The sequence below is a fragment of the Alosa sapidissima genome, chromosome 19, assembly GCF_018492685.1.
Source record: "Alosa sapidissima isolate fAloSap1 chromosome 19, fAloSap1.pri, whole genome shotgun sequence".
In the NCBI taxonomy this organism is placed as follows: Eukaryota; Metazoa; Chordata; class Actinopteri; order Clupeiformes; family Clupeidae; genus Alosa; species Alosa sapidissima.
The window spans coordinates 8,498,431-8,570,519 of record NC_055975.1 but is presented as its reverse complement, the minus strand read 5'-3'; the positions used below and the strand labels follow the sequence as shown (position 1 = coordinate 8,570,519).

Genomic DNA, 72,089 nt, shown 5'->3' with positions numbered 1-72,089 from the left:
TCATGTGACGTATTCTAGGTTCTATAGCTTTGTTTACATCCACCTGGTTGGCAAGGGACAAGTTGAACCCATTGAACATCGTTGTCTGCAGCTGCCTCTCAGTAGGCTACATCTCTGTATTTCAGCAATAAAGGAATTAACTAGCATAGCAGTGTATTCTTTCCCCCTCATTCTCCACCTCTCTTAGTACAAATGACCCTGTTTTGCCAAGCTTGTAGGCCTATTCATAATAGTGGATAAGTGTTACGTCTGCATGTGTTTTGGGTTTCTGTCAGCTTGTTCTCTTTGTGTCTTGTGCTCTGTTAATTTCAGACGGTCCGGTGGGCAAACTACTCCTAATTGTCATGCACTGTGATTGGGTTTCTGCCCTTTAAAAGGGGGCCTCCAACGTAACAGGAAGGGCGTTCTTGGATTTTGGGTTGGCCGCTACTACGCCACGCTACACCGCTCCGCTGCGCAAGCCACGCGCTCTGGTTCCCCGAGTGAGAGTCGAGGAAAAGGCTGGGGATTACCTGGGCCTACTTTTGAGGCCTTTCGCTTGGGCAGCCTTATTTTTCGTTTGTCCATTTTTCTTAGTGTTATTTTTGTAAATAAATATTTTTGAATTATACTTCCATTTTTGGCTGTCTCCTATCATTTGCTCATGTCCCATAGAACCCCTAGACTGGGACGTGACATAAGGAACAGGCCACTGAAATACTGTAAGTATGCCAATGTCCATTCCACTTACTATAGCTGGCCAAGCATATAGTGCCACCAGATTACATGTTGTTTTGTCTATTCAACAAGGTTGTATGATCATTGAATATTAAGGAATACGGTATTATAGGCCTACTGTTTCCTCACCACAATTCATCTTCACCAGTGGTCTAATTTTTGTGAAATTGTCTGGCGGTTTCCTGTTGTGACAATGTTCTCTCAAAGTTATTGCTTCAATCGTGGTGTCTGTCTTCTTTAACTACCATTGCAAACTGTGGTTTATATGCATTGTGATGGACCAAGTTGCTGTCCTTTTTTGGAAATGTATGAATAGTTGACATATGAGAAAGAATAACTTCACACCTTCTCAGCTAAGTCGCTATGTAGGCTAAGTGGTGGATCAATGTGTGCAAGTTTTTGAATGAGTGAGAATGAAACTATTTGTGGTAACCAGTTCTGAATGACACATTAATAAGTCGGCAGAGGTGCAACTTAGTATTTGTTATTTGTTTAAAATGTATCTTACCCTTTTTTAATTTTCACTAAATTAAAAAAATATACAAAAAACAAAAACAAATTTCAGCCTGAAACTTTATGGCCTTGGTTCATTTTAAGTGAAAAACATGTTACAGTTTTTGCCCATTGCTTGAACACTATAGACACATGCTTAGACCAAAGTAATAAAACCTGAAGCTTCTGTTACTATACCTATACACAGTGTAACCATAACTTAAACAAAAGTGCTGCTTTGCACTTTAGTTGCAATTCTGCAACACATTTGCTCCTGCACACTAGACACTATTTCATACATAAGACGCTTCATTCATAAATTAAACTAAATTATGGGTATCATTGGGACAACACATCTATTCAAAATACAAAACACATTGGGTGATTGAAAATATTTAGACACACACTTGAAAATACTTACTTACAACACTAAACACCAATCAGCCAGCCACAAATAGGCCTCAGTTGAGCCATTTTGAGAACTTTGCAAGCATGAGGCAGGGAGAGCAAGAGGTAGAGGAAAAGGAAGACAAAGAGAGAGGAGTAGGAGGTGGTTGAAGAGAGGCTTTGCACCAAACAATATTTCAGATGACATTAGAGAAACTTCGGTGGATCATGTGATAAATCATGACCTGACAATGAGGGAAACGGGGCAGAGTCCACCACATCTAAGCCTAAAAAAACAAAACAAAAAACAGGTGTTTCAAGTGTTTATCAAAAAAAGCTAGATGTACCGCAGAGCGGTACAAAATATGACCGCCGCCCAGTCCTGCACATTCTCTCCGCAAAAAATAAATCACGTTTGTCAATTTGTCTCCATCTCCTACTCCATCCCCTACTCTTGCAACTTTTGTGTATGTAAATGAGTATGTGCATGTGTGTTTTTACTTTTGTGTATATGTGTGCTTCTGTGTGTGTGTGTGTGTGTTCGCTTGTGAGTGTGTGTGGGGTGTGTGTGTGTGTGTGTGTATGTGTGTGTCCATGCTTATATGGGTGTGCATGCCTGTGTGTGTGTGTGTGTGTGTGTTTATGTGTGTGTGTACGTGTGCCTGCGTGCATGCATGTGTGTGTGTCTTTATGTGTGTGTGTGGGTGTGGGTGTGTGCATGGGTGTGTCTATGTGTGTGTGTTTGTGCGTGTGGATGTGTTTATGTTTGTGTGCGTGCATGCGCATGCGTGTATATGTTTGTGTGTTTGTGCGTGCCTGTATGTGTACATGTGTGTGCATGTGAATGTGTGGGAGTGCCTGTGTGTGTACATGTGTGTGTGTGTGTGTGCGTGTGTCTTTATGTGTGTGTCTGCATGCATGTGTGTGCGTGTGTCTTTATGTGTGTGTGTTTATGTGTGTATGTGCATGCCTGTGTGTGTATGCATACTTGTGTTTGTATGTGTGTGTGTATGCATGCTTGCGTGTGTGCATTTCTGTGTGTGTTTCTGTGCTTGTGTGTGTTTATGTGTGTTATGATGTCAGTTAGCTGCCTTAATTATGCGAGCGCATTAAGAAAGAAATCAAGCGCAGATTCAGGAATTGAGAGCGTAAATTCAGAAACTGAGTTCATAACCTTATTTTTCACCCCTCAGTTTCTGTATTTAATCAATTCCCGAATCTGCGCTCGTTTTCATTTTTGATGCGCTCGCATAATTAAGGCAGCTAACTGACGCTGTGTGTGTGTGTGTGTGTGTTACTGTGTGCGTGTGTGTGTGCATGGGTGTGTGTGTTCACGTGTGTCTTTATGTGTGTGTATGCGTGCATGTGAGTGTGTGCGTGCTTGTGTGTGTGTGTGTGTGTGTGCGTGCTTGTGTGTGTGTGTGTGTGTGCATGCTTGTGTGTGTGTGTATGGATGCGTGTATGTGTGTGCGTGTCTTTATGTGTGTGTGTGTTCGTGTTTATGTGAATCTGTGCACGTGCATGTGTGTGCATGCATGCGTGCGTGCGTGTGTGTGTGTGTGTGTTTTGTTAAAATGTACGCACAATTTACAGGGTATATACACCAAAAAATATCTTGCAATGACCCTTCCAGGGTTCTGTTACAATGCAACCAAAGTAGGAACCACACTGATGCCATGCAATTCAACATGGAATTGTCATCATGATACCATGACATGTTTCATCATCTGTAGACAGCAGATCAAAATATTGACCTTGTTTGGGTGTAGGTCTGACTCCACTGTCTTCCCTCAATTGAGGAACAGAAAGAGGGTGTTAACCTGATGTGTAAAAGGCTGAGGATGTGCTATGGTGGGGCTGTATGTCGTCAATACAATACTTTACTATACATTACAGTTATACATTTAGCTTGTTTTTTTGTCATGAGCATTTCATATACAGAGGTCATTCAATGTGCTTTACATAAAAAGCACACATAATATGAAATAAAAGCATTAAAGGGCAATAGTCAAAGAATAGTTTAAAAAGTAAATAACATAATAAAAAGAAAACATAAAAGACACAATGTAAAATAATTAAAAGACAGATTCAGAATTTGAATCTCAGTGGTAACAGGAAGTAGCACAAGGCATCTGAGAACATATTGGTCTTAAAGGTGCTATAAGCGATGTAACACAGTTTTTAAGCTAAAACATTTTTTGTCACATACAACTAACATCACCTCACCATCCGCTAGCTGCCTATGCCCCAAATACACTGTAAAAAAACACGGTCCTCGTGGACAGCCTAGGCTCCAAAAACGGCCACATACTGTAAACATCTTAGGCAACCTTGCCCAAAAAAACATAACAAACTGTTCCAGCAAATCACTGACGAGATGCGCGTTTGGGAGAGTTTTAATTGCACTGGACCAGTAGGCACGGCTGAAGTGCCCTTGAGCAAGGAACCTAACCCCTCACTGCTCCCCGAGCGCCGCTGTTGTTGCAGGCAGCTCACTGCGCCGGGATTAGTGTGTGCTTCACCTCACTGTGTGTTCACTGTGTGCTGAGTGTGTTTCACTAATTCACGGATTGGGATAAATGCAGAGACCAAATTTTTGTAATTATGCATGATTTACTTTTTATTACATTTGTAGGCTGGAATGCCTCGCGGCAACAATTGTGTTTAAATGTAGGCTAGGACTGCTTCAGCCTCTGGCAAGCTCAGAAGGGGGTGGCAAGCGACTGGTAGCTTGAGAGCGACGTGTTGGACACCCATGGTGTAGGACAACGACTTTTCATTGGCAATATAAAATATTAAGAAGAGCTCTTTTATTTCATTGCGTTAAATCAAAACAATGTCTTCTAGTGCTTGTAGACTGATAGCCCTACTGGTATGCAATTATTACCCCGGCTTGTATTTGGGGGCCGGCCTTTATTTGTCCGAATCGACCCGCACCCAGCCTTTTATCCAAGGCCCGACTATAAATAGAATCCCGGACATAATTTGAGTATTTACAGTATGTGTATAATGATGTTGTGACCGCATCTGCTATCATTTCCTGCATTAGTGTCTTTCAAAAACCAGACCCTCGTCACCATTTCGTGAAAACTAAGCTTTAGAACCCAACTATGTTTATTTTCCAGTTTACAAATACTTCTCATAGCTATTACACTGGTCATAACATTGTCATTCTTCATATACCAGTTGTATTATTATGTAAGAGAAACAAAAACAATCTAGGAACATAAAATGTGAGCCATCAGATGGAAGCAAAACAAGTGTATGTCACATAACGCCCTACTCTACCCAGTTCTCATTTTTTATAAGTTCCCTCTAACCACAGACCCATGTGATTTCACACATTTATTTGAATCCAAAACAGTATAAATTGATGGTATCCAGAGTAAAACATAGGCACTGTTCAAAAATGGGGAAACTCTTTCTGACTGTCTGCCTCCTTGCCTGTTTTGGTGAGTCAACGATCATATAACTACTTTTATGCACAAACTCACTCTAATTAGATTGAACTGAATATGATGTCCCTTTCTTTATATTAGTGTACAGCATCCAGGCCAAAGGATTTGATCGTGGACAACATACCCTGAAACAGCCCAATGGTAAGGATATTTTTTCCATCCATATGTATTATGTACTCTCTCATACAGGCTAATTACAGTTAGACTTAGACACTTTGGTCCAAAATAATTTACAAGTAGAACATGCATATGCATTTAAATATTGATTACACAAACTTCCCTCATACAACATGTGACTATACATGAGGAAGGGTTGTTTCGTCGTATCTCTGTTATAAAGCACATTCCCTGTCAGGGATAAATAAATGACACCCCTGCCCGCTCACTGAGATCCTCCTCAGCAGGCCCTAGTGTGAACCTCAGTACCCTGGGAGAGAGGGCTTTCAGCTTCTTTTTTTCGCCCCAAAGCTGTGGAATTCACTGCCAGACTACATCAGACACTGTGACTCAATTACTGACTTTAAAAACAGACTTAAAACATATCTCTTCAAGATGGCTTATGGACTGACTGACTTTTACTTTTACTATCTTTTTTGAGATGACTATAATTTTAACAACCTTTTTGTTTTTGTTTCTTTGTGAAGTGACCTTGGGTGACATGAAAGGCGCTCTTCTTCTTCTTCTTCTTCTTCTTCTTCTTCTTCTTATTATTATTATTATTATTATTATTATTATTATTATTATATCACATCCTATCCCATCTTATCCTAGGTGAAAACGAAATAGAACTTCTTTTGGAAAATGAACTGAAGGATGTCCGTATGGAGTTACAGGTACATATCTGTGTTCCCCACTATGAGAGCTGGAGAAAATGACACTGTGCAGTGATGTCACCCTTGTGCTCTTTGTCCTCTCCATGAATCATATGAATCATGTCTGTATTGTATTGCAGAGACTCAACATCACTCATAAAATACCTGGTGTCTGCAGCGTCTGCAAATGGGTGTTGGGCAAGATCATCCCTGAAGTGCCAGCCCATGAGACAAAGGTATGGGACGTTCTGTAATCTTATGCCACACAGACAGGGATGGATTACTGAACAGGCCTACCGGGCCCAGGCCCAAGGGCCCAAGGGCTCAGGGGGCCCAAGGGCTCAAGCCTCTGTGTGAAGTCACTATGTTCTCCACCCCTGATATCTGAATAGGCCCCCACAGGTCACACTATGTGTGATAATCATGCTTTGTAATAGGCATCTTTTTTTCACAGCAAGATGCCTTAAATCTGTTGATCAGTCCCTCCAGAATTCCGCTGGCATTTTTTGAGATTATTTCAGCCTAAAATGCCTGATTTTGCGGCAACATTTCTAAAAAATTGTGATTGAAGTCGCATCGTTTTTAAGCGTTTCTGGTAAATAATTTACAAGAGGAAGTGAAAATTGCAAAAAAAGTTTTTTTCAAAAAAAGTATTTATTTATTTTTAAATTGAGGGCAACTAAGGGTAATAAGACCAATCTTTATTCTAATTAAAAATAATACGAAAAGTAAAGGATTACAAAAATCTTTTTTCTGTTTGTTCTCAAACAGGGGCACCTAAAGAACCTGATGAATCAAGCCTGTGGGAGTTATATTTTATTCTCATGGATCTGCAGGAAGTTTGTGAATAGCTACTTGGATATCATTTATGGTGATGTTGTGACTAACCATATGAACGTCCCAGGGAAAATATGCAAAGCCATGCACCTCTGCTGGTGGCCTGCACACAAGAAAAAGCACAAACAAATAGAGTAATGCTGAATGCCATTCATCTGCTTTAACCCTCAATACTGAGTTAGTACGTAACCAAAGTTAATAGACCTTTTGTTAATACGTAATAGATCACTGTTTGCCTATAGTGATTTGACATATGAGAGGCTGCATTCATTAAGTAAATTATAACTGAATGCAATAGGCCTATTATGAATGTAACTGAATGTAATATTAATTTACATATGCTGCTTTGCTTTAGTTTCATGCAATTCAAAAATGCATCTTGCATGTATTATTATGTTGTACTGACATTGTAGCCTAAATGCGACTGCATTTGTTTGGAATACCTTGCCGTCCATTGGTTTGAATAAATATTGCTTGTGAGATGCAACCATGCATGTATGTCTTTTTTTCCATTATTCAGCATGGTGCTCTATGTTCGTCTCACTGTAAAAAATAGAACTTGCCGTTTGTTCTGCCAAATACGGTGTGTAAGTAAATATAACTGAAATAATAGGAAAGGTGATGTTCTTTTTTTTTCCTGCTGACAGCACAGTGATCATCTCAACCTAAACCAACAAATTTTCTTTGGGAAACACTGTAACCGATACAATCTCAGGTAAATTGTGTCAAATATTGTCATTCTTTCTTTAGCCTATATTCGATTAGTGTATAGCTCATTTGCATATTCAAATTAATTTTCAAAGAAACTTGTAATACAAACATTTTTACTTTTCATGGGTACTTTCATTGTGTAAAGTTTCGTTTTTGATAGGAGTAAAGGAAAGAAATAGCCCCATTGGGGTGTATTGTTGCCTGGCTTTATTGGCGCACATCTCGGATTGATGAGAATTTAACATATTTCCTCAACTAGGATTTCTTAGGACTTTTAGTTTTAGTAGTTATTCTGGGCACCTCATAGAAATGATCTTATCTATTACAATTAGGCTATCGTAAATGTTTGTGTTTTTGTTTTTGTTTTTTAAATGGACTGTTTACTTATATTGTATTGACCTTAAAGGAGCACTTAAAGGAGTAGTATCTATAAAATTAGACAATAATTTTTTACAGTGTGGATTCTGCATGCGACTTACTTCCATCAATTTTGCACTTAGAATAGGGACACTGCAGAGTGGTTTTATTATTGACATGTTCTATCAGTCCTAGAAAACCATCCCATGTGAACAAATGTTTGTCTGGATTCTGGGTTTTATTATTATCACAAGCCAAGTCAAGTCAACTTTATTTATATGGCGCATTTTTAAGCACAGAGGTCATTCAATGTGCTTTAGCCTACAAAAACACTAATAAAAGCATAGAAGGCCAATAGTCAAATAATAGTTTAAAAAGTAAAGAATAAAACAAGAAAACATTTGGGGCAGCCTACTGGTTAGCGCTTCGGACTTGTAACTGTAGGGTTGCCGGTTCGAACCCCAACCAGTAGGTACGGCTGAAGTGCCCTTGAGCAAGGCACTTAACCCCTCACTGCTCCCCGAGCGCCGTTGTTGTTGCAGGCAGCTCACTGCGCCGGGATTAGTGTGTGCTTCACCTCACTGTGTGTTCACTGTGTGCTGAGTGTGTTTCACTAATTCACGGATTGGGATAAATGCAGACACCAAATTTCCCTCACGGGATCAAAAGAGTATATATACTTATACTCTACATACTATAAAAAACACAAGGTAATAGTACATAAAAGCATAAAAGGTTTATACTAATCAAGCACCCATTGAACAGCAGCACTCTGGAGATTCTTGAAGTTGTCCCAAACTGTGCGTGCACACAAATATTTCCTTTCAGGACCAAAATGCCCGACCACAGGGCTCAATAGTCCCCCTCGTGGAGTGTTAAAGAAGCACTATGCAGGTCTGGTTATTCCTTCGCTGTTTCTGGGTTTTCACCAGATTTGGGCTCGCATTTTCACTATTCAGCTCCCCCTGCAGCTTCGGTAGCAAGTGACTGCAACGCTAAACCCCCACTAGCTAGCGAGCTAGCCATCAAGAAACCAAGCTAAACACATACAGGGCTCACAATAAAACGGTCACGCCAACACATTGTTCAAGAGACTATCAAACCACAATACAAAAGACAAAGTTCACCCAAGGGTAGGCTACTTACAATTTCAACAGCAACAAAGCCAAGTCGGCGTCCGTTTTGCAGTCTTTTTCGAAACTACAATCTGACTACATTTTCGAGGCGCGATTGGATACTTCCGCTGAGTCACATCCGGATTTACCCGGACCGAGTCCAGAAAGTTGCATATTTGTTTTTTCCGCGGAGAAGCGATAGGGGGAGACGAAGCACCCACCAAACAACCCAGAAAGTGTTGTAGAACCATCTGAACGACTCTCAACCTGCATAATTAAGGTAATTTTTGCTAAAATTGTTGCATAGTGCTTCTTTAACACCCAAATAGTTAACACTCAGAGTTTCAGAGAAACCCGGTAGAGCTGTAATTGTTGAGCCGTAAAGAACGAGCCGTGTAACTCTCGAGCCTTAAAGAATGAGCTGTGACACTCTGACGATGGCAAACAAACAAACTCCTTTCTTGTAGATATGATTTGACCTGAATTGATGACTATACCTGAAAGTCCAACCCAGTGCTCTAGTCTGTGTAGGAATAGGTTGTGATCAAGCACCCATTGAACAGCAGCGCTCTATGGAGATTCTTGAAGTAGTCCCAAGAAGTCCCAAGTATATCCTTTCAGGACCAAAATGCCCGACCACAGGGCTCGATAGTCCCCCTCGTGTCAAACTGTCTCCAACTGAATGTTAGCAAAACTAAGGAGCTAATTGTAGACTTCAGAAGGAGGCAGCAGCAGACTTACACCATCTCTTGATTGATGGAACACAGGTAGAGAGAGTTAGTAGTTTTAAATATCTGGGAGTACACATATCTGAGGACCTGACCTGGGATACTCACATCCAAGCTCAGGTTAAAAAGGCCAGACAACGAATGTACCATCTAAGACAACTCTGGAAATTCAGGTTCTCTCCAGTGATTTTAAAAACATTACACTGGGGTCTTAGAGAGTATACTGACGCAGTGTATCACTGTGTGGTATGCCAACAGCACTGAGAAAGACCTTGCAGAGAGTGGTGCGCTCAGCCGAGCGCATCTCTAGGACTTCTCTACCCTCCCTGCATGATATATACATCAGCCGTTGCAAGAACAGAGCAACTAAAATCGTAAAGGACTCCACCCATCCCAGTAACTGTCTGTTCAGTTTGTTGAAGTCAGGCAAGCGCTTCTGCAGTTTGAAGGCCAAAACTGAGAGACTAAGGAAAAACTATTTTCCTCAGGCCATTAGACTCCTCAACATGGACATGCCAACTCTTATGAACACCATGGACTCCATCCCATTTTAATAACATTATTATTATTATTATTATTATTATTATTATTATGACCGCCGCGCAGCGAGGTTTAGTCAGATTTTTGAATCTGAGGTTTAGTCAGATTTTTTTTTTTTTCTTTTTCGCATGCCCAAATTTCCGTCAATGATTCCCGGGACACTGAAAGACCGGGGTACACGAAACTTGGTGGGCATGTAACCCCACATGGATAGCATGGAACCATCGTTTTTCGTTTTGATCTGTAGCCCCCCCGCTGGACTGGACCCCCCGAAAGGAGGGTGGGGTAGACACAGTTTTCTGTGAATATCTCGAAAACCGTGGGGTTTAGGAGGACCATTTTTTTTTTGTATGTTGATCTCAAGGGGCCATGTCAACCCATTCCATAACCACTCATTTCATGTATAGCGCCACCTAGTTAAACACAAAAAAGTAAAAATGAGGTGTTGTAATTGAAGGTATCTGTGACCTAACATAGTCAAAACTGCACGAAATTGAAAGTGTAGGATCATTATGACACCCTCTGTATGCACGCCAAGTTTTGTGGAATTCCGTTCATGGGGGGCCACACAATAAATTAATTTACACCAACTGGCCTGTAGGTGGCTGGAGACAGTTTTCTGTGAATATCTCGAGAACCGTAGGGCCTAGGAGGTCCACCTTTTTTATGTATGTTGGTCTTAAGGGGGCATGTCAACCCATCCCATTACTACTTATTTCATGTATAGCGCCACCTAGTTAAAAATTAAAAAGCAAAAAATTAGGTGTTTTCATCACAATATCTCTGGCTGACAAGGTCAAAACTGCACGAAATTAAAAGTGTAGGATCATTATGACACCCTCCGAATGCATGCCAAGTTTTGTGTACTTTCGTTCATGGGGGGCCTTACAATAAAATAATTTATGTGTACATTTAGTGACGTACACCAACAAGGATTCCCGGGACACTGAAAGACCGGGGTACACGAAACTTGGTGGGCATGTACCCCCACATGGATAGCATGGAACCGTCATTTTTCGTTTTGATCTGTAGCCCCCCCACTGGACTGGACCCCCCGAAAGGAGGGTAGGGCAGACACAGTTCTCTGTGAATATCTTGAGAACTGTAGGGCCTAGGATGACCATTTTTTTTCCGTATGTTTGCCTCCAGGGGTCATGTTAACCCATTTCATGTGCACACATGTGCATAAACAGATACACACGCACACACACACATATATTCACAGTAATCATACGTATGACACATACTCACACAGTAGACATATGTACGCTTGCATGCACAGGCACATACGCAGGCACACACACAAGCACGCACACACACACACACACACACAAACACACACTCACACACACACACACACACACACATAACATAAACATAACACAAACAATCAAGAATTTCTCAGAATTATGAACAGGCAAGATGGAGGTGGGGTTGTATAAAATGAATTTTACATGTGAAATCTATGAACTAATCATGTTTTGGTACTTGTTGTCTAGCAGATACCAGTGAGAATTGAGTGTGGATAATGCAATTTAGTGAGACAGTTAGAATCATATAGGCCTTTCAGCGTGATTTCTTTTTGTGGAAAAAATGTGCTGGACTGGGCGGCGGTCATATTTTGTACCGCTCTGCGGTACATCTAGTTTCTACTTTACACAATCATGAAGCTAACCAGACTTACATTTCACTGCTTGTTATATACTAATATTCGAGATCGAGATAATTATTTGTAGAGCCACGAGACAGGATTGTGTGAAGATACAGATCTGAGGGAAGGATACAAGAACATTTCTGCAGTATTGAAAGTGCCCAAGAGCATGGTAGCCTTGATCATTCTCAAATCTAAAAGTTCAGAACAACTAACTGTCTTCCTAGATCTGGCTGCTCAGCCAAACTGAGTAATGCGGGATGAAGGGTCTAAGACAGGTCACTAGAGATCCCTTGTGGAGATGGGAGAACCCTTACAGAATGACAACCAGCAGGGGGGATCAGACTTTTTTTGATGGGGGCCAGGTTAATCTTGGATCAAATATGCAGATGACACCACACCATCATTGACCTCATAAGTGATAATGATGAGTCTTAATACCGCAAAGAGGTCAACTGGTCTGTAGACTGTGGTGCGGCAACAACAAGCTCCATCTCAACGCCTTAAAGACAAATGAAATAGTTGTGGATTTGAGGAGGAAGCCTAACATCATTGCCCCAGTTATTATATGTGACCAGCCAAAAACCTTGACTCATACATCAGCAAGAACTTGAAGTGGGAAATTAACACCACTCATATTATAAAGAAGGCTCAACAAAGATTATACTTCCTTAGGCAACTTAAGAAGTTTCATGAGAGCAAACATCTGTATACATTTCTGCCATGCATGTCTGTGCAACACATTTTTATCTCTCAGATCTAATCTTTCCAACAATTCAAGTGTGATATCACTTTTTTTCATAGGGGCCAGGTTGAATCTCATGAAAATATTATAATTGAGCTGACCGTCCCACTGTCCATGTGTGGTTTCACACTCTGGGGTGTGAACTGAATCTAGTAGGCTACAGTATTTATACACCACATCAGAGGCAACAATTGGCACAAATACAATCTGAAAATGGGGAAACTGTTTATGATAGGAGGCCTTCTTCTCTGTGTCAGTGAGTAAAATATCATGCTTGCTAACCATTTACCTAATTTAATTTACCAAGCAATTTAATGAAGGTGAATTTTTTTCCTGTTTGCGTAGTGTATGGCAGCCATGCTGAGGGGTATGGACGTGCACAGCACCTTCTGAAACAGCCCAACGGTAAGCAGATCCACATTTTTCCCATCCACATGGACATAATGCTAGAGTAATGTTTTGCTCTTCTTGTTATTTGTATGTAGACGCAAAAGAAATAGAAGATCGGTTGGAAGATGAACTTAAGGACCTTCGTATGGAACTGGAGGTAGGCCTACAGTGCTGTGTGTGCCAGTGAGAGTGCTGGCTGAAATGAAACAGCACAATGATGAATGAATAGGCTATAGCCTACTGCTGTGTCACTTGCATCTCTTTGAATCTTGAATTCTATTGAACTGATTTTTATCTTTTGAAATTTTATTGCAGAGACTTAATGTTACCCACCAGATACCTGGTGTCTGCAGTGTGTGTAAATGGGTGCTTGGCAAGGTCATTTCCTCAATACCTGAAAACGATTCGAAGGTAGTCCTCACACCATTTAGCCCCATTGGCTAATTTAGCTCAGGTGTTTTAATAGCATGGCTATGTTGCAATTGATGATGATTTTAATTGATTCCTTACTTTTCACTTTTTTATTTCTCCCTTTTGCTTTTCATTGTCTTTTTTCTCTCTCTCTCTCACTCTTTTGCCCTCTCTCTGTCCTACCCTCAGGAGCATGTCAAAACTGCTTTGTTAGCATCCTGCAATGCTTACCGTCTGTTCGCATGGATCTGCAAGAAATTTGTGAACGGCTATGTGGGTAAAATCTTCATAGAGGTTATCCATGATCATGTTAGAGACCCCCGCACAGTCTGCAAAGCTCTGCGTCTCTGTTGGTGGCCAGCAACTGAAAATGATTTCTACATAGAGTAATGCAGATTAGTTTTCATCAGATGTTTCAGCATAGAGTAATGCTGATTAGCTTTCATCAGATGTTTCAACAGATGCTTTTGGAATAAATTGAGATACTGCTTGAATGTGCAACGTAATGATAGCTGAAATTGTGAACCTTTTCGTCAATAATTCTAGTCATTTACTTGCTTTCCTTTAATTGTAAATGCATCTTAGTTGATCTTACTTGTAAGTGATCTTATTTGTAGAGTAGGCTGAAAACCTAATTATTATAACTTCCAAGTCGTCCTGTACCTGACTCCACTTGTCTAAAACCAATGCAGAAATGCAGTAGGCCTTATAGTCTTTTTAACATGTTATGGAATTTACGCCATTTCAGCTTTCAATATACTTCATAATAGAAAGTGAAATACAATCTTATTTTCATACAAATGATTTTGACTGTATATTACATGACAATAAAGATGCTTGAATGATTTCTATTGTTTGGGTGAGTTAGGACATGTTCCATTAGACCTGCATTTTCCATAGCAAAAGAATGGGAAACTTGGTACAAATATGGAAACATTGACAACAGATTCTTGTTGGGTTTTTCCCTTCAATTATGATGCCAGACAAAAAAGACCACCAAGAGTACCACCATTTGTATTTCACATTTTAGCATATTGTTCACTCAGTTAAACATCAAGAAAAGATTCTTCTGGAATGTTGAGTTTGACATTTTACTTGTATGCATGTAGGCCCCTCATCTCAGTCTTGAGATGCATTATCCACTGTGTTTGAACAGGGTAACTCTGGATGACAGTCTTGCAATACTGCAGTGCTTGTTTATTTTTAGCAGTGCAAGAACTCCCTGACCACAGCTATGATGTGGGGCTGAGAGGTTTCAGCTCTTGGTCCCTCCCTCTGGCCATGGAGCTTAGCTGCAAATTTGACATCCAGATGTGTTCAGTTTCGCTAAGGAGCACAGAAACAGTAGAAACAGTAGATCTTAATCTCCAGACACCCACTGTTGTCTGTGTGGTCAATTTCTAGCAAACTTTAGATCGTGCACATGCATTATGTCCTGATCCTTATGATTGTGCACTTTACACAGGATATCTCAATTAACTGGTCAAACACCAACTTTTAAAGATGTTTGTGAGGAAGTCTGGAACAGATGTAATTTTCTGGGGGTCAATCTCCAGGTGTTGTGTTGGTACATTCCAATATAGAGGAGGGTGTGTTTGTGTAAACAACACAAGCTTTAGCCTACTGCAGAGGTCCAAGACAGGAGAGAAATGTGAGAAAATGGAATGAGTCTTTTATAGAAAGGATAATCTAGCAAAGAACACAGGGCTTCTTCTCTGTGCCATAAACAACACAGTGGCCAAACTGGCCAAATATAATAGTCATTGGGCTTTTTATAATTACACTATAAAACATTATGTCTGTTCAGCAGGGTGTAACATAATCCCTTTGAATGGACTAGACAAGAAGTACAACGTCAGTTTTCCCAGACTGATGGAGAGGGAGGAGTTTTCACAATGAGAAACAGAGAAGGTCATTGTGTAACTGTTGCGCTGGGAATGTTCGCTCATCTGTTCAAGCACGGGGTTATGGACCCCTCTGGAACAGTTCTCACAGGAATTTTACAGTGACCAGATTCAATACAGAATCTTTCGTTGTAGATCTCGCCTTTATACTCAGGATTGTGGACTGATGACAACTTAAAAACACAAACATTTGGATTGTTTTTAATATTGTTTATTGTAGGCCTATTGTCTACTGTTTCGAGAGGACGAACATCAAGATAAAATTGGAGTAAACAACGTATGCCACAGACGGTTACCATCCAGACTGACTGACCAGCGTGATTCCTCTCCTCTTTTCATCGTGATGGAGGGGAAACTATTCAACCTTTCATAGGAATATCAAAGACGCCATTCAACTTGGGAATGTAGTAAACATGGGAAGCGGGAAAAGCAGAGGGAAAAGGGTTGCACCTGCGTCTGAAACCGACGCTGACGAGGTTAATAATGATTCTGAACAAGCCGAGGGGAACATCAAAAGTTCGTTAGAACCCATTAGAGTTCAGGCATACACTAACTTAAGTTTGGCTAATAAAAAGCATCCCGACTGTCAGAGCGAAGGGCAAAATTCCGAATGGTCCACAGAAGGTGAGCTGGAGGAAATCCTTGCAGAATCAAACGAACAGAAATGTGATCTACACAAAGACAGTTCTGTTAAGAAACAGTTCTTCAGCGCAAAAACATTTGGCTTGTGTAATTACATACGGGTGCGAAATGATAAACATGTGGCCTCAACTCACCAATTGCCAAAAGCCGGACTCCGCAGTGGGTCGTGCCGTCACGCACTATCTGATATGAGCGTAAAAGAGCAACAAGTCTCCAACAAGCCTGTGGGGAAAACCTCATGGGCCAGCACGAGTCAACAGCAAGTAGGCAATAGTTGTGTTAAAAGTTGCACGATCTACCTTTCAGAGGCACACCATACGATCAGTGCATGGTTAAGTTTCACAAACGTGTTCATTACAACTGTGTAAGAAATGCATTGAGCGTGAACCTGTCAATACTCTCTGCAGGATTGGTCGGACAGCGTGACTCCAGGAACTCAATCCAAAGATGCTGTCTTGTGAGTCATACCTTTTGCGTGATCTATTATTCAGTTAACGCTGATAGGTTGCGGTAGAGGGTTTCAGTTAAGTGCGCAGGCAGTTAACTGTAGTTCACATAACCATCATAAAGGAACATATCGAAGGGTTGCTTGGGTTCATTTTAGTATACTGTATACTCTTTTTTGTTTTTCAGAGATGCAGAGACATGTGATGGTCCATCACTCGACAAGTCTGTCATTTTATATGACGCCACAGAAGAGGACCTCATGAAAAACATTGAAAGGGAATTTAGTTAAATTGATGCAGTTGCATTGAACAGAACATTTAGGTTTACAGTAAAATTCCCTAGCCTAAGATTAACATTTAACGCTAACCTAACGTAGGCTACTGTTTAATGTTACGGAATGAAGAACATATTACATCAGTTGTTATCAGACGATCTGTAATTGTTTTGTTTTTGCATATGCAAAATATTGGCAATTGCTTCTCCAGTGGGAACTTTACGCGTGCTCTTTCCATGTTGGAATGCTTACATTTAAGTTTCATTTCCTGTACTGTTAGAAGACCCTCCACCCTTCCCCTGGAATTCGCATAAACTCAGGCGGATAAACTCAACGGCTGCCTGCCGTTGATTCGCTCACTGTGATTTATTTGGAATCATTCTAAAACATTTTTACCATCTTTTCCCAGTCATGACAGGGAATATTCCAAAGTAGACATTTTCAATTAAAATATGATCTTATTTAATAAAAGTTTCAGTTAGACCTAGGCTACACAAAAAACGTAGACGTAGATTAGGTCATGGGAGTAGCGCATGGTCTCATTACGAACTACCTAGGCTACCACACATGCAGGCTACCTGTTAGACCTGCTGATTATAGACCGATTGATTAAATATGTCTTATAGCCTAGCCAAAATTCTTTCTAGGCCTATCTCCAATTATCTTTTTCAACGCTCAAGACACAACACTGTAAGATACCACGGTGTGTCGCTGTTGGATCAAAAGTGAAAATACACAACTTTATGGTGGCAATTTATGACGTGTGCTGGGAAGTCGGTCAGTGTGGCAAGGGGCCGGGCATCAGTTGATATTTTTATTGGTTGCATCTCCCGTAGGCGTACGCCTGACGTTTTTAAAATAAAGTTCGGATGATGTTACAGGACGTATGTGAAATGAAACTTATTGTATGTCAACAAGTTTTTATTTAGTGGTACTTATTGTAACCTACTCAGAGGTGATTTTTTCACCCATTCTCCATACTCTCATCATCAGAGACAAATATTGGCTTATTAGACGTTGGTATATTTGCATTAGAGGACAAGTTATGAAAAAAGCTTTTGTGCAGCATTCGCATAGGGTCAGCCCCCATTTGACTGGTTGTCTATATTCCACATAAGTACTTTATGTTGCTGCTCCTAACGAGTGAGGCTAATGTAGCCTATAGGTTACACGCCTTTCTCACATAATCGGTGTTGCCTAGTCTATATTTGTCTTCGTCCATATTTCTTCAGTATTAATGTCACCACACTGCAGCTGACTGGACAGATCTTGTCCTCGCTCTAAACTGTCTTGAGTAAAGTATGTCATATGCCATAGGTTCTACAATAAATGTTACATCACCAGACGAAAGTCGCATCTATCATGTGACAACAATGTGATAATAAGGATGGAAAAGCCATTTGTTCAGTTTCATTTCCCTCTTGAGGGGGGTCACTGCTTGAATCCAGTTGTCCAGTTCATGACTAAGCGTTTGAATAAAACCAGTGAGGCACACAAACACAGAGTTTCAGCTCAGTCATTACAAGACACAAATGACTCTTAGAATTATATGATCCAAGCAGTTCAATGCTCTGCCTGTGTGTAGGCTACATGTCTACCAAATATGGTTTTACAAACTGTGTATGTTTGTTTGGAAGTGTTGTTGATGTGAATTACCTTCCTTTGACCTTGATTCCTTTTTTTCATCATAACCTGTTTGACAAAGCCTAGCAGGCCTGTTATCAGCAAAAACAGCACTTACCCAACGTCCAAAAGAAGTGATGCATAGCCCCACGGGAACTATTGACTGGCAGTTCTGTGTATCTATTTTCATGAACCTCACTTTAGCATTCAGAAATGTATCAATCTATCCAGAGACACAAAGAAACAAACTAAAGACAAGTAGTTGATATACAACATATTTTTTTACTAAAAAAATGAGTATTTAAATAACACAGTAAAGAATCACAGTGTTGATTACTGTCCACCCAAGGATTCTCCTTGACGTAACAAAGACTAATTCCTGTATTTCGTGAATTAATGCATTACTGGATATCCATACATTCAAATGGATACAAACATGTAAGTATGTACAAAAGGCAAACATAGTGTAAAACACATAGACATCAAACAAAGACTTTGGCAAAATAGTGAATACACTGTACACAGTGTATGCAAGTAAACAAAAATATCACTCCTCTTAAAAAGAGTTACATGTGAGCAAGAGAAAATGACAGCGCAGGCCACAGAAACAAACAGGAGAGAGTCCAGTGCATGTTCTGTTTGTTTGGGTGTGTCCATAGCAGGCTTGCGAGCCTTGTGCTTCTATATGCAGCTCCCAGATATGTTTTGTTTTGTTAGTGAGAGGTCAACATCTCTATCATTTATGTTTTTGTTGTCACATCACCGAGTTCAGTTCGAGGCAGAAATGAGCATGCTAATAGGGAGGGAGGGGCCTGGAGGGGAGGTGGACTTGGCGGCGGCAATCTTGTTCAGGTTGCGCACCTCGGCCTGCCAGGAGGGTATCTTCTTGGTGGTCATGTGACGGCGTGCATGTTTGGTCAGGTGATCACTGCGCATGAAGCGCCGGTCGCACACAGGACAGACAAACTTCTTCTCGCCTGTGTGCGTGCGGCGGTGGCGCGAGAGCTCATCGGAGCGGGCAAACTTCTTGTCGCAGCCGTCCCAGCTACAGCTGAAAGGTTTCTCCCCTGTGAAGAACCAAGAGAAGACAAACATGAGATGGCTGGGTTTTAACCTGATGTAATGTTTACTTTATCGCTAAGGTATAAACTACTTAGGAGTATGCAATAGGAAGACAAAGGATATTGCTAAGGGTATAAACTACTGTGGAGTAAACAAAAGTAATATAAATATATATGAATATATATAAGTGCATATATAAAATATGCACTTCTAATAGTCACTGGATTCATTACAAGGCCCTACCTCTGTATGAAGCTAAGATGCTAAAGATGCTGCGTACCTGTGTGTGTTCTGAGGTGTGCTTTCAGGTGGGAGCTCTTGAAGTAGGTCTTGAGGCAGCCGGGGAAGTTGCAGATGTAGTTGCGCCTGCGGGAGAAGTCCGCCTGCACCGTGTGGCTCTGCCCGGAGGGCATGTAGACGGGCGCCGGGGCAAGAGGTAGCAGCTTAGTGTTTCCCATCATGACCGACTGCTGCGGGCACTGGGGGGCCTGCGAGATGGATGTCTGGGGCAACACAAAGAACACCGCTCCCTGAGGCATTGTGGTGCCCACCAGCACCGGCTGAGGCAGGATGGACTTTACTCCTGGACAGGGCCTCAGGGAGGGGCTCTGGATCAGGGCTGAGATCATACCCGGTTGGCTGTTCATGGGGAATGTCTGGCATATGATTGGAGGACTGGGAGTGGGGGGCGGCGACTGAGGGGTCTGTGGACAGGGGGGCTTTTCACTGGCGGGGAGAGTGTTACAAGGGGCCTCGGTCTTGCAGGGAGAGGGGACTACTGGTGTCAGGGTTGGTGGGGTTGTGTGGTAGCGTTCTGGTGTCTGCTCCTCAGTCTTTATCAGCTGATACTGCTGCCGCGGAGTCCCAGCCGGTGGAATGTGCCGGCACGGTGAACTGTCCGCCGTGTGGCGGATGACACTGGTCGCCATGGCTCTGCACGGCACACCGCTGGCTGTTTCTGTTGACATTCTGCTGCAGGAGGTCTGCGGAATGGGGCCTGTGCCCAGTCGGAGAGCTTGTGGGCAGTGAGATAGGCTGGAACAAGACCTGCTCATTGTGAGCGTGGCAGTTGTGACAGAGGTCTCTGTGAAACTGGGACTGTGAGGTGGAGTCATACACTGGAAGGCAAGAGTGAGGAAGAAACAGTTAGCATCTGTATAAGCTGAACCAGATAAAAAAAATAACAGATTTTCCCAAACATAGAAAACCTTGCAATCATACAGCACAGCAATCACAAGACCAGCATAAAACTGTCTTCATGCTCCAGGTGAACCCTTCCCTATCTGGTAGCTTTACTGTCTATCAAGTAATCGCTGCTGTAGAGGTGGAAGGCCTGGCTGAAGTTCACACTATCACACTTATCAGTAAACTGCCACCTGTTCTGACTACCATAAAGCCATCCCAGGGTTTTCAGCAAACAATTCAGGTTATGATAAGCCCCCCCCCCTTCTTCCCCACTGTCCATGTGAGGTTGATAAGGACGTGATGGAACAAAGCACAGATGTTCCAAGCTCATCATACACGATGGATGCCCAAGAGGGGGTGGGTCCTTACCAGTGAGGAAAGGGAAATGAAGTCCTTAGGGGTCTCTGGGTGGTCAGGTTGGGGCAGCAAATCGCAGGAGTCAGAGGCAGGGGTGAGGGGCCGAGGCCTAAAGGTGCTGGAGCTGGAGGGCACTTGACCCCAGCCACTCATGCACACCAGGGCCTCGGCAGCCTCCAGGTCGTTATATTCCAGATTGCTGCAGGAGGAATGCTCACTGTCCTTTCTTCTTCTGTCCTGGAACACAGCACAGTGCTCCACTCGATCTCCCTGAGGAACAAAGAACCAAATCCTACACGTCAAAATGACTGTTGAAAATGCTTGAACATGTCCTTAATAACAGTCAGGTGTGAGTAGTTTGGTGATGGCATTTTAGTCCTATGCTTAGTCCATTGAACGCCTGCTTGTAGAATCAGGTTATAAGTAAAGAGGAAGGCCCTTTCAGGATGTACCACTCGTGGATGTGGTTAGAGCATTGCACAAAGCATGGCATCTCACATTCTCTGATGCTACGTAAACAATAACGCTTTCTTATAAGCCATGTGAGACCGTCTGACAGCATTATCATAGCCGTGGGGGGGGCGGCAGGCATATATTCAGTCCATGAACACAGGTTGTATGCTGTAGCCTACTGTAAATGGAAATTTGACATGAATTCGAATGAAGGCTCTGATATAGCAGTTGATGCAATAATTATTACAGGAAGAGAGTACCTATAAACACACTGCTATTGTAGTTAACAGGTTATAGAACAGGTCATTAAAAACTACATCCAACATCAAAGCAACGTTATAAATACAATGCCAGTGTCAACGCTGAAATAAATGACCATTTTTTTAGTAGGCCTTATGTAGCCTAATCTAAATGTATGGTTGTGAAAAATAAACAACTCAAAAACTATAATAATCAACCTGTCAATTCATTTCATTCTAAAAAATGAATTGGCGTTTAATCTAGGCTACAATTTTTGCTTTAAAACGCAAACAAGAACAAACTGATTAGCTTCTACATTTTAGTTTTATAGACAGAAAAGCCAACAGACAAAAGTCAAAATGCGAATAAGTCGATTTAGTCTTACCCGCCGGCATGAAATCTCCATTCTGTTGAAATGTATTTCCTTAAGGCGTTGTTGAATCGGAAAAAAATGTGACAAGGTTTCTTTCAGCGTGATACAATGAAACAAAGAGGCAGAGCGCCCGCTTTGAGAGAACTGCAGCCGGAATCCACTTCGTCTCTACCAGCAAGGTCCAGCCTCAGCTGAGTGAAACAAGTGAAGGGAAAAAAGAAAACAAAATTCACAACACACTGGCGGGTGGCAACATGCTACCAATGAAAAACAAATGTGTATGAGACCTTGACCAATGGCATGCAAGGCAACGCGTGATCAGTGCATGACAACGGGGCGATTGGAGGAAATAGGGGTGCGTGGCTGTTGGTGGGCGTTGTGGGGGAGTCAACAGTGTCACCGTAAACTCGATGAACCGCTAGCATGAAAACTAGGCGAAAGGTCGTAGCCCTGAACGAGGATAATAGTGAATAACGTCGAAGTGTGTCTGGCCAACTTCAACAGGAAAGAGCTGCCCACATACGGTCTTAAGAACATCACTGCTTTTGTCAGACAAAGCAGCTTTCCACAATAAAAACATGGTGATTTGGATTCTTTAGTAGCCTAGGCCTACTATCAATAATGGTAAGAGGACATGTGTTTGTTTAACGCTAGGTTGCTCCAGATTCAATTCATGTTTAGCGCATAGCCTACTTTGGCTTGCCATAAATTCCATTTCCATTTTCCTTAAAGGTCTGTGGGCACATTTATCTGTTGCAGAAGTTTTTTTTTTAATGTCAGACATCAGTCTTGCATCACTCATCGTAGACTTTCCAGTCCTCTTGCATTGTCAATAAATTATTGGTTAAGGCTAGTGTTAATGTCAAGAGCAATTACCAGGCCTGTCTCAACCGTGGAAAGAAGGTGGGTGAGTTCCTAATCATTTGCGTAACAGATTGGCTACATCTCTTGAAACGTGTGTGACATGGCCCGTGAGAGAGGGTCTTTTGTGTCATGGTGTTCATCATAGGAACCTTAAATCATTCCAATTAGCTAATATGATCTACAACTACACCAGTTTGGATAACGGATCAATAGCCAACACCTCACCTCCATTACATTGCCATGGAACTTTCAAGACTTGAAAGACCATGGAGTCCTTTACAAGACTCACTTAACTCAAAGCAGAGTGTGGTTGTGTAATGGCATGCAGGGCAACATGAGCGAGGCCAGGAAAGAGGAGACATGCTGGTGGTATCAGTGGGACAGACCGTGGACAGGCAAAGGAACTAGAGGAAAGGTTATGTTGTTCACTTCCTCCTCTTCAATCCCCCCTCTTTGGCACAGACAGCTCCTCTTGTCAGGAACTCCAGGAAGGGTCAGGGAATTTGGGTGAGTTGGCCCCCCCCCCCCCCCCCGGCAGACATAAATATACTAGCCTCCTAAGATTTCTTTGGCCACCTCTCCCATGTCATATGTTCCAAAAAAGAGCACACTAGCATCCTTTTTTCAACTCTATTCTGGGACCCAGTAGCCTATATATTTTAGGTTGCTGTATTACTATGTTACTGTATCACAATGTAGGGGAGATAATCTACATTAAGTTTAGTTTCTTCTTGGGAGTATTTGATTATGCTGAATGTGAGTGCACTTAGGCATTCTGACATACTCCTGAGTTTTTGAGTGCAGCAGTAACATAATTTCAGATATACATGCAACATGGTTCACCATGAACCTTTCACTCTTCTCACAAAGTGTGGTTAAATTTACCATGCTCACACATTTTAATTCAGATTCACTCATTTTTCCTTGGCAAACAGTCAGTCTTGTGACTAGAGGCAAAATATATGTTGTGTGGTGTCTTAACCCATAAATATAAGTTATGCAAAGTCCTTTAGGCTTTGGAATTGGTTGTCAAAAGAGCTTAAATGAGACTGTGGAGCATTCACTACTTGAAGTGCTACAGGGACCTGACATGTAGGTGAAAGGGCAGATAAGTCAGGACAAACTTTCCATCACCTCCCATAACTTTCGCTTACACAAATCTTCTAATACTGCCTGACCCCCAACCTTGAATGGCCACTTACCTAAAGGTTTATGGTCTAGCTGAAGGACAGCTGATAAACGTCAGCAGCCATTATGTTTGAAAACACAAATGCAAGCATTGCACAACTAGCAGTCACTCCCTGGGCTTTTGTTTTCATTGCATGTAATGTTGTGCTTTAGCTCCTTTGTTTAAACACAGTTGATTCCATATCAATTGCAATTGATTATAACTGTTGTGAATGATTAACAGGGTTTTTTTTTAGCTCATCTGAAATGTATGCATTAACAGCCAAGTTATATGGTAGACTACATCTCCATTGCACCCTATCACAATGCACACAATCTCTTCCAGAGTGACACATCTAGATTTAGATCTTACAGAGACATGGGTGAATGAATGAATCTCTATTAATATCACCTATTTCTCCACACCTTTTGTGGTCCTGATAATCCATCTGTGGGTAATGGTCACCATGCCCTGGAACCTGATCCAAACCATCTTGTGATTAGGGTGATAGGTGAAGATCCCCTACATAGAACAACATGTTGCAGAATGCGAGTGCCAGGCTTTGTTTCCAGTGAGAGATGTTTTGTGTTGTTGTGCCTGTGTCTATGTTACAAACATAGCATACAAGAACAAAGTTCATAATTGCAGAAATGACAGCTGTGACCAGTTTTTCCCCCCAATGTGTCTGTACCTTGAATAAACTATTTTATTTACAGGCATTCAGCAGAGCAACTGGAGGCAGGATACTCACAAAGAAGAGAAAGGGAAACTAGGAAGTGTGCTCATGCAAAGTGAATGCTGCTGATTGATGGCACACATTAATCCTACATCGGTTAAATGGCATTTAATTCTCCTCGGTAAAACAGCATTTAACCTTGTACTTAACCACATTTCTCCACATTTGGAGAGTAACTTTATATAGCAATTATAAATAATGTGGGTATGCAGGATAAAGACTCTTAGAGTCTCATACTTGAAGCTTGAAGCCAACTAAAGATACTTTGAGGCCATGTCATTAGGTCGTACTGTAATGTACTTCTGAAGTAAATAAAATTCTCAATCTGGCAAAGAGCACATAGACCATAGGCTGTCTAAGGGGAATCAGAATAATGTCTTATTTTACACAGTCTAGACAATAGACAAAATGGGAACTGATGTTTACCATGCAAATTACTGTCATGTTCCAATAAACTGTAGGACTGGATGTGTCACTACAGCTGATAAAAATGTTTGATGGCCCAAGGATATAGAGAGACAGACATTCATAATAGATTGCAGTGTGTAACTGAACTTACTGCTTCCTGGGGAAGTTTAAGCTGTTATTTTGGAAAGAGACTAAAGCTACCAACAAAGAAAATAATCTCAATTGAAAGTGTATTATGAATATTAACCCTTTAGGCGCCAGAGGTTTTTTTTTCAAAACGTTCGATTTTGACATCTTCATTTCAAAAGGCTATATCTTAAAAGTGATAAGAGATAGAGACTTTCTGTAAATTAGAGAAATATTAAGGATGACCCAAAGTTTATGTAGGGATTAAATGTTTATATCTAATTTGCATATTATGACGTCATATGGTGGCGGCCATCTTGGATTATAGAATTTTCATGAAAAGTCGCATGTTTGAATGATAAAATGCACCACTTCTTTCCCCCCAAAATGTCCCTCACCTTCTGTATGCTATATTGCACAATACTGAATGCTCAGGTAAATACTAAGTAGTAAACAAACTATGTTAATCATTACTAATAAATGGTAGAAACAAACCAAATGCATGTAGCGGTAGGCACCTTTTGCTGTAGAGATTTTCCATTTACTACATACAGTAGGCACTCTGATTCCATGTATGGGGCACATATATATTATTCAGATGACACACAAACACAAGTAGACAAGACCTGTTTAGTTCAAAAGCTCACTTGCCACGGCAAGGCACAGATCAGGAGTGAAATGACGAGACAAGACAAGAAACAATGTTAGTATTTGTTTTCTTTTTGTTGTTTTTGTTGATGTTTTTTGTTGTTGTTTTTTTCTTAGCTGACAAAGACACACACATCACAAGGACATGAACACACAAAAAAGAACACATATATGTCCTAAATGGTCAGGGAAATAGATAATCAACAGTGTAAATCATTACTAATAAATGGCTGACAATTTTTTTTTTTTATGTAGCAGGCCTTTTGCTGTAGAGATAATGACTATCCATATCCTATCCATACAGGGCCGGCATTCCCATCATCTTGTGATAGACTATGCATGGCCTAATGGCTCTCCTGCCCCGTGTCACCACCTTTGCTCCTGTTGCGAGCTGCATGGCCAGATTTGCCTTGCGCTCGTGTCGAGTGGAGAGAATTTGCGCAGCTTGGACTAGGCCTACCGTCATTCTCATTGCGACTCCCCACACTGCCTCTACGTTCCCCCCTAACTGTCCTATGAGCACTTCGACCTCGTCTAACATACCCAGTGGCATTAGACAAAGGCTCCACCACGTTACTGTCGCCGCGATTGCGGAGAGGCACACATTCAGAAGACAGAAGCTAGCGCTATGGACATTAGACTACCTCCAGCCTTGTTCGCCACACCACTAACACCATGCTAACTTCCCGATGAACACTCCGAACCCGTGAAACATTATTCCCACCAGTGACATTGGGCAAACGATTCAACGTTTGTGCTTGGTGTAAGCTAAACTATGGAGTAAACTCTCACTTTGTCCAGCTGCATCATTGCAAGGCAGGGATGCATCTGAAGCCTCACTAAACGAATCACCGTCATTTTCTGAAGGCAGATATTCCCCTTTAGAATCAGGGTCCGCAAATAGAAGACCCAACACTTCATTTCGGGTAAACTTTTTTGATGCCATTAGACGATAATCTAATGCAAATACTCGCTGACGTTGACAATATCGCTCTGACAAAGTGGCTCACACGCACACTAGCTCCGGTATTTCACGCACTGATTCAATGCGCTGTAGCTAGAAAGTTTTGTTTAAAGCCTGCCCTTTTTTCGACTCGGGATGACGTATGACATGTCTGCCATCTAGTGGAGTGGAGGTCGAACGAAATAGGACACCCTATTTGACTAAATCGGCCGTTTTATTCAGTACCGCATCTTGTCGACTAAAGTAACCCTTGGCGCCTAGAGGGTTAATAGATTGCATTTTTAAAGCAGGAAGTAGTCTAAACTGCACTCACCAATTACAATAAAGGTAGTGAATTAATTAGCCATGTTATGTATGTTATCAAGGTTTTGTTATCAATCTTCCCATAACTGATTGAAGGTAAAACACGTAACTCATGTGTAAATCATTGTTATGAATCAAGGTAATCTAATCAGTGGTGGAGGAAGTACTGAACCTCAGTACTTAAGTAAAAGTACAAATACACAGAGAAATATTTACTTTAGTAAAAGTAAAAGTACCACAATGACAACCCTACTTAAGTAAAAGTAAAAAGTACCTGCTTTTAAATGTACTTTAAGTATTAAAAGTAAAAGTATTTGCATAATGATTTATTCTCTTAATATCTATATTCTAAAAGGAAAAATCAGTATGGGCTGTGGCATTTTAATTAAGCTAGTTTTAGGTTATACTCGACTAGATAGTTTTAAGTTAATGCAATTGTGCTTACCATCTGTGGCCCAGTTTACATTCTGACCTACAATTCTAGAGACTGTAATTCTGGTTATCTACTAGGGTGATCTGCTGAGTAATATCATTCAGCAAAACACGAGAGCCTGAAGTTTAATGGGGTAGACAAGGGAAACGTCGGGTGGATCGTAATGCCAATTATGCTGATTGAACAGAAAAGTTGCTGAGAAAGGTGTCTTTATGATTAAGTTCAGTTTCACTTGCGCAGACGCATAGACATTGAATGAGCGCTCACGTTACTCCCCCCCAATTGTAGGCTATGCATCTTTATTTAATCACACACAATTAAGGAATATTTCCTAATCTGGAAAATGTTACGTTTTTTCCGGCCACCGGTTCATTAATAGTCTACCATTCATTTGTGCCGCAAATGATCAGACGTGTGACAGAAGCATGGGCATAGCCTGTAACTTCGCTGATCCGCGGATAGCAATCTCATCGGAGAGGAGGCCCTAACGCTGCAGATAACAGACAGAGAAAGGCACAGAACACAGTTGCATGTACAGTGTAGCCATGGGTCTGGTGAATATTAGGGGTACCAACATTGGTATTGGTATCGGATCGATACCAGCGTGATGGGATCGATACTTCAATTTCAGTTCACTTCCAATATCTCTCAATTTGTTCAAAATGCATTGTTCCTGTTTCACCAAGGGCTAGCCTACAGTCAAGCAAACCATTCCTTTCACATCTTGCATGCCCGCTTTGCAATGTTTCGTTGCTGAAATGTTTGTAAATTATTAACAGTGGAAGTCATTAGCATATTGATGTTTTATTCACGTCATAAATCATAACACACTGTTCGGCCCCTACATAAAAGTATATAAACTGCTTTTAGTTACAAATATCAGTATTGGTATCGGTATCGGCAATACTGGCCTTATATTTAATGGATATCGGATCGAAACCAAATTTTACAGTATCGCACACCACTAGTGAATATAGCCTACCGAATGCAGATGGCTACAAGCTCACGCTTTGCCTGGTCTAGACTAGAAGCTTATGTTTCTAAGAATGCACGTAGCGCTCCAGAATCTTTGGTAGCAACCCCCCGGTAAAACAAACGTGTTTGTCAGAGAGAAAAAAAAAACTGATCATAAACTGTATCGTAAAAAGGAACGATGGTGTTGTAGAAATGTAGCGGAGTAAAAGTACAGATAATTGCTGTAAAATGTAACGAAGTAAAAGTCAAAAGTATGCACTATAAATTTTACTTAAGTAAAGTACAAATACGTGGAAAATGTACTTAAGTACAGTAACAAAGTATTTGTACTTCGTTACATTCCACCACTGAATCTAATCATGGTCACATTGATGTCACCGACACCCAGGTCAGGCTACTAAAGACAATAAGAGACCCATGTTATTGCGTAAGACTCTATTAGAATGACTGCCGTGGGCTTGAGTGAGTGCTACCCTAATTTTCAGTTTATTCACTTTTAATAAACTTAATTTTTGGGTTACCATTTGTTTTGTAAGCCAAGTAAAGAATCTATGGATCTTTTCCCATGTATGGATTACTGGACGAGCCCCCATTCAGAGACAGATGAAGTCATGCATGACATGTAAGGGATTGTAGCCTATACTATAAATAGACTCCCGGCATCGGGCAGGATTCATATGAATTAGGAGCAGGCCCAGGGCCAATTAGACCTCGGGGTAACAGACTCAGCAGTGAGGCCTTTCAGTAACACATATACCCCCGTTCAAATATAGCTCACCCAGCCCCTACCTCTGCCCTTCACCAGATAAGGGGTACCCCCACCACACACATGCACATATGTACGCACGCACACACACACACACACTCGCTCTATCGTGATTCAGGGCCATAGTCAGAGAGACAGATTTTCCCCAGAGATTTCCTGTTTCATTTTACTATCAGTTCATTTCTATATTTTCTTAAGATAGAAGTAACTTAAATCGGAGTCTATTTTCCTATCACTAAACGCTTGAGCCAGTCAGAGTCCATAGAATGTAGGCGTGGGCGAGCAGACTTTCAGACCAATAATCTAGCCTTGGTATCTGCTCGGCGGGGGAGAGAGAGTGCAGGGGTGTGACTCTGTTTGTAACGCGGCCAGGTCCGCATGAGTCATGTGGCAGCAGGGCCGACGTTAGCAATGGCACCAGGACGTTTCCCGCCCTTACTCCCCGGGACATGCCATGCCAGCGTGCAGCACTTACACCGCGGACAGACTCGAGTAAACAAGAATAAATACATAATAAAAAGAACAATGTTTTCCCAAGAACTGCCTGGTTTTCATATTATTCTGTGAAGGCATATCAGTGCAGTATTTTGAGCCCAGGTGCAAATGCTTGGCTTTGGTGTGGTCCTGCGCTTGTCTGATCCAGTTTTGGATGCCATAAACTCCAAGCACTAACAAACCATTTTACCAACAACTTGAGCCCGGATGGATTCCATGACATGACCTTTGAGACTTTGCCACTCACACATGAACTCATCGGCAAACATTCCTTGTTTGTTGTTGAAAAGATGTCGTTACATAAATCGGTTGGTAAAAGCGCTGCCAGGATACATTATATGTCACCAGCGAAATACCAGCGTGTGCGCACACAAACACACCTTAACCTTAACTCCCTTTGACCTATTTTTCTAAGAGAAGACAGAATGTACGGTAAGAGAACAAAGAAACATGATTCAGTCAAACACCTTGGAGTTTCCCACAATGATACAGCACCTGTTCCAAAACACAAGGTCTGTACCGCTTACCTGTCCTGCATGAGTTTCCTTTCAGGGATTTTGTCAACAGTGATAAGACGGGAGGTAAACTGAAAAAAAAAAAAAAAACTGACAAGCTCTGACATAAACTTGACATTGACCTGAAAAGCCATGGGACCTCGTCTGTTGCTGGGAATCTAGGCCAGGGCACTTGTGTGTGTGTGAGGTAGAGGTAGAGGTAGGGTTGAGGTAGAGGGCACAGGGCAGAAGCTAAGAAAAGAGATGGGCCCTGGGGCCTGTGAAGACTCTCAGTGACTGACACTTTGCCCGAATGTCAAGCTTGACGGCTCACGGCAAGTGAGTCAGGGCCGGGTTGCTTTTGGCCTGAGTAACATTCTGATGACTCGGGCTGCCTTACGAAGAAGAGGAGTGTGTGTGTGTGCGGGGGGGGGGGGGGGAGTGAGGGACAGAGAAATTTGACTGTAAAGAGCAGTAAACAGGAGAGGCTGGATGACTCAGGCAGAGGAAATAGTGAGCAGATGGTTGACTCTCCCTCCTCTACCCACTACTGAGAGCTGCTTGCTTAGCTGGATGGTTAAAGACTAACCAGCTCTTCTCGTTCCTCTTTTTTTTTTGTTATCTCTGGTGCATGCAGGCTCCTGTGGCTCCCTCAGCCTCATCTCCCTCCACGCCCCCAAAAGCCAGATTGCCTTCGCCAGTCGTCCCCACGGGTTTCCTGGCAGAGGAGTGCGTGGACAGCTTGTCAGCATTGCAGGGCCTTGTTATCTTATCAGTTGGTTGTCAGAGAGTTGAGGGTATTGGTGTTACGGCGAGCGCATGGTTGGGGACTGGTTTCAAACAGCCGGTCGGGGTGTGATAGGTGCTGGGTTGGTCGCCGCCATTGAGAAGATGCAGAAAAAGACGGCCGTCAGTAACTCTTCCTATTCTTCCTCTTCCTCTTCATAATCCAGAAGGAAAGAAGAGAGAGAGAAGCAGAGTCGATGTTTGGCAACGTGTGCTGAGCAAGCAAGACAGAGAGAGTGCGCGGGAGGGGGGGGGGGGGGGGGGGGGCTTTTGGGGATATCTGAGGACAGTGGTGTGGTGTGGTCTGCGTCTGTTTGCCTGTCTGTCGGCCTGTTTCCTGTGTGTGTGTGTGTGTGTGTCTGTGCGGTTCTGGGCCTCTGGCCAGACAGATGGGCTGCTGGACGTCTACGTCTGAAGCATCACGCTGCTCCCAGGATGACTACTCCTACAGCTCAACACGCTGACCACAAAAGACATCACATTGGCTATGACACACACACACAGCTAGTGCTGCTTTTATTCAGGAGTGGTTTAGATATGCAGTGGGTAACTGAGATACATAGGGAAGTCTCCTTTTAAAGGACCGAAAAAGACACTTAAACACCCTGGAACTTTATATTAAAAATATCTTGGCATAAATACAGCAGGATTCATGTCATATAAAAAACACAAAAAACAAACAAAACAAAACAAACAACATCTCATAATGACAATAAACATTTTTGACACACCATGTAAAAGAACCCTTTCCTATTTATTAATAAATATATACACATCAGCTGAGTAAGTACTTTCATACAAAACGGGAACTGAAGAATGGCTTGGGGGAAAAACCAGCATTTAAAAGACTGGCTTTTTAACATTGGATAAGGAGAATATTGTGTTACAAAAGTGACTCAGGACTTATCTGAGTACTAATCTAATTGTAGATGTGTTGGAAATACACATATTGCACTTAGTGCTAATGAACTAGACAGAACTCAATGGATGTGGGATAAGGTGAGGTATAGAAGGGTATAGATTTAGCATATTAATACTTTTTACAGACAATGTTGGTCATTTGCTCGACTGATTATGTAAATATTTTCCTGTGCCTCACCAACACAACACACACACACACACACATATATGTACACACACACGCACATATACACACATCCATACCTAGAATGGTGAAACTTAAGATACACTGAGAAATAGTTTACGGTACATGCTAAATACTGCCACATGTTGCATATAATACAGTGAGCCAAAAGGGACGCTCTGTCTCCCCTATTTACAGCTTGACCAGTGTTTTCCCAACCTCATTTATACTTGCAATCATCTCGTAAAAAGACAAAGATCTTCAGTGCTCTAGTTTTCAAAGGGGAACAATAATAGTAAAGTATAGGGCTTATCCAGGCATTAGACATTAAAAGCAGTTACACCCCCCCCCCCCCCCCCCCTTTTCCTTGCAGACAATTTGCCATATTACAAAAGCCAATATTGCCTCCCAACACCCCTCCCCCCACCCCTAGCATAAAGGTCCGGTTTCCCATTTCTTTGCATCAGTGGTAGCCCTTGTTAAAGCTTTGAGACCACTTGCATTAGCGCACCTCAGAAAGGCTCAGACAAGACTTAGGTCCCTCCAGAAACAAGGGAATCAATAAGGAATCCTGAGAGCCATGTAGTTCCTCAGGCAGCAGAGGACAGTGCAGAATCATACATCAGACACACTGAGGGGCCCGCTATGTGTAAACCAGCAGCCTCCATACTGAAGGAAGCGCATGAAGGCGTTCGGACGTTAGATTTCTGTCAGCGTGAGCTTGAACACCCCTCCGATCTCCTCCATCTCGATCTGGAAGGTGTCCTCATTCGAGTAGTGTTTGATGATGTTGTCGTCCATGTTCACCAGGATCCTGGAAAGTTGGACACAGGTAGGATTCATCAGATGCAAATTCTACGCAGACTTGGAGCACTAAAACAATGTATAATGAACAATGAAACTGATTGGGGCATTGAGACGTCACAATGTGTTGAAGCAGCGTACCCCTTTTTGCATTTCTTGTAGACTTTCCCTATCTTCTCAAAGGGAACTTCATATTTTTCTGATATCTGGAAAAACAAATACAGTAATTGTTATAACAGAAGGTATTGAAAACAAGCACAAGTCTTTTAGTTAATAAAAAACCTACAATTTGAGACCTTGAGACAAATCAACTGCATGATACTGCCTATGGCCATGATACTGCCTATGGCCTGGCACTACTATGTATGTGGTGCCATACTGTAGACACATACTCCCCTACAAATAGCCACTCCATGCCTGCCATTCTTTCACTGGGCGGGATCTTGGGTTTGTCAGCGCTGCGTTTATCACCCACTGCGGAGGCTGGGATGGGAACACCCCCAGGAGGTCTTTACCCCGGCGAGTGGGACTCTTCCTGGGAACTGTCACCGATCAACACATCCTTGCCCCGGAGGCTAGTTGACAGTGCTGTCAGAGCCAATTTGGGCTGTTTTCGGGGGGCCGTTAAGGACCCACGCCGAGCTCTTTTTGGGTTTCGGCTTTCCCCTGCTGTGGTCTGGCTGCTGTTGTATTCACCGACTGGACAAGACCAGGCCCCTAAGAGCACCCCCTGCCCATCTCAGAGCTTGACCCCCCCCCCCATATTGCATAAAACAGCATTATAGAAGGTCTCTCTCCCTCCTTCCCCTCTCGCTCCCTCTCTCTCTTTCTGAGAGTGGCACGTGTCTATGTGCTTTACTTCTCTTCTCTCTCTCTCTCTCTCTCTCTCTCTCTCTCTCTCTCTCTCTCTCTCTCTCTCTCTCTCTCTCAGATACTGAGCTGAATTAGGATCAGGGCCAAGTGTTGGGTCTGTCTGTGGTGAACTGCACTCCTGGCAGTGCAGGCTGTGCTCCTCTCAAGCATCAAAAACAAGGCCACCCAGACTGGCCATGTCACATACTTAGAATACAGGCCCCCCCCCCCCCTAGGCATTCGTCTTTCTTTCTTCCTCTCTCTCTCTCTCTCTCTCTCCTTTTCTTTCACTCTCTCCATCTATTTGTGTGTCTTAGTCCACCCCACCAGGACGGAATGCATTTCAACGAATCAAAAACACTTGAGAATATGATCACAAGGAGCACCGGAGTGCCAGATCCAATTCCCTTAATGATTCAATTCAGTTAGAGTGTGTGCTTGTTTTGGACACGTTCGGCAGCACTGTGTCTCTTAGTCAGTCACATACTGTCTGCTCGAAGTTTGTGTTCTGTTTGTGTTTATGGCGAGTACTTACGGCCTCAACCAGGCCCTTGAGTGTGGGAGTTTTCAGCATGAGGGCGTCAAACACCTCCTCCGTCTCCTTGCGCACGTACAGCAGCACTGAGGGGGAGAGAGGAGAGAGAGAGAGAGAGAGTGGGTGAGATGTGGTGAGACTTAAGAGTATGAAACCAAATACAAAAACATCACATTCTGTAAACCTCAGCCTTAAATGTCATCTTTTTTAGTGCAAAATGGCGCCTTTTATGTGGGCTTCTTTTTCTAAGGAACCACTTTGAAGAAGCCACCAGTATCCCTGACTCTGAGCACATAGAACCCAACATCTCTCTCTTTCTCCCTCTCCCTCTCTCTGTCTCTGTCTCTGATGAGGGACTGGCCCGGGACCACAAGTCCTCGTCGCCTTGCTTTCTGTCCCTAACCTCCAGGCAGCTGAGGCAGCAGCAGCGGCCGCTTAACATGCACAAGAGGGATGGGGGGGGGGGGGTGCGCACAGGCAGGGTAACGTGTCACCCAGGGCCAAAGATTACACACATGCTGCTCCCCTGCATTGCCCTGCCTGCCTGCCCAGGGCCCAGCGGAGGCCTCCGGGGCTGTTGTCTTTGGCAGGCAGCCCGGACAAACACGGGCGCCAGGCAGCTCTGATCCACAGCCAATAGGCAAATATTCACGAGAGGTGAGGTGGGGGGTGCAGGGTGTGGACTGGAGTCGTGGCCTCATGTCACCGACTGCTGTTGGCACTTCCTGTTGTGACTGGATGGCCACTGTCTTTGTCAAACACTTTTCATTGTTTCAGTTGGTGTGTTTGTGTGAGTGAGTGAGTAAGTGAGTGAGTGAGTGAGTGAGAGAGAGAAAGAGAGAGAGAGAGAGTGTGTATGTGTGTATGTGCTTGTGTTTCTTTGTGGCAGTGTCTGTGTGTGTGTGTGTGTGTGTTTGTGTGGCATTTGTTTGTCTTTGTCTTTGTGATTGTGTGGCAGTGCATGTGTATGTGGGGGGATGGTGTAAAGGTTTATATGGAACCCTTGGTCATCACTTCAGGTGAAAGTTGGACGAAACTTGAGTGTGTTAAGTCTGAATACAAGGTGGTACTGTGAAGGAGAGGTCAGGCAGTATATAAGAGAAGATGAGCTATGTGTTTGTTTTGAGTGAGGGGGGAGGGGTGTGTGTGTGTGTGTGTGTGTGTGTGTGTGTGTGTGTGTGTGTGTGTGTGTGTGTGTGTGTGTGTGCACTGAAGGGACCGGGGGAGGAGGTAGGTGAGCTGCACGTGCTATAATCTGTGGCCATGGATACTAGGAAGCACAAAAGGTCTCCTCCCGCAAGGTAGTCTGGGGGATGGTGCAGTGCAAGCAGCCAGCCGGAGCGACACACACACACACACACACACACACACACACACACACTACCCCTCCCTCTTTCCTGCTCACCCGCTCACCCACTCCCAGTATATCACTAGCCTAAGGTGGGGCAAACAGGCAATGGATCATGACATAAACAACTATGAGGTCATCAGTGCAACACTGTTCCTATACCTTTCTTAGGTTCGTCCATCCTGGGCATCTTATGGGCCGGCGTTGCGTACTCGTCCTCGTTGCCATAGGCTAACCTTTTCATCCCCGCGCTGTGAGTGGAAATACGACATCACATGAGCAGAGTGTCTTAGAAAGTGCCTGTCCCCAGAGAAAGGAGGCAGTCGTTCTAGCATCATTAACTGCTACACAAACACATGCCTGTTTCTAGGAAACTCGCTCAGTGTACGAGGACACATTAATGGTCTAAATAGTGTGTGTGAGTGTGTGTGTGTGTGTGTGTGTGTGTGTGTGTGTGTGTGTGTGTGTGTGTGTGTCAACTTACCTATCTTCTGCATCTTCAGATGAGAAGGGCTACAGGGGAATACAAACACAGGCAAAGGGTAAGGCATGAGTTTAACAGGAGTCTGAGAGTCATGAAATTCAGTGATTTGAGTCAAATATATGACTCCAATATGAGAGTTAGAGAGTGAGGTATCTGGACTAAAGGCCGGAGAGGGAGGAAAGTCCAGCAATAATATTGATCAAATGGTCAAACATTGAAATGATATGTCAGTCCTGTGCGTGAACTCATTGTTACTGAGAAATGTCAATTCCCGTATACAAGGAGCCCTTTAACCTTACTGAGGTGACTGAACTGCTGTGGTTCAACAGGTTTTCCCCCAGAGTGCAGCACAAAAATAAATGTTTTCTCATTGGCACCTGCTGCAAAAGCAAACAACTGCGCAGTTTATTTTGAGATTCGAAATCAGATGTCCGATGGCTGGCAAGCTAAAATGCATGGGGGCCGCACGCAAGTAGGCTAAGGGTCACCCAGCAGGAAGTAGTGATCCTGGTCTGAGGCCCCTGCTGTCCTCTTTCTCGTTGAGGTCATGTGACATCAGGAGCGGGGGAGGCAAAACTCCCCCGGGGTGATGCAGCGCTGAGTCATGCGCTCTAACACATTGCACGTTCTGTTCTGCACACACACGCACGCACACACACACACACACACACACACACACACACACACACACACACACACGTTGGTGCAAGTTTTACATATGACTAGGGGGACTCCATTTTCCATTCCAGGCTCAAGCTTTTGTGTCAGTCAGTCACTTAAGAAATGCTGAGGCCATTCAGGGAAAAACAAAAACAGGAGTGGACCAAATAGCTTGGGTCAAGCTGACCCAGAGTGTGTCCACAGCCGAGAACGTGGACACTTACTGAGTCACTCATGCTCATGTTGTGGTGTGGAGAGTGTGTGTGTGTATTTGTGTATGTGTGTGTGTGTGGTCTGAGGCTCAGTGTGCTTGGCATGCCTTCCCAAGGATACCAGAGTTCAGCCAGATAACGCCTCACCTCAGCCATAAACCTATGCGTGTTTGAGCCTAACACGCCGTGCCCAATAAAGGATCATCCTGTTCCTACCATTTGGCACAGTCGCAGGGTATGGGTTAATATGACTCTACAGTCCAGAGTATTTCTGAAACCATGCCAACCAAACCAACCAAAGTCACATGCTGTTGTTGTTGTTGTTGTTGTTGTTGTTATTGATAATGTTGTTTTTATGTTATAATATTTTTTTTTATTATAATTATTTCAGAAACTTGAATGAGCCCTCTCGGACTAATAATATATCAAAGTAATTTCTGCTTCAGCACTCTCCTTTCTTACTGTAATTTGCCGTATGCACTAAAATGTTCATCACACTAACATTAGTAATATATTCAGTAATATATTCTATGGACCTAATTAATTTAGCTTTTTAACATCAACATCTCCATTTTTCTACATTAACTTTCATGGAAGGACTGCTTTCTTTATTGGACCAAAGCTCTATTCGTGCATACTTTCAGTAAAACTTTACTTTAATATGGCAAAACCATTAAGTTGACAAAAGGAACATTCGATTGCATGGAATGATCATAATATAGTGCATTCTGTTTTGTGTGCCACCAGAGTAAATATGTTGGCCTAGGAAATATATTTTGTGGACAGAATAATTTTTATTTACAAAATCAGTTTATTTTGCCTTTTTTTACATTTGTTCATTTAGCCTTTTCTCCACAAACTGGAAAGCACAACAGTCAATTCAGCGCATGAATCATCCATTTTCTTTCTGTGCATGAAAGAATGCACTCTCCAATATTTCATGGACACATACTAATGTATTAGTAAAGGGCAAAAGGGCATTTTGGTGTCATGTTCTATTGTTTCATGATAAAATAATCTCTTTCACAGACAGAAAATACAATCTATATACGAAATAAGGCATGTTAAACTTACCATCCCCTATACTTGCGTGATTGTTTTCTTTTAAATTGTTTTCATTTAAATGTCCCTGTTCAGTTTAACAACTCACACTAGTAGTTATCTGTTGAGCTGTGCAGCAGACACCCAGGGGAGAGTGAGACTGCTGATGATTATTTATGGATTTCAGGTCCTTCCCACAGAACTCCACAAAGTGATCAAACGCAGCATTAGACAAGAGGCTCCTCTCGTGTAGAGGCCTAAACTCTGATAAGATGCTGACTGAGCAGGATATATAAGAAGAAGGAAAGCATACAGGACGGAGTTACTCAGAGGTGAAAACCGTGCATGTTCCTCATTCAGATTCAGATTTATGATGCATGGCCACAGATGATCGGATTCTGAGAAACAGAGACCTCCCTGGGCAATCCTCTTTCGCTCTCTCAGTCTCTCTCTCTCTCTCTCTCTCTCTCACACACACACACACACGCACACACACACACACACACACACACAGTATGTTCCTTATTTGACTCCCCAAAGCGAGAGTGTGGGAACGCTATCCAAGGCAAATATCCACAGGGCCCACCGCAGCATGGGAGTATTTGACATTGTAATTCCAAGGCCAGGGTGGAGCCTCAGACAGGGGTATGTGCGAGCATGTCCTGTACCATACACACTCCACACATATGGCTCCTTATCTTATCAGGGGGCCTAAGGATTGTGTGCTCTACATTACATTCGCAGCCATGCAACTTTTTAAGTTCACCTTTGCAACAGCAAATATCAAATCACACATCAATTCAAACATCTTGTGTGTGACAAGGCTGCAGATATCAGGGGCACTGACCTGTGCCATAGAACTGAGTTTCCAAGAATAACTTGTGTCAAGAGCACTCATCCACACAAACACATCCAATACCATTAATCTGCCTCTGCCGCAGTGATTACCAGTCATATTCAGTGACTACAACTGTAGGTTTTCCTTTCTGATTTCATTAATAGTATCACAAGGTCATTATCTGACACTACGTAATTGATTCAGCGAGAGAAGCAATTTGGGCGAGAGAGAGCAGTTTTACCGGAACAACACCGGATGTATAAACGTCAGATTTAATTTTTGTATTTATTTTATTTATTTTTTAATTTTATTTATTATTTTTTTATTATTATTATTTTATTATTTTTTTTAAGTGCCAACATAAGGGACTAACGTTTCAACGATCTGCCGCGTCTTCTCCCGTTGACACACCAGATAGTTAATTACAGAAGCGCAGAGGAACAACTGTTTTTCGAGAAAAAATTTGGGCTTTTGTGAGCTAGGAATGAAAAGCTACTCCCACACGACCAGCTCATGCACCGTGTGGTGCCCTGAGGGAGGGACACGGGCTACTCACATGGCGCTGGAAGTTGGAGAAGTGGATGTCGGGGATGAAGAGGACAGGCTGCGTCTCCAGGTCAACCATCACCTTGAAGATGGTGATGTCACTCCGCTTGTGTAGCAGTGGCACCTTCACATCCACTGAGTGATCTTCAGTGAGACAGAGAGAGACAGACATATGTCAGTGATAACAATTGGTTGGTTTTCCCAAATTTTAAATCATTTGTTCATAAAGACACTGTAGAGATCATCCATTGAGTCAAGAGTTATGACTGAATATGGACTAATAATATAAGCATATTTTTAGTGGGACAATCATATTGTTATAATTACAACCAAGAAAGGCAATTGCATATGGAAATGTAATTATAACTAAGGATGGTAAATATTAAGGCATTTAAAAGAAGAGAATACTCAGCAGAGAAATTGCAGAGTGTTAAAGTCTATGACCATGGGAGCAGAATCAGGCAATGATGCAGTCAACAAGTTCGTCATGGCTGCGCTACTCACAGTTGCCCAGGTTGGTGTTGACATCTGTGGTCTTGCCCTTCCGACGCGACTGCTTACGTTCCTCGTCACGGATCTTCCTCTCTGCTCCCTTGTCGCAGAACACCTTGATCTGGCAGTAGGCACGGTGGATGGGCTTGTTGCTGCGGTTGTTGTAGCTGTAGGTGTCGATCTGCAGGTTGAGAGGCAGACCCTTCACACCCTTCTGAGAGGAGAAGTCTGTGCTCAGGCAGTTCACCGAGATGAAGATCTGTGTAGGGATAGAGAGAATGAAACAGGGGGAAGAGAGAGAGAGAAACAGAGAGAGAATGGGAGAAAAGAGAGAGAGGGAGGAGTGAGGGAGGGAGGTGAGTCAGGCAGTGGGACAAGACAATCTGACTAGAGGGGTTTCCATATGCAAGGACACAGCATACTCTAAATGTTGTGAAGACTTAAAGAGGTACGAGCTTGAATGAGAAAATAATTTATCTGCCCACCAATAACGTTAAAGCATACATGCTGCTTTCTGCTCAAGAAAGTCCTTAGTGCATCTCTGTGATTTTTATCATATTCAGATATTGGATAATGGCACAAAATGACAGCACAAATACATGCATTACAATCTGTTAAAATGTGTTAAGGCAGGGCAAACTTTTAACCCCAGTAACACCAAAACCTCAGGTGTGAGTTGAAGCATCAGTTAATAATGTGATAATTCCTAATACTGTGAATCAGAACACTATTAGTATACAGTATATCTGTATACAAGCTAAATACATATATGATTGAAAGTAATATCTGATATAAACTGATGAGGAAACATAAATGCACACATGTAAAAACTCTTCAGATGGATTTGTTTAATTACTTGGGGCGCTGACTGGCCAAACTGCATTACAAGCCCAGTCACCTAACAAAGCATAAGTGTGGGCCTAGAACTCCCTCCCCTGGTGAAGTCTAAGTACTCCAGTGGGTGCTAAAGACATAGGTGACTTTGCTTCAGCAAAGCTTCCCTAAGCACTCAGCGGTAACTATATGTAAATTAAACGCAGAACCTTTGCTGAAGGGAAGTCCAAAATATTAAAATATGATTTGCATAACAGCATCATAAGTTATTCATATCATATCATTCATATCAAAACAATGAACAGTGAACTTTTTAACTGGTGCCACAAGGGGGCACTGTTGAAACACCTGAAAATAATGTTCTCTCCTGAACGACGCTCATCGAGACACCTGCACGCTCATCCCATTCTCTTTCCATGACACCTAACACCAGACCTCAAGCACAGACAAACAACATGAGCTAATAAAAAAATACATATACACGGATGAACATCCTATGACTCCAGGGCTATCCAACGAACTACATCCTGGAAATGGGAGAAAGCAGAGGGCCAAGAGTGCACAAATAAATGGACAATGAATGTCCTTTAATGTCAGTGTCATGTAATACCTAAACTTTATGTACCGTAAGTGTTGACGTAAGTGTTGATGAGTATTTGTGAGTGGATTCTGCGCCATGTTATGCATCTATAAACTTTATGTACCAAGAGAGGCCATGAAGTCGCTCAATCTGATACTAAGAGTGAAGATTTACTTGTGAGCGGAAAAAAAACATCCTTTAAGTGCTGAAGAAACACAAACCGGTTGAGAAAAAAAGAGTGTAGTTATCTGATTGGCATCATGAGGCGGACCAGACAAGTTTTAAGCTGACAGGATTCCATCGCCTGTGAGACCCTGTTCCCCTTCCCTCCCCATACGTTTCCTCATTCTTTATCTTTCCATGCAGAGAGAGTCTTACGCAGAAGATTCCCACTGTGTACTCGTGTAGCGAGTGGTGATGGAAGAGTGTGATAAGTGTGTGAAAAGACCACACACATACAAACACACACACACTCTCTCTCTCTCTCTCTCTCTCTCTCTCTCTCTCTCTCTCTCTCACATCACATATATAGAGATTAAAGCCAAGATAAACTGAAACGCATTTTGCTTCCTTGTTCAGTGTTCAGAGCACCTCAACACTGGTCTAGCAACTACTGTATGACTGAGACAAACTTTTCAGCAGATGGACATGCTAACCCAAATGCTAACCCCATGCACACCCAGACTATGTCACAGTTGACCTGACATTACATTCACCAGAGCAATTACTGAAGGAAAATTATAGACACCGCTTCCATTCCATCATGTCATACAATCCAAATCCATACATGACATACAATCCAAAAACACAATCATGCCCGAATCAGACGTCATTTCGCTTTTGTTTCATCCTATTGTATATTTTTTGATTGATGAAAAGTAGGACAGATAGAGGGGGCTACCCAGTCAGTGAGTGTGTGGGCCTGAGGCCTTACCTTTGCCTCCTCGTTAATGTCCCAGGTGAAGGAAATGGCGTTGTAGGAGATCTCCTCGATGTTGCTGATGGTGTTGAAACTCTCCTTGTAGTCAGCTGTGGACCACAAAGGAAGAAGACAGTGGAGAGAGAGAGAGAGAGAAAGAGAGAGAGATGGGTGACAGAAATGAGAAACAAGCAGATGAAAAGATGTCCAGATGCGAGCAGATGGAGATGGAAGAGTGGAGTGTTCCACAGGCGTGTAACGAGCAGTAAAAATATGATGGACACAAAACTTCATCTCCTCTCAGACCACATTTTTTAAACGGGTAGAACTTGCCTTCCGTATCGCCACACAACCAGTATGGCGTGGGAGTGGCTGCCAATACTGCAATTTCTGGTTCCTCTCAGATTTGGCCAAATAGAGACATTTGCATTGTCAGAGATGTATGAAATGAACAGACAAACTGTCGCTGTCTGACTTTCACAAAGCCCCAGTTGTGTGACATGGTAATAGTACCCCTTGGTCAACAGGCCACTAGGCAATAACTTAACTTTTCCCTGTCAGAGGTTGCTAAGCTCTTTACACACACACTCTCTCTCTCTCTCTCTCACACACACACACACACACACACACACACACACACACACACACACACACACACACACACACACACACAGAACCCTGTGCACACAGGCAGAGACTGATTACTTCAGGTCATACTCTCCCTATACAGGGTCAAGCAGTCAGAAATGCCTGCGAACTGCAAACCAATAAACAAACCATCCAAACCACCAAATAATTTCTGTCTGTCCTTCATAACACATCCACTCATAATGTACAACATTTCTACATTATACTATTTGAAGAGTTTGGTTCTAAAACACTATATCCTCCATTTCGACGAACTTTCATAAATCATTCTTTAACATTTTGTTTTTCAGGTAATTTCACTGTAACTGTAATCTTTACTGAGTCAAAACAGCAAAACTGCAACTGTATAGATATTACCTGAAATACACAATTAAATAACATGATTTATTAAAAATGGAACCAAACTCTTCATTGACACATTTTAAGGGCTATTTTCTCCCTGTATCAGGGTCATGTCCTGCATGTTTGTGTTTGTTGTCCTGCATGTATGTGATTGTTGTTCACAGTAAACGCACTTTACAGCCCAAGACAAATTTCCCCTTGAGGGACAATAAAGTTTATCTTATCTTATCTTATCTTATTTTCTATTCATGTATGGTCAAGAAGGGACATGTGAAATGGCTTCTGTATTTTGTAACAAACATGCATTTTTCAGTTCAACTGAAGCCAGCTCATTTGAGAGTCAGCATGTGGCAGTGCCGTGCCGTGCCGTGCCGTGCCGTGCGGATGAGGGCTGGGATGGGGGAAGGGGGACTGTGTACTGTACACTGCAGGTGGACAGAACAGCAAATGGTGCAGAACTGTCCCTTTGCTTCCGTTCCACGTCATGAGTAAAAAAAAGCTGATGTTTGTAAATCGACGTGAAAGGACTACCAGCTGGTGTCTACCACATGGCATTTAGGGAACTATGGTGATCTTTTGAGTTGGGTATGTTCTTAAAACAGGGAGCCCTAATTTCAATGACAGGCAACAAGCAAAGCGTCACATGCATGAAGCTATTGTGTGCTGTGTGGGAGCATTGTATGGACCTACCCATATTTGCACTCAGGATTTCATGGTAATGAATGAGCTAAATGAGTTTGCTCAGTTGGCTTCATTTTTTTGCTAGTTGCCCGACATTACTTGTTGACAATTTAAAAGTCTGGTGTCTGGCCCTTACCGATGTCAATGCATCTTTGCTTGGCCGTGTGCTGTCTGGAGTGCCAGTACTTCCAGTGTTTCAGCTGGTCGTCTCTGCACTTGTCCTCCCCAAAGACCACCATCACCACACTCTGAAACACAACACATCCCACAGTCACATACACAGGGCAGCCTACACATTTCAAACCCATCTACACAGGAGACATTCACTTTGTGGCCATGCCATCCGGTGGAAAACGCTAAAGGCACTCACTCGCACTTTGCTGATGGGGTGCTGGAGCATTTTCCCGTTGTCGATCTCCCTGAGGCTGATGGGATAGAACTGGCCCTTGTTGAGGTAGGTCATCGTGCCGTCGCCTGACTTCTGACGCAGAGACTTGGAAGCCTCAAGCGTGTATTCAAAGTTGTTGCTAATGAGACAACGACAAAGGGATGATCAATTATCACTTGATCAATATTACACATTGTCCTCATTATGATATCTCTGAAAAAAAAAGATGATTGGAGATGAATATTACCATCGCCCACGTGAGGCAGTCCAATTAGTATTATGTTTCCGTTATTAGCAGTATTTGTGTATAATTCTGTGATTGTGGAGACTGTGACCTCTATTGATGTTGTGTGAGGATCTTAGCGCTAATGCGGTCAACTGATCTGACTCCCAGGTGACTGGGGGAGTGAATGGGGCCACTGTCGGCGTGTCGTGCACTGGCACTGCGGCCGACCGTCCTGTTGGCTGGCTTACCCGGACACGGCGTCAAAAGTGGAGTACTCGTCCTGGCCGATGGAGGCCATGCGTAACTGGAGCTCCCCTGGGAACGTGAACACCTGCGGAGCACAAAAGAGGGGTGAGCGAGAGTGCCCGGCTTTAACACAAACACCCGGGACAGGCCAGCGAGAGAAAGAGAGAGCTCCCAGGCCAGCCAGTCTTAGCTCAGGGAAAACAACCCCCTCCCCCCACACACACACACACACTTCACACACACATACAAATACATTCACACAAACACACACACACACACACACACACACCTCCTCCCACCCCCAGTGTCCCTGTGTAAAGGGTTTTGTTGGGCTGCCCTACGGAAGGTAATCCCCCCCTTCAGGATTTAATACAGAGAGGGGAGAGAGCGAGAGAGAAAAGCTTTATCCATTGTGAAAGGAGGGGTGGGGGGAATACAGCACTTTATTGTGCATGGGAGACAATGGTGTAATGACATGCTAGCTGCTATTTTGGCATGTTCAAATAAAACCAGGAAGGCTGAGCAAAGTGATGGCTCCAGAGCCTTGGATAAATGGGCTATTGTCTAAAGGAAGAGACGCGAGTTGCGAGTTGTGTGTGTGTATATGTGTGTGGGTATGTGTATGTGTATGTGTATGTGTGTGTGTGTGTGTGTGTGCGTGTGCGTGTGTGCGTACACGTCTGTCTCTGGTTTCTGAGGGTGAGAATGTGATTGTGTTTGCCTATGTGTTAGTGATGGAGACAGGCTGAGAGGCAGACTACAAGAGAGCTGAAATAAAGGGGTGGGTCAAGAGGGCTATTTGATCCTCACGCACCTCTTGGGCTCCGTCCTTGAAGGTCTCCGGGAACGTGGAGTCGGGGGTGCGTGGCTGGCCGCTGGGGCTAAACTGGCTGTGGGCCAGCTGTCTCTCATACACAGCGGCGTGGCTGTCTGACTCCGAACACTGGGCTCCGGGAATCGTCACCGAGAAACCACTCGTGGGCCCCTCCGTCTTGATTGGGTAGGTGGGCACCGTCGCTATGGAAACGGTGACCGTGGCCTCCGGGGAGGGGAAGAGGCCCCGCTTGTCCTGGGTCAGTTGGTTCCCCGGCAGGACGATGTTGAAGGGAACGCCCTTCAGGACCTGGATCTTGCCCTCTGCGGCTGCCATGGATGTCTCTGGATGTGGACCCGTATGGTTCCTGTGTGTACGGCAAGAGTGAAAGAGAGAGCAGATGTTCATCAGACTAAATATGAACCACCCAGACACATACACAGTGCCCTGAAGCAAGAGTCAGATTCAATCTTAAGTTCATGAATAGACGTAGATAACAACTAATACTCCACAACACACCCTCCTCTACTCACTCACACATGCACAAAAACACTTACACACATATGCACACACACATGTGCACACATTGATACACAAACACACACACACACACACACACACACACACACACACACACACACACACACACACACACACACACAGAGAGACAGGCAATTATGAGCTCATAACTCTCTTCAAAGCATTAACTGGATGCTACCTTTTGTTGGGATCCACATCAGAGCCCAGGACGTCTGTCTTTTGCTGGGGTATTGTTCTCTTTTCCCGGGGCACCTGAGCAAGGTAAACACAGCGTCTATTAGCCCGACAGCAGCCAGTGGTCTCACCAGCTGGTCAATAACAGCTGAACCATAGACCACAGATGTAATGTCAATCTACATCTTTATGCATGTCTCTTTATACATGTTGTGCATCTTCTATGTTTGTTCCATTTTACATCCAATCCAAATATTGGGGGCAATGGATCCTCTCCCTTCCAATACTTGATTTCTACCCACACTTATAACTATATAACCACACAATATAACTAATCTAAACATTACGTATTCATATGTACGGTGCGCCCATATCTGAGATGCACCACTCTGGACAGACTTGAGAACACACCCATGAGTTGGTTTGTGACCTGGCATCTCCAGGTACCTTGTAGTAGTCATAGAGGAGGCCCAGGGCGGCGGCACTGTCCTCGTCACCGTTGATGCTCATCATGGCCTTGGTGGCTGCGGTCAGCGGGTTCTCCAGGAACGACTTCCACGCCTCGTCCTCCGTGGTGAAGGAGCGGCGCTGGCTGTAGGCGGGGTCATTCTGCAGCACGAGCACCGCCCTCTTACTGCGTGGGAGACAGGAGAGAGGGGAATGGGGATGTGCAGAATGAGCAAGTTATTAAGAGGGTTCCACAGACAGATTATGTAGATGCACAGTCAGACTGATAGATAAATAGATAGATAGATAGATAGATAGATAGATAGATAGATAGATAGATAGATGTGTTTTTACTACTTGTTGAACATGATATGGCCAAATTGATGTGATAAACTGGATGGTCAACATGGCTATTCTTGAAGAACAGGGGAGAAAGGGGCCATTGTCTTGTCAAATGTCAAAATTAGACTTGAAGTAGCCAACCAGTGACACGATTGAGAAACAAATCTCAGCACTGGTAAGCACTTCCTGTTCGACAAGATGTTCTACTGGATGGACCGGTAAAAAGGAATGATGATGGAAGCCAACTGTGAACTCCACCGAGCAGCATCTCTTTTGACATTCCACTGGTCTCTCATAAAGGCGAGTGTTTTTTTTTTTGTTTACAAAACCTGTTGTGGGACAGCGTTGAGAAATACTTGCCACCCACGTCTTCAACGTCTTTGTCAAAAACAAGAAATAACTATTGAGTGCTCAGTTCCCAAAACCGCAGTTTGACAATAAAAGAGTAGGCTATATAGAAGTAATTCTTCAATTTCCCTAGAAAAAAAATCATCATATTTACCATACAAACCATTTTCTTTTTCCCCCTATTATTTTGTTTGACTTTTTATGATTTCATGAATCTGCACTGTATTTTGTGCATAATTCTACACATACAGGATTCTTTTTATTGAGGGGTCACATCATTTGTAAAGAAAATCACTGGGTAACTACCCCAAACTACTTAACAAGTTGTTTCCTCTTGACTAACTGCAACGGTGTTGTTGTCCAGTAGAACTAAGGGTCATCTACAGTTAAACGGATTATGAGTAATTTAATATCTAATTGTGCTATTCTTTCAAGCCCGATTTTAGATTTGCAACCTGATAGATCCGTTATTCAGTGTCAATCCATGCTTAAAACAAAAGACTCTGCCGGGCACAAAATCTGTAATCACTTTTCTGAGCCTATGAAAATACTAGGCCTCGCCAAAAAAAAAAAAGAGTTGGAAACCTTCTCGTTTTCAGATTATTTTTTTATTATTAATTTTTACATTTGTCTAAAATTGTCTGAAAATCATTGTTGTCTTTATATTATGTTTAGTAGAAAGTTGGGCCTCAAGATAATTAGAATGAATAAGCAACTCAAATACACACACAGGGGCATATCAATATATTCTCCATGTAACAGTGTATAGATATAGGCCTAACATACATATTTAAATATAATAAAATGTAGGCTGTAAAGTACATTGATTCTAAAACAAATTAAGGAGAATCAATCAAACAAGTAAATACACGTGTGTGTCTGTAACCTCTGTTATAAAACAAACTGGGTAGAGCTTAAACATTCTTCTTCTGTAGAAACAGCCAACGCCTAATGGGTGTACGATTTCACTAGAGTCAACAGTCTCCTTGTCATTGCCCTCAAAATTTTACAAAACTTAGCCTAGTATGCCATGACGCCTGTATTCAATTCAAACTTCGACACGCATTAGGCTATATTAGGCCTAGAAGGAAATTTCACAAGTCACCAGCATAGTTATATGCATGAGTTCCGCCAGAATTGACAAAGTAAAATTTGATGACATAAAACATAAAATATTGTTTTTGGATGACCAAAATATTAAAATAAAAAGACCCGTCCGTCTGTGTCCATTAACTAGGCTACCGTTCTTCTCTAGCGACCTTCTCTCAGCGCGACAGGTGCAGCTACACCTGTACGCGTGCAGGCTGAGACATGACGCTGGGAGCATAGCTCAGCAGCCCAGACCGACAGTTATAAAGCCGAAATCAGGCGGAGAGAGATCGATCTAGGCAAACACGGAGTTTTGGCAGGCGATGTTTTCCCACACTGAAAACAATATAATTCCACCTGTAGCCTATATTAACCTGCGATTTGTAGACCTAATATTTTTGTGTAAACTATCCAGATGATGTCCATAAACAGTTCTAAGATGCCCACATAGTGGTTCCTCTGGATTTCGAGTTCAACTGCTGACTGAAATCACTTACTTGTCATGCTCCTGTGACATGTCTGTCGGTCGAACTGGACTTTCTAGTTGGTACTGTAAATCCGATCTGTCCTCTTTCCTTGGGAAACACACGCGGGATCAGGGCCACGCTAAAGTTGTGTCTGGTCTGCAAGAACGGGTTTTGTTGGCTTTTCTCGCTTTTTGGGATATACTCTAAAATTAAGGCCGGTTCTACCTGTGCCTGGCCATTGGATTGGATTACCTCTACCTGTGAGGCGGGGCTTACCACAAACATACAGGTTGCATTTCTCTGATAGGACGAGACGTGGGTTTGGTTAAAGTTATTATCTCTACAGCAATTAATTTTCACTCAGGAGCCAGTAACGGTTCGCATCACTAGCTATAATACTTTTACAGTAGCCTACAATACTTTTCTATGCTTTAAACCTTTCACGTTTGACCTGTTAATTCTTCTGAAGACAAAAGAATAGAGGAAGAGTTTAGACTACAGTCTAAGAATTTTAAACGAAAGTGAAAGTTAATGTTTATGGTTACAGTTGGCCTGTAACATTACATTAATTAGAAATAATAGTTTCAAAGAAAGTTGAAAAGCCTATATTAAGCATAATAGCCTAATAATCGTAATAATAACAACAATATCAATAACAATAATATAAAATATCAACTATGAAAATCATGAGTTTTAATAACAAAAAACATACAGAAAGCATAACTCTGAAAGGTAAAGAACTAAATAAGTATAAGGTGAACAGATGAGTCTCTAAACATTTCAATTTCAAGTCCCAAAACTATCACAAAAACAGAACATTAACTGATTTAACCAAGGAGGAATCACTGAGGAAGAGTCTTGACTGTGCAGATGCTCATCAGAGGACCACAGTGGATGAGAGGGGACATCTGGATCATTGAATTCAAATAGAGCAGATGCAGTAGGCTAAGTGTCCTTTAGGACAGTGAGGGATGTGAATTTAATTCTGGCTGCTGTAGGAAGCCAATGAAGTGTAACAGAGGGGTTACACATGTCTTCTTTGGCTGATTAAAAACCAGAAGTTAAGAGAGAGCTACAATCATTGCATATAGCTGGATTAGGTGGTTGTCTAAATACCACCGGCATCAATGCAACTCAACCACTGGGGAAATTTGATGAGCCTGCCGCCTGGCTTAATTGAAAAGATCATGTGGTCTACCTTATGACCCAGATGTCTGTATCTACAGAATCTCTGATCCAACCCTGAACAACCCTGACCCAAATCTAACAGATAATTGTGTGTGCTGTTTGAGTGTGCAAGTTCTTCCCTGCACTTGTTTTGGGCTGCTGTCTTGTCATTGTCCCTAATAGGGAAAATCCACCTCTAAGGGTCATTATGCAAACAAACATGCCGGGATCCCTCACTGAGAACTGTAACCCCGCATGTGTGGATTTATAGATACCTAGGTATCTAAACTGATATGCAAAGTTGTTCAGATAACACCTAATAGTTACAGTCCACTAGATACACTACAAAGATTGAAAATATCTCCTCTGTGTTTTAGTACACATCAGCCATTTAAGTGGCTTAAGTTTAAAGAAGACAAGGACTTAACAAGGAGTTGTTCTCCTTAGCAGGGAGAGAATTAGAGATGCTATCAAGTGTGTAAATATGATATGACTGAATTACAGTAGGTAAACACATGACCACCCTCACACACAGACACACATACACATACACACACACCTCCCCCATCAATGTCCTGCTTTATTGTTTATACATCCCATTGGAGAGACACCTGCTTCTCCTGAGAGCTTGTTTATATTTGTATTAGGCTCTTGGGCGGCAGAGATCTAGTCAGGAGGTGAGATCATCTACATGAGGCAGACACCACAGGGCTGATGACTCAGGCAGACATTAGTATTTCAGAATCAGTACTTTCAGGACTTTTGTGCAGTAGAGACTACTTTTGGCGCTCAGGACAAATGCTTGTGAATGAATCACATTATGTTTTTGTTCTAAAATCTGTTTGTGAGAAAAAAATAGTTTACATTTAAAATAGAATTTTCTATAGTTTGATACAATATATTATGTCACCTTACTTATATAGTTTCATATTTTAAATAGAAAGCTTCTGAGAAAGGTATACATGACATAACAAATACATGTATAAATTGAAATGTTTACAGTCCATAAATGTCCATGGAATCTATGTTGCTCCCTCATGTAGTTCCTCATCAGACAGTTAACTGTCCTTCCAGCATGTGATTAGTACCTGTTTGAACTGCCTATTTGTTCAGTGGGAATCAACAGTCTTATGTGGTAACCCACTAACCAAATTCCCCTGCCCTCGCACACACACACACGCATTCTCTCTCTCTCTCTCTCTCTCTCTCTCTCTTCCTCTATCTCCCTCTCTTACACTCCCCTTTTCTCCTTCTCTCTCTCTCTCTCTGTTTTTCTCTCCTTCATCCCACAGTTCTTCATAGTTGATGTGAAGTCTTATTCTACCTGTCACGACACAGTTTACACCTAAGGCACGCAAAAAAACACAGGTTGTGATGGAAATTAGATGCAAATGCAATCATTTCTCCAGGGGTTTGGGCTTGTTTGGGGTTGATTGTCACATGATAGGCCTAGGGGGGCTTCTAACAAACATCTTTGGTTTTTAAAAAACATTGATCTTTCATTGTGTGTCTGTAAATTGCATGTTTTTGCTGCATAGTGAGCTATGACTATCAATTTCATATTGCTGTTATATGTACTCCTTATCTGAAAACTATAAACTCTATCACGTCAACAAAATCTATCAACAATAGCTTATCTTTTGTTGTGTGTTTTCTCGGTCGGAGTTACAAATAAACATGTCTGAAGAGGCTGTGCTGAGCTGGCCTGTTTTCTCCAAAGCTTTGCTGGGAAGATGTTATCATGGCTCTCCTTGTGCTTACAGTGCAAACACTCTGGACGGTGAGGGTACCACTGACCCCCATGCAAATCCTCCCCCCCCCCGTTTCATTTTCCTTCTCTGTCGTGCAGTGAATGCTGTATCCATGTCTCCAGGTGTTATGGGATGTTGGGATGATTTGTTTGGGAGTTTGTTATTGTTTTTCATGGCTTGCTGAGCGTGGCAGCAGGCGGCTGCTATCTGTAAGATGGCCACTCTCAACGGCTTAGAATCACCGTTATTGCTACAAACAACGGGAGGAGTAAATGGGAAACCTATAACTTTCCCAGATCCGCTGAGGACACACAAACAGACTTCTCTCAGGCCACACGCTCACAACACTCAAGGGTTCCAGATAACATCTAATAATGTCATAATAACATTGCATGTTCTTTACATGAGTGTTCTCTGTTATGAGTTATATTGTTATTCCACAACATGCAGAGGCCCTGAGTCCCGTTATGCTGGCTTGTGAGGGAAAATGGCTTTAGACTCTGTTCTGAATCTACATCAATTGATCTGACAGATATCAAAACGGCTTCCAGCATGAGCTGATGGGAAAAGGTTTACGTCTTAGGTGGCCAACCCAGGTCATACTAAACCTCCTCCTTTTGTCACTTTACAGAGACACAAGTACTGATTCCTGTATACCAGAGGCACAGTGTTAACTTACAAGTTGTGTGATTTATCTCTATAACATTGGACAATGGCTGTTGACATGGAGATTTACTGAGGGTCTCAAATACCAATTAAACTATAGTGAACCCTGACAAAAGATTCTGAACAATTTCACAGTTTCAGAACTAATCCTCTTCCATAGCAACTGAATTGTGAACCATCATTATTGAAAGTAACTGGTTGTCCTGCCTTTCACTGGTGCTAACAAGTTCGCCCTGGCGCTTTTGTTTCTCTCCTCTCGAGGTAGACCGCAGGTCCAAACACGTTTACCGTCAGATGAGCATGTCCTGTCAGCTTCAACACACAGGCGTACTGTTTGGCAACAGAAAAAGTTCCTTTTTCCATAACTGATGTCATGCAGTGCATTGACTTGTGATAAATGAGATATTTAGAAACATGTATCAGTACCGATTACCTGTACAGAAACCTGTAGATTACCTGTTGAAAGTCATACGTGCACTTGACTTGTGGTTTAAAATAGTACATGCAGTTCTGGGGAAATGGAGAGCTTTAGCCTGAAGGTATAGGAACAGAACGGCAAACTGTTCAGTACTGAGTAAATTGAGCTAGTGATTATCAAAGTAATGGCACAGTAAATAAAGTGCTGTTTGAGGAGTCAGTTGGAATAACAACGTTTTGTTTGATGGGTTATTTGGAATCATGTAGGATTCCAAGTCATAAGTGGGCTTCAACTAACTGAAGACAAATTTGTATTTGTACACCTGGGCAATACAGACACATGATCTGTGAACTGTTACAATGCCACAGGCCCAGACATTTCCACTGGTAAAAGCCCAGCTATGGCAGAATGCATATCCAAACCACCCTTTCATCTCATTTTACCCACAGATTTTAGTCTGTTGGGCAGACCTCCGGATATCATGCTAAGCAACATCTCAGTGTTTAGAGATTCACCAGGGAACAATGGCATTTTAGTATGTAAATCAAGTATGTAAATACACAGGGGCACTCTGCTCAGCATAAGTCCTGATCCTGAACTCCTGATTACCTGATCTGTGTGAGGCACCAATAAAAGCAAGACAAGAGCGCTAAGCAGTACCTGCGATATGACAAGTCAGCCGTATGAGGCTGTATGGAAAGCGGTGGAAGAATCTGGTATATCTGCACCATGCGACAAACCCAAGTTGCAAGTTCAGAGATAGCCAGCAGCTACACTGGAATGCACCCAGACAGACTCCACTACATTCTCATCAGATCACTGAGCTTTCAAACTCCCTCAAAGTGTACATGTTTTCCAAGCACACCTTTAGCAATCCTTCGCACTACATTAATTCTGCTGACAATTTTAATAAAAATGACAGTGCAATGGTACAGTGGATCCTCAGTAAACAAACTCATGGACTTGGTGTTGCTTCATTTGAAATCTATGTGTGTCTGATTGTTTCTCAAGCACTGCTTTTCCACGTATGTCCGTTTTGTATGTGACGGCATGCTAATGCATCCTGAAGATCTACCAATTGTAACGATGCCACAAGGACGGTTGGAAAGGAATCACGTACCTCTCTCTCTCTCTCTCTCTCTCTCTCTCTCTATCTCTCTCTTTCTCTCTCCAACCGGGAAGGAGGGTCTAAAACCTGCAGTAGGACATCTCCTTTCAGGTATGTGATAAGAAGGATTGTTGTCACTGAAGCACATGACAATGTCTGAAGTCTCTCTCTCTCTCTCTCATACCCCCACCCCCGCCCCTCCTCTCTCTCTCTCTCTCTGTATATGTCTAGATGTGTCAGCTTTCATGCCTCTATATAAGTCTATTAATACATTTGCCTGATCTGATTGCTCATAGTGTACTTTAGTCACCAATCTCTGTTGGTCATAGAGGATCAAAGTAAAATCAAGTAAGATCAGTGTTTGCCCCCTATATCTAAATCCAGACAGTCTGACAGGTTAACCTGTTTGGCAGAGAGTCTAAAGGAGAGTGAACACCAAGAATGTCCCCCTGCCTCACCCGGTTAGGCCTCTTTTTCAGCCCAGGCAAGTTTCCTGTGACTGTGATTTGTAGAAGGCATAACTGCACACACAAACACACACACACACACACACACACACACACACACACACACACACACACACACACACACACACACACACTCACATACACACCCACACGTACACACACACACACACACACACACACACACACACACATACACACACACACACACACACACACACACACACACACACACACACACACACACACACACACACACACACACACACACACAGTTCTACACAGTTCCAAAGTTACACAGCTGAGCTAAAAATCCCATCAACGAGGGATGGGGAAGAAAGGCATTTTTTGAACATGTGACGGCTAATCTACATGTATAAATATAGGCCTACTAAACTGACCACTTAGGGCGCATTCACACTAGACCCTTTCAGTCCAGACACGAGTTTGTTTGGACCGATGGTTCGGTTATTTTTTTCTAATGTGATCGCAGTCTACCAAACCCGGCTGCGGACCCTAGACAGTGGTCATAAACTGAATAAATAAACTGCTGTTTTTGCAATGTTGCCAAGTGATATTGGTAAATTAAAGCTAGTGTGTATGACATAAACAGGCCCAGATGTGCAAACAAAAATGTAATGTGAACAGCAGACCAGCCGTCAAACTTTTCCAGACCAAGGACCACTTAACTAATAAAAAAAAAAACTCACGGACCATCTATCTAAAGAAAAAAAGAGTAGACCTACTTCAACAGTATATTACACAATAGGCCTACTCACTGAACCACCTTGCTTATTGTGGCAATGTTATTACAGTTTTTCTCGATCGTTTTGATACCTGTGTCAACTCTGACATCACATTCTCAAAACAGTTACAGTAACACCTGTGTCTGAACAAAAGCACTCTGGACAAAATGACACATTTTGCTTGCAAAAGGCTGTTACTCTCTCAAAACACTTAAAACATGCAGCAAAAGCAAATCTTGCCTTCAAACACTACAACTTGTTGCCAATTCAAAAACACTCTTTAATCAATCATTACACACTGGGCAACAAAATGCAAAATCTAGTTCTCAAAATGAGCATTTTTGCTATGTCTGTTTCATTACTTTCTCATTTTTCTGGTATCAGAAAAAAACTCTGAAAAGACAAAATATACTGAATAAAAAAACAAATTATTCATTCCTTCCAAGATGTAACTGTCATTGACATGTAAGACATACAGCAAACACCTAGCAAGATACTGTAAATTTCATTGAACTACAACTTTCATCGAAATAGACATACAGTAAAGACCTTTTGTACTGTTTTCTCCACCAAATAGGCAATACAGTACTTTGTCTAAATGTGCATTAGATCCATACTTGCAAATAGCAACACAGAACAGACATCTCTTATGTAGAATGAATGATTGCTGATTGAAGAATTGTGCAAAGGAGTTTCACACAGGTGTATCAGAAATTCAGACTTATGCAAGGAATCTATACCACCTGTGAAAAGATGTTTTCCTTTTGTTTAGCATGGGAAAACCAATAGAGTTTGGGGCTTTTGAATGACACCTGTGTTAACTGTTTTGCAAAAGGGTGTGAGAAATGTGTGAACCCAATGAAATTGTGTGAACACATTCGCAAGAGATGACTTCTGCTGTGCAAAGAAAGTAGTCATGAAGACCAAGTGGGTTCTAGTTTACTTAAGCAGGTAAAAGCAATCGAGAAAAACTGTATTTAAACTGCCATAGCTTACGTAGGCAGTGTTGCAGAACTGTTTACATACAAGTTGGTTCAGTATTTTAAACAACTCATCTATATTATATTTTATCATGTTTGCTCGCGGACCACTTGGGATAGCTTGCGGACCACCAGTGGTCCCCAGACCACACTTTGAGAAACACTGAGTTAAACGGACCAGATAGATAAATAGATAGATTAGATAGATAGATAGATACTTTATTGATCCCCAAGGGGAAATTCAAGAAAGACACGGAGCTACCTCGACATGCTGCCACTCTCGTCGGCGTCGAAACCGGAACTGAGTGACCAAGTGTGAAGGCAACCTTGATGTCCACTTGACATTAGGCTTTCTAACCAACACAGCTTCCCAATGATTGACCTTTGATTGTGTTTTTGCAATAACACCATTGTCCAGGGTTCAAAAGCATGTAGTACCACAGTCTACCTGCAGATGGTGATGTTGCAGCTGACCGTGGCCATAGACCCCAGTGCAATACTTCAACTGGAGAAGGCAACTTTAGTGCAGACATAATGACCAGTGGGCTGTTGGCAAAAAAATAGCCAAGGATATATCTATGAACCCATGTTTTTCCAGACCTCAACAATAAAATACCCAGACCTCAACAATAAAATACCTGGAAATATTTGGATATGTTTCTGTGTGTCATGACTATTAACATAATCAACATCAAGGTCAAAGCGACATTATGAATTATGAATTCACTTTCTTGTTTTTCTTTCCCAAATGTCCAATGGAGATCCCTAAAGGACCCTTAACAGAAAGCAGTCCTCAAGCAGGCACCCATTGTGCTATTGCCATGCTACCTAACTCACATTTCAATTCTGGATCATTTTCTCTCTTTCTGTCAGACATTCACACATGCACTCACAAACACACACACACACACACACACACACACACACACACACACACACACACACACACACACACACACACACACAGACACACACACAATGTGTCCAGTATAAAACTTGAACCAGTGATTATGTGCTTTTCCGCTGGGATGGGGAGTGTGAGACAAAGGAGCTGTGCCACCAAATCCTCGCACCTCTATTCCTTGCGCAGAAAGAGGAGGAGGTGTCAGGAGGGAGCTTTCCCTATTCCTCCCAACCACAATGCAAACCGCTAATCCCCCTTAAGCACAGGATGAAAGGGGCCTGAGTGGCCTCCGCTCCCCAGAAGACAGCACTGAGGAGGAGGTGGAGAGGTGGCCGAGCCCTGATCCAGGCTTGGAGGATGTTGGGCGCATGTTCGAACATGCAGCAGTTTCAGTTGTACCCCGGCCAAAACCTGGCACTTCGATTTCAGGTGAGCGGGTAGCAAGGGTAGCGCACAGCACACAGACCAGACAAGCCACCGTGTAGGTAGACTGTAGCAGATAGATGGAAGACATGAGGATTTTCCCCCCGAGTTGACTGTGGGCTGTTCAGCCTCCTCCCCTTCTCTTTCCCAGGTTCCTGGCTGCTGATAGTGTGTGTGGTGGGGAGGGAGGATGTGTCTCCCACACAATGATTTGCACCTTGTGTTTCCCACCAGAGCTTTCCCGCGAAGCCTGGGAAAAATGGAGGGAAAAATCCCACCAAGAGTCCGCCCCTCCCAAATGTCCTACTTTCTATTCCTGTCACTGTTTTACCAGGAATTAGGGATAAAAGCATGACAGAAATAATGACACTGGTTTCTGTGTATAATGTTGGTTTCTGTGGAAAGACAAAGACAGTTTTCAGGCATGAATAACTCCACTGAGTTGCAACATGCATAAGATGTTATGTACCCACAGTTTTTTAATAGAACAACAGTGCAGCGTTCCTCTGGATCAAAACAAATACTGAAACTTGGAAAGGGGTTGAAAACGCCAGTTTTACATATATGTCACTGTGCCACCCCTAAACCGCCAATTAATCTGTTTCTTGTGGCTGTTCTCGATCTCAGAAAGGCATTCTGTTTGGAAGAAAAGGCTGTGAGGCTGTTTGGGTGACTTAACACACTCAAGGCTAGAAGACATATGCTTCCAAACAGACAGTTTCACTTGAATCTGAGCCAAGCTACCCACCCACAGGGAGGAATGCAGATGCTAAGGCGTGTGTCTGACTCTTCACTAGCAAGCTAACTCATGCTCTCTTCTTGGTCATCAGCCCAAGATCAGACACCCAGTAGGCCTACTTTGGCCCTCTCTGACCAACACTGGTTTGGATGGGCTGTTTTGGCTGCTGAGTTCCATTTTCATGGTCAGAGTTAGTTGTAAAACTTGCAAGCAGGTAATGAAATTGTCACTTTATTTCCATATACTCTGAACAAAAGTCATTGAACAAAAGACAACCATAATTGAAATGTATACATTAACTAGACAGTATCCATCTAGCCCTTACAGCAGTTAAAATCAAAGCATTCTCTCTCCAGTTGGCATCCTGTTTTCCAGCTGGTGGAGATAATATGAGAAAAAGTAACTTTCTTGTACTTGTACGTATCAGTGATCCCCTTCAGGTTAAGGTGCTGGAACTGAGCTGAATAAAGTGCACTCTGTTTTTGCTATTGTCTAGCAACAGAGAGAGTTGCAGATGTGTGACTGCTCCACTCCCAACCTTTGACCCTTTCGTGCCCTCTTCTGGGCCTATCAATCTATCAAAGTATGATTTGTTATGACAGAGGGGAGAGGCCCACTGAAAACCACATTATGTGTTTCTTGTAGTGATGATAAACATAAATCCTGTTTTCTTGAAAATTAATTGTTACCAGGTGAACCAGTTCAACCTGCCACACACTGACTGTACCGGAAAGGCACTGGGTTTTCTTTGATAACTCGTGCAGCCTTAAGACGTGCTTTGTTCATAAGTCATTGTTACCATAATGAAACCTGTTGGGCCGGCCATGCCAACTGCGGTGGCCCCTCCACATTGAGATTAAATCAGGGCTACGGAGTACAGAAATCTCATCTGGGGTGTCCTGGTGTGATGTCTACCAACAGCAGAGGGGACCAGGTCACTGCTAAATGTAACATTCGACCATTTTATTGATTTGGCTAGTAAATATTCATTTCTCAGCTTGAGGCAAGGTGATCACTGGAAGTCCTCTCACGAGAATCAAGACAGCATGTTGATAATTGAATGGCCTGACTCGCACGTCAATGATGACTGCAGGTAAAAAGAGTTTGCTTAGCAGTCGAGACTGTATGTTTATCATAGTTTTTTATACTCTTAAGAATTCAATAATTAAATTATTCAGCTGATCTGAACTTTGCCATTGACGTGCATCAGACGCCGCCAGTGGGCTTTGCTCCAATAAAAGTAATGGAGATCTAAACTTTGCCATCACACACGTGTCAGACTCCGCCAGTGGGCATTGGCCTTAAGGAATGTTCAAATTTTCAATTATTGCATTTACAGGCGCCCCAGAAAAAATACATACATTTTCTATTATTTTTGTACCTTGTATTCGTCCAAAATGCAGTACTGAAGAATTCCAGCAGAGGGAGGAAGAGGCTCACTTTGAACAACTTGCATCTGTGAGTATGCAAAGACACAGTGCACTCAGCAAGTGCTTTGCATTTCATGAAATGTCTGTGTTCTATATTGATGTATGTAAAGCAACATAGATCATAGAAATATGATTTCATGTGGTCACCTTTCAAGTTCCATATAAACAAACTAACAAAGCAACAAATGGCTGCCATTAGAGGCAAGTTTACAATGCATCTGGTATCCTCTCCACACAAACTGGGTCTTCACCATATCTTCACTCTGTGCCTCATTCCCAAGGAAGGGTGTTTATGGGAAGTATGCACTGATGCATCTACAAAATAGCAGCAGAGATATACTGTATGAACTGCTGAATGAGGTGGGGCATCAAATTTGTCATACACTGATATTTCAATATGCAGTTCATGCAACAGCTGACTGTGTTTATTCAGGAGGTGCCAAAGATGACTATTGAGAGGTGTGGATGGATTTGCTTTCATTGCATACCTCCTACAGCTTCACAAGAGCAGGTCTCCTCATGCAAATAGTGTTCTGTAAGACCTCTTGTCTATGTAAATCAGCAACAGCCCGCAACTGCTGGCCTGCCTGTCACAAAAGACACACTGTTTGATGTACAGCATATTGTTCAACTGCTGTGGTTTCTATATCATATTGAGTATGCTTGAGAGAGCCAGCTGAGAGCAAGGCTGTGTGTGTGTGTGTGTGTGTGTGTGTGTGTGTGTGTGTCTGTGTGTGTGTGTGAGTGTGAGTGGGGGGAGGCGTGGTGATGGTGCCATGTTAAGAGTTGAAAAGAAAATTATACAGAGGCTTGAATAGACTGTCAATGTGGCAGAGAATATTTCATCTGCGCGGCTCGCCTGTCGTGGTCTCTGTAATGACCAGGCGCTGGAAATGTATGCCTCCGACAGCCTCTCCACATATGTTTCCTCCCCGCATACAATGCCTATACAGAATCTCCAAGCATTTCCTGTGTCCGACCACAACCATTTAGCGATACAATGGCAAATGGATAACACTCAGATTAATTTCCTTTTACATGTCCCTATTTGACAGACTCAATAATCAAATACAGAGTCAGCACCAATGGGAGAGTTACATTTGCATTCATCTTTGCAACACAGTTGCACACAGCTACCAATAATGAACCCCAAGTGGGTAAAACTACTGTGCAACATGCCTCTTGCCATCCCCTCCAAGCTGCTTGCTGTTGAAGCATGTGGGCCAGGCCCTCATTCCTTTCCCAAGAGAGGAGAGTGTCTGTGGGAGCAGCGCTGGCAGCAGACATGGCTGTGGTCGGCTCCTCTGGGTGTGGCTCGGTTGCTGCGTGGCGCAGCCGTGAATCAGGGCCGAGGGCTCCAGGCAGACAGGCAGGCAGGCAGGCAGGGCTGGGCACTCTCACTGGAGCAGGGCACAGGCACGAGGGGGCCATGCTGGGGCTAAGCTGCTACTCGCGGGGGCCCCAGATGGAGGATCCCAGGACCCTTAGCTGCTTTGGGTGGGGGGGGGGGCATTATTAGCACTGAATGTTTAAATCATAAGCACTGAATATTTACAAAAAAAAGTATTGACAAACACTGAAAGCTTTTTAAATTAAGCTGATAGGAAGTACATTTCAGGGAGAAAAATCTAAAGTGTCTTTCTGTGTCAAGCGTGATACTACTGCTGTTAAGAAAAAAAGTCTGTGAGTGGCCCCCCCCACACACATAGCTTACACACCGTCATCATTGCCATCCATTTCTGCCCAATCTTTCTCATCTCTAATGGTCCATTACTGCATGTATTATGTTTTCTGAGAGTAGTTTACACAGACCCTGCCTCCTACACACACACACATAGACACATTACACACACACACCTACAAGAAACAGACACACATTAGCAAACACATAACACCCTCAGATGTTGGGAAGACCATTGTTATGTTTTGCTTTTAAACCCCCCAACCCAACCTCCACCCACCCACAAAAGCCCACAACGCTCCTCCTGAAATCCTCTGAGGACTCATCTATTAGGCTCTACCCACGTACCACTGCATCGTGCTGGTTGCCATGGAAACCGACACTCTCTTTGCTGATCAGAGTGTGGCCATGTGAAATGCACGGAGTGATAATTGTTTTTTCTCTCTTGCCTCTGCACTGTTTTCCATCTCTCTACCATTTCACATTTTGGTGTCAGTTGGTATCACTGTGCACATGGCAAAAGACTGTCGCAAAGTTGCCAATCACTATTCAGAGAAAGACATCATGTTCAACCTGAGCAAACTTTATTAATTTAAAATAACAAGTCTGAAGCTATCATTTCAAGTGCATCATTTAAATTAGATAGCCCTTTGGCCAACCCCACCCTTCTCTTTTCCCTTTCCGACCATAGATCATTTTGTCCAAGATTTCTCTGGTCCTGATTCCAACTCAGTCCGTTTTCCTGCTTCCAGACAAGCCACAGTCTGACTTAGAGTCCGTTCCTCAGTGGAATAAATGACCTCACGCCTCTTAGTCACACAAGGAAGCAACATCTTGTCAGCACTTGTTTGCTAGCATTTATCTCCATGACAACAGGCTTCCTAAGTTCCTAACGAACACAAGAGTGATTATTTTGACAGCTTGTGATCCTGAAAAACACTCAGCCTTCAAATGTCTTAACTTTGTTGTGGACCAAATCTAATTTTATATTACCCGGCTAACATTTGTTTATGTGAATATCTTTTTATGCATTGCACATGGCTGTGTTTGTAAATGTGTGAAACTTGTCATTTCATTTTACAAACAATAGGCCCTAATCAGTGAGGGCATGGTATTCCTGTTTCAGTCCTCACAGGTCGGCAACTTACTGATACAGGAACTAAGAATTTGTCACTAACTTAACTTTAAAATAACATTTCTAAATAATTGGGTTGAAATGGGGATAGCTTTTGTGCAGCAATGGGCTGCCATTATCCTTATTAGAGCAGGTCATGAGAGGCAACACCACAGTAGGGAGCAGCGTAGGTTTACCAGTGGGGGTGCTATGGTAACCAGGACAGTCATGTTTTACCCACCTCCAGAGAAGAGACTGAAAAAAGAAACAAGAAAGAGACAACAGAAGACACGTTTCAAGATTCTGAAACATATCTGTTCCTTTCTGTTGTCTTTCTTTCTCTTTCAACTCCACCTTCCCCTTCACGTCCAAGCACACACTCACACAGACCGACAGACAGAGAGACAGACACACGTAATCACACACTTATAAAACTGCAGACAGAAACAAACACACACTAATATGCCCACATCCACACAAACCAAGACACTCACTCACTCACACAGCTTCTCCTCACAGAGCAGCGTCATCTGTCTCTGAGCTCATTGGTTGGCTGAGCCAACCCTGTAGGCAGACACTGCAGCCCCACTCAGCATCCCCATGTAGGGATCTCTCTCCCGGACTGGAGTGGTGGGGGTTAAAATGTGGCAGCTCAGGTGGAAACTCCCAGCCTGCCTGACTGGCTGCAGGATGGAGGAGTAAGAGTGGGAGGAGGCCTGGGTGGGTGATGCGATATATTAAATATACATGGATGCACGCACGGCACATCTCTGGCTGTTGGCTAGTGCATCTGCTCTCAGAGGTGCACTTAGCCAAAGCACCCGAACTATGTGAACATACCCTGACACTTTGAAAGCATTTGGCCTCACTCTCAGCTCTGAAATTGAATTGAATGTATAGGCCTACTAATAAACTGAATAAACTGGGCTAGGCAATTATTTTTTATATCATCTTCAAATTCAGACCAAGTAGTTCTGTGATCTAAGGTGCAATAGCAGAAATGTTAGAAAAGCTTTGATCTTATTGCTAGTTTATTGCCAAAAGACACCACATGCTAGCACCCTTTTATCAATGCTGTTAGCATGCAAACAAGCTTTTACCCGTGTCAAAGTGGCTTTATTGGTCTTTGCAAGGCTTTTGTATATGGTAGTCAACTTGCTAGTAATATTGACTAAAACTATTATGTTGTAAAATAGCATAGCTCTGTATCATTTCAGTTGACTGGATATAAAGCTTTACCTTATTAGGCTACTTTTACATGGCAGGCCATTATGATGTGAGGATGAAGAGAAATGCTTTCTGCCTCAGAACATTGTTATGGATTAAGCTACGCATGGGGATAGGTGAGACTCATGGAGAGGTATAGGTAAACATTTTTGATGAATTTATAGTGAGTTCATCATCTGCATAAAGGTTGTTTCTGACCGTTGGAAATCTCGGAATACACCGGGAGCGCAACTGAAGTGTTCTGTTTGCCGAGTGTAAAATTGTTTTGGTCTAATTCTTTTGAATGTGCTCAGCACTCTCACATCTGATGTAGCCAGTTCCATTAATACCTTTTCAACTGCATAAACAAACATGTGCATTCCTACGGCATTTCTGCCAAGTTTTAAAGTCGACATTTTGTAGAGCATTACGCTAAAGTCTGATTAATTTTAATTTAAAACGTTTCAATCGGAAACACTCGAAGAACAGATTGAAAAATGTGCTAATAAGCTAATTATCGTAGCACATACAGGGTCAGCCCTATGTTCCCACAGGCCTATGTTCCCACATTTCTAGGTTAGGGTTGGGTTAGGGTTAGGGTCTGGGAACATAGGGCTGTGGGAACATAGGCACGCTCCAACACACGCTACAGCACATGCTCCACCCGGTGTAGCCCAACTAAGACACCTTTTGAGAGTTTCAATTCACTTTTGGGCTAAAGCCAGGAGACATGTTATGGGATGAAAATTCTTAGCCAGAGTTGCTTTGGTCTGACATAGCATGGTGATTCATGTCTGCAGGAGATGGGTATATAAAACTACTCCATTGGCCACATCCATCATGGCCACTCCGTGATGTGTATTCACGGTGGACTCTGGACCCCTCGATAAAAGAGAATGCCAGGAGTTGTGTGAGGGATGATAGTCAGCGAGAGGCCACGGTTCCTCCATATTAGCAGTCAATCCTAGCCTGACGAGCCAGACCCACATAAAGATGTTGGGTCTGGGAACATACCATTGGCAGGGCTCAATCCAAGAGGCGGGATAAATTCAAATTCCCTCTGCACGCAATAGGATAGCGCTACAACCCATGAGTCCCATGCAGAGTTAGTTGGTCGATTAAACTTTTGTCGTATCCGGTCGGCAAAACTCTGAATACATCTTTATTTTTTAGGAAAGTCTTTAAGAGTCATGGCCAAAGCTGTTTCGAAAGACTGCTGTTCGCCAGCAGCAGCCGTCTTCTTTGTTTTAAAGTAGCAGGGAATTTACACGGAACCGTCAAAACTCTGTCATCATTATGTTAAGACCACCCACCGACTCCATACAGGATGTGATTGGCCTGACCGAAGTTTGGTTTTTCCAGCTCGTAAGTCAACGGAGAGTTGCTAGACAACCCTGGCTGCAAATTACAGTTGCTGCCGCTAGGGTGCGTCTAGATTTCTAGGCAAAGTCAATCCCCTTGAGGGCTCAACATCACACACCACTGTGTCCTGGGATGCAGTTGGACCAACGGGAAAGTCAATTTAAACCATACAGGACATCCCTAGTCAATCAGGTTGCAATATATTTTATTTCAGTAGGCTACCTCTGAAACACATAGACCTACATAGACCAATTAGGTCAATGTAAAGAAAAGGGGATGTGATCAATATTATTTTTTAAACCTGCGCATTGAAAATGCCAAAGTAACATACAGATGCAGATTTGATAACCTCTCCATGTACAACAGGGCGCCACTTTCCATCTGACAGCTGAAACCTGCGTGCAAGCCAGTTCCAATCAAAGTATGAGGCATCACACATCGGCCCACTTTGCAGCCCCAGTGACCTCTCTGATCCTCATGCCTGCCAGCCAACTCAGTGAGTCATCAATCTGCTAATTAAAATCAGCCTTTAACCATCTGAGGCGGGAGCCTGGTTAGTATGCTGTAGCCGGAAAAGTTGTGGGTTTGATTCCTGGCAACAAACGTTGTGCATTTGAGCAAAGGTACTTAAACCCAAGTTGCTCCAGGAGAACTGTATTACAGTAATTGACACGTGTTAGTCACTTTGGGCAAAAGTGCCAGCCATAAATAGATAAATGAATAAATCAAATCTTGTTTGTCCTCAACTAAATAGCCCGCTGTATGGGTGTGATGGCGTGCTTGGGGAGAGAATCACGTCAAGAGGATGCTCTGTGGCAAGTCACAGTTTCACAATGCAGCACGCTGTGACTCTGAGCCTGAAGTGAGAGCCAAAATGTCAGCTGGTTCACTGATATGTTGACTGCCACAACCCTGACTCAAAGAAACAATGACAGGATGAAGATGAGATTTTTTTTTCTTAAAAGCTTTGAAATGACCTTTTCTGGTGGCTGTTAAGAAGCCTGCTAACATTTTCCTAACTCAACCGAGAGCTATAATCAGAGGGTTTTTTCTACGGCTAGGGTGGAGATTTCTGGTCAGGAGGAGGGTGTGTCTCTTGTTCGGCGTTCCAGACGAGAGTAGGGGTATGTTGCGCAGGTATGTTGCCATAGCAACTGGCAAGTGCCCTTAGGATAGTGAGGCAGAAACTAGATTAAAATGGAAATTTACTGCCTCCCGCCTTGCCACACCTTCCGAGCTCTTTTATGTGTGCTGAACAGAGGCGTTGCCCAGGTCCGGCCCGTAACTCCCGACTGACTCAGCGAATCGGAGGAATAATGAAGAGCTGGTTGACAGGGTGCCACTTGCCAACATCTTCTGCAAGCCCTAGCCTGGAACCGCCCCACCTACGTGCCTTCACGCTGAAGAAGGGCCCTGGTCCAGAAAGCCCTCAAAGAGCTACATGGCTCTTTTCTTCTCTTGCAACTTGTTTACCAAAGATTACATTTGCCATGCTCTTGCCCGAAAAGTATTTGCTGATTCCAAGCACTGGGAGGGAAATGCAGCTTTAAGCTGAGTGTGCACTTTCTCCCAAGTCAGGCCGTTGCTGGCACACTTTCTTTTTTCCGTCATGGTTACAAGCAGCGTCCTACCAGGAGAGAATGCCCGCATACTGTATGTGGAGGCGTGCAGTGTCACGCCACTGCCCCACAGCGCAGCACGCGGGACGCATTCCTCAGAGGTCTGCCAGTAATATGAAAAGTTTCTCACTAACAGAAACAAGTTGTGGCGTGGGATGAGCGTAAGTCAAGCGTTAGTCATTATGTCATTAGGACACACCTTTTTTGACGACTGAGCGGGACAAATCCTTTCACCGGATTCCAGTGTTATTACTGTTGTAATGTTGTTACTTTCTCACTTTTTGTCTCAGTCAGTCACTCCGTGAAATATCACTGTGTGTGTGTGTGTGTGTGTGTGTGTGTGTGTGTGTGTGTGTGTGTGTGTGTGTGTGTCTGTGTGTCTGTGTGTGTGTGTGTGTGTGGGTTTGAGGTTGCATGCGTACTGCACTCTGTTGCGTAACTTTTAACCTTTGACCTCTGAAGTCTGCGGGGGTAGATTGTGAGAGGAGGATGAGTGGGACAAAGGGAAATGGGCAAAAGAAAAAAAGAAGGAAGGATAGAAGAAAGAAAAGAAGAAGGAAAGCAAAAAAGAAAGAAAGAAAATAATATAGAATTGGTGAGAGACAGAGGGAATGAGAGAGATTAAATGCAAAGCAGAATGCGATAAGGCAAGTCAAAAAGAGTGAGAGAAAGAGAGAGATAGAGAGAGAAAAAAAGTACTTCAACCTACACATGGCAGTAATGTAGTCAAATCCACAGCGTGTGGTAGGAGGACGCCCACCGCTTGCGTAACACTTTGCCTCCTCCACACTGAGTACAATGCCAGCTTTTCCCTCGCAGAGGTTTGTGTGTGTGTGTGTGTGTGTGTGCGTGTGTGTGTGTGTGTGTGTGTGTGTGTGTGTATTTGTGTGTGCTCTTTTCAAAGCTCAGTCCACAATAGGTGTGTGTGGCATATGGAAGAGTGCTATGGTTAGCATAACTGCAAAAGCTGCAGCAACAACACACAACAACACAAATATAAATATTGTATCCAACAGCACCAGTAAAACATCATGCAGGCATCAACTCCGCATTGTGGCTCCAGGACCCATCAGTGCCCATATGGACCCGCGAGGCCCATCTGTGGCCTCTGCTATCGGTCCGCTGTCCAGGCAGAGATGTGCGCTGCCCATGGTGCCCGTGTGGGCAGGATCCAGCGGCTGCGCTGTGCACGGCGTGAGTGGGTGAGATGCAATCGAGTTTGTTGGGGCAGTCAGGTCAAGCACTTCCCAGGTTTTCAGCTCCTCCACCTGTGCACTGTGAAAAGAATTTTAACTTGAGCTGCAGCTCAGCAGTGTAGAGGGAGGTTGTTAAAACAAACACCTCGCATTAAGTCCTTTCTCTCTCTCTTTCTCTCTCTCTCTCTCCCTCCATCCTTTCAAACACACACACAAATCTCTGCGTGTAGTTTCTGTCATATCAGTGGGTTGATAAAGAAGCAAATTCAGATCATGATGAGAGCTATCTCTAACTTGTGGTGTGAAATGGTGTGAAATATCTCTGATTCAGTTATCTTGGAATAAGCTACAGCACACATATTGACGGTGAGTCTCTTTGCTTCTGTGCTCTTCCACCTACTTTGAACTGCCTCTGGTTCAGACTGGAGTAGCTACAGTCTACTACCACAACCCCCATGTGAATTCAGATGGACAGACAGACCTGAGACTACAGAAACCCACAGAGAATCACACATCCTCTGCACATCATAACAGACAAATTGTCAAAATGCATGAACTCTATTTCCTATTTGCAGAAGTCGCACGTCTGCAATTTTTGTTTGACGAAAATAATGATGAACAACACCCAAATGCCTATCTCAGCGGCAGCCAGAATTAAATGGGATGTTACAGCATATTTCGCGGCGACAGGCTTCTATAATGAGAAACAAATAAAGCACAGCAAACAAAACCATGCTCGGGTAATGTGGGTGACATTTTCCCTGGGAAGCTGTGGCAATTACAGAGGTGCCCACGTGCTCACCACCCCTACCACCACCATCACCACCGCCTCCACCTTACAGGCAAATGAACAACAGTCAGAGGATCCAATTTGCCTCCTGCATCTGAAGTCTAACATTCCTCCCTGAATAGTTTATCTCCCTGGTTAATGTGCACAGATAGTAGAGTGAGTTCATCAACGCTCCTGGGCCAAATGGCCGCCATGGGCTCACCTGACCCATCCCCCTTGGTTGCCTCTGAGATAAACAACCCTGTTTGTGCCCCTGCAGTCATGTTCACTGGGCTGCATGGCAGTAATAATGCCGGTGATCAGTATTCATAACCTCATGCCTGCGGACTATGCTGTTGCAAGTGGGATAAATAGATAACTTGTCATGTCATGGTTGGTACTGGCCTCTCCCATACACCAACCTCAAAACCTATTGGGAGGTATGAATATAAGTCAGTATAAATGCAATTGAACATAAGCATTGTAATCATTTGCAAATTTACAAAGGAATCCCCAATGACAATACAGTATTGCCTCCAAATAACAGTGTGCTTTTTCATGTCAAATGCTCCATATTAGTATCACCAGAGACTTTCTAATGAGGAGACACAGCACTCAAAAAATCCTCCATAGAAATGCAAAGGGGTTAGTTTATAACGCCAATATGGCAGTTGTCTACCCATATCCCACCCTTCCACGGCAAAACGTCGACATCTGAATACATTGAGCCAATAATGTGGTGTGTTGTGAATACACTGTGGCAATCATGTGTTGTGATCTCGCCGCTGGAGCAAGGTTGGTGAAGTGAAGCCTTGCGCACACGCATTTCTGCCGAAATAGATGCCCGATAAGTGCCCAAAAAACGTTGCAATATGGCCGCCGAGTGGAGGGACTTGCCTAAAATGACTTTGGTATCACCAGGAGACCTAGACTGAAACATGGGCTTTTTTTAAGTAAATCAATCATTGCGTTGGCAACCCCACAGTGGATTGTCCAATGAAAAATTGCCATTTTAACTAGAAGCACATCTCTGTAACAGAGAGAGTGTGTGTGAAATCAGTGGGGATCCCTAGGCCACCGCATGTAGAGCTTCTCAGATACAGGGACACATTTAGTACACTGCGGCTACTGGATTTGTCTGCTTCACTTTTTTTGAGCGTGAGCCACCTACTCACGTGGAAGAGATACAGGTTCCAGTGAGTGGGAACGCAGCAGAGGAAACCTGTGCTGATGGGTAGATGTGGGCTCACAAAGAGGAGAGACGGAACATTGATGATATAAATAGATGGTGAAAAGAGAACATACACACACACACACACACACACTCTCTCTCTCTCTCTCTCTCTCTCTCTCTCACACACACACACACACACACACCATACACCATACACCAATCACTCACAGACAGTACTGGACATTTGCCCATCAGCTCACATATACATATACACCACAAAACTTGGGAGCACACAAACACACCCAGAAACAGAGGAGGATTTTGGAAAGAGAGCTGAGGTCGAGCACAGTGAACACCCCCTGGGCTTTATGCTCTTAGTAAGTGCATTATTCATACGGGCAGTCTCACATAATGAGAGAGAACAAGCCTCTGAGACACACTCCACACACACACACACACACACACACACACACACACACACACACACACACACACTATACACTCTCTTGCAAATACACAGATTTCTTTAATTGGAGGCACTGGTGCAAAGCAACACTATTGTGACAAAAACATTGCATGATGAGATCTCATAAAATTTGGGCAAAGACAAGCTTGTCATTTAGCCAGCTGATCTGGGTAGTTTCAGTGGACCAACTGTGCTGGTAGGGTACACGTCAGGATGAGAAGGGGAACGATGGGTCTGTGCCAGTGGAGAGGGGTGGGGTGAGGGTGGGGGGTCTCCAGTTAGGGGCTCTGTAATTGCCTGTGATTACACTGGTGAAAAGACTGGGAACTAGAGCACAGAAGGGCTAATTGCCACCTCTCTCCAAAGTGTACAGCTTTTTACACACACACACACACACACACACACACACACACACACACACACACACACACACATATACACACACAAAACCACAATACCACAGATTCCCTGACACACACACACAAACACTCTCTCTCTCTCACACACACACACACACACACACACACACACACACACACACACACACACGCACGGATGCATACACATACACACACACACACACTCTACTTGAACAACTCATAGCTTAATTACTCTTGTATTAGCATGAGCCACCCACTTACCCAGCCCCTCGTGGATCACAGGCGCCTGTCATCCTCCAGGACCAAGACGTAGAAACCCTGAGCCTTTTATGGCCATGCCATATCAACAGAGGTGTCAGCATCCCCACGGATATCACTGTCTCAGCCCTGCATTCTATATCGTCTGCACAGATACCTACCTGCAATCACTGAGGTGGTGGTTACAGCGGTGGTTTAGTTCATATTTTAATTTTAATATTAAAAACTATTAAAACTATAGTTAAACTATTTTCAGTTAACATTTTGAAACTAAGGTACTAATTAGAGTATACAGTGTCTTCTAATTGCTCATGAGTTTTTCTATCAAGTCAAGGAATCACTCTGTAGGTTGGGGGGTTACACCTAATAGGGAATAAGTTTCAAGCTAATTAATTTCAACATAAAGCACAAGACTAATCTATTATATTTGGTGGAAATGATGTTGGTGCTATGACCTGTCATCTCTGCTGTAGATTAGCTTTTGTAGTGTTGTGGTGCATTAGTGGAAGCACTAATGTTGCTGACATTGCAATTGGGTGCAGTTCAATGGCATCAATAGGAGTAAATATACAACAGACGTCAAGAGTTACAGTATTCTGCATTGACTCTGCATTGCGTGCTAGCAAAGTGTCTGTCTTTCTCTCTTGCTTTCTTCCCCTCACACACACTCTCTCTGTGGATACTGTCAAGGACGTGAGTGCACACACACACACACACACACACACACACAGATACTGACGTATTAGCAATATGAAACTGCTGGTGGCCCTCCCCTGCCCAGTACTGACGTTACCTATTGATTACCCCCTGGCAGAGAGGGTGGGAGCCGGGAAACAGGTCACGCATGTCAAAGAGCCACAAGCCAAATTCTCTCTCATTACTGGTCAGTGCACTCAGCCTCTCCACTCTTCTCTCTCTCTTTCACCCCCCTCTCTCTTGTTCATGCGCTCGCTCTCTGTCTCTTAGTAACACAGCACCATTCAAATAATTCAGATGAGATTGATCATTCA

At 43.1% G+C, this 72,089-nt stretch overlaps 3 protein-coding genes and 1 long non-coding RNA gene across 6 annotated transcripts; 2 read left to right on the top strand and 2 right to left on the bottom strand.

The window, feature by feature from the left end:
• Positions 1-15,291: 15,291 nt before the first annotated feature.
• LOC121693669 lies at positions 15,292-17,998 on the top strand. The gene is made up of 3 exons (XM_042073246.1): positions 15,292-16,160; positions 16,305-16,354; positions 16,531-17,998. The coding sequence occupies exons 1-3, from the start codon at positions 15,669-15,671 to the stop codon at positions 16,631-16,633; spliced, it is 645 nt and encodes a 214-aa protein (XP_041929180.1). The 5' UTR covers positions 15,292-15,668; the 3' UTR covers positions 16,634-17,998.
• Positions 17,999-18,503: 505 nt separating this feature from the next.
• Positions 18,504-22,132, bottom strand: klf11b (Kruppel-like factor 11b). The gene is made up of 4 exons (XM_042072939.1): positions 21,924-22,132; positions 20,858-21,115; positions 19,584-20,421; positions 18,504-19,308 (listed from the first exon to the last, which is right to left on the bottom strand). Exons 1-4 carry the CDS (start codon positions 21,942-21,944, stop codon positions 19,010-19,012), a joined length of 1,416 nt encoding a protein of 471 aa, XP_041928873.1. The 5' UTR covers positions 21,945-22,132; the 3' UTR covers positions 18,504-19,009.
• A 184-nt stretch (positions 22,133-22,316) lies between these two features.
• On the top strand, positions 22,317-25,323 carry LOC121693495. Of its 2 annotated transcripts, none has more exons than XR_006025521.1 (3): positions 22,317-22,535; positions 23,104-23,282; positions 24,660-25,323. It is a non-coding gene; the product is annotated as an uncharacterized LOC121693495 (long non-coding RNA). The 2 variants fall into 2 exon arrangements; XR_006025523.1 differs by lacking the exon at positions 22,317-22,535 and adding an exon at positions 22,680-22,814.
• Positions 25,324-31,563: 6,240 nt separating this feature from the next.
• On the bottom strand, positions 31,564-49,236 carry grhl1 (grainyhead-like transcription factor 1). Of its 2 annotated transcripts, none has more exons than XM_042072305.1 (15): positions 49,089-49,236; positions 46,777-46,999; positions 46,370-46,443; positions 45,652-46,018; positions 44,840-44,922; positions 44,348-44,504; positions 44,114-44,225; positions 42,322-42,416; positions 39,986-40,232; positions 39,492-39,625; positions 36,185-36,213; positions 35,863-35,951; positions 34,353-34,438; positions 33,107-33,171; positions 31,564-32,975 (listed from the first exon to the last, which is right to left on the bottom strand). In XM_042072305.1, the coding sequence occupies exons 1-15, from the start codon at positions 49,106-49,108 to the stop codon at positions 32,861-32,863; spliced, it is 1,896 nt and encodes a 631-aa protein (XP_041928239.1). In that variant the 5' UTR covers positions 49,109-49,236; the 3' UTR covers positions 31,564-32,860. The 2 variants fall into 2 exon arrangements, with proteins under 2 accessions (XP_041928239.1, XP_041928240.1); XM_042072306.1 differs by having other exon boundaries at positions 46,813-46,999.
• Between the last annotated feature and the right edge of the window lie 22,853 nt (positions 49,237-72,089).

What these genes read in the sequence shown, in the direction of transcription:
- grhl1 (XM_042072305.1), bottom strand. Translation starts at nt 49,108, where the DNA reads ATGTCACAGGAGCATGACAA. An exon ending in GCAAAGATGCATTGACATCG is followed by an intron (nt 42,417 to 44,113) that starts GTAAGGGCCAGA and finishes TGTGGTCCACAG; the next exon opens with CTGACTACAAGGAGAGTTTC. An exon ending in TCAAGGGCCTGGTTGAGGCC is followed by an intron (nt 33,172 to 34,352) that starts GTAAGTACTCGC and finishes TTGTTTTTCCAG; the next exon opens with ATATCAGAAAAATATGAAGT.
- LOC121693669 (XM_042073246.1), top strand. Translation starts at nt 15,669, where the DNA reads ATGGGAAGCGGGAAAAGCAGAGGGAAAAGGGTTGCACCTGCGTCTGAA. An exon ending in CCAGCACGAGTCAACAGCAA is followed by an intron (nt 16,161 to 16,304) that starts GTAGGCAATAGT and finishes TACTCTCTGCAG; the next exon opens with GATTGGTCGGACAGCGTGAC. An exon ending in CAATCCAAAGATGCTGTCTT is followed by an intron (nt 16,355 to 16,530) that starts GTGAGTCATACC and finishes TTTGTTTTTCAG; the next exon opens with AGATGCAGAGACATGTGATG.
- klf11b (XM_042072939.1), bottom strand. Translation starts at nt 21,944, where the DNA reads ATGGAGATTTCATGCCGGCGG. An exon ending in TGGAGATTTCATGCCGGCGG is followed by an intron (nt 21,116 to 21,923) that starts GTAAGACTAAAT and finishes TTTGTTCCTCAG; the next exon opens with GGAGATCGAGTGGAGCACTG. An exon ending in TCATTTCCCTTTCCTCACTG is followed by an intron (nt 20,422 to 20,857) that starts GTAAGGACCCAC and finishes CTTGCCTTCCAG; the next exon opens with TGTATGACTCCACCTCACAG.